The sequence below is a fragment of the Netta rufina genome (assembly GCF_964035555.1).
Source record: "Netta rufina genome assembly, chromosome: 22".
NCBI classification, from domain to species: Eukaryota; Metazoa; Chordata; class Aves; order Anseriformes; family Anatidae; genus Netta; species Netta rufina.
In genome coordinates this window covers 7,812,821-7,882,744 of record NC_140146.1, presented here as the reverse complement: position 1 = coordinate 7,882,744, position 69,924 = coordinate 7,812,821, and the positions used below count along the sequence as shown (strand labels likewise).

Genomic DNA, 69,924 nt, shown 5'->3' with positions numbered 1-69,924 from the left:
GGTACGTTGTGATAGATGCTGCCCGTCAGGAGGGAGCTCGGGCCAAGGTGCAAACAGGGCTCCACTTGCCACCCAGTTGTCTGCTTTTAATGGATATAAATGGTTACCTTTAGTGCTGAAAAAGCTGAATAGATACAAATATTACTAATATCTTAAGGGTGCACCGGGCCTCATTATCCTTGGGTAATCGAGGTTATGCGGCGCTGTTCTCCTTTATCTGTCACTGTCTCTCTTGGCAACGTGCTGAAGCAGAAAAACCTCAAGGATGAATTCTCCGGAAAGCTGGAGAAGGCTGGAACCCAAAACTGTGCCAGGGGAGGGCAGAGGCATCCCCACGTACCCTCCTGCTATGGGTCCAGCCAGGGGTGCAACTGCACCCCGAGTTTGATCCTCAAATTCCCCCTGCTCAGATCAAAAAGGTTTTTTGGGGGACCTGCCATGGGGGAGTGCAGAGCAGGAGCTGGGGGCAATCAGCACTGGTTTCAGTTAATCTCCTGCACGTGGTTCAGCGTGTTACATGTTTGGTGCATTTTATTTCCCTCCTTCTTGAATCTCTGGTGAAAAGCCAGTGTCAGTCACCCATGGATCCACGGTCATTTCTGAACTTCTTTGGAAACGCTGCAATCACACCGTGCTCGCTGATTAAGTACCAGACAGGAATGTTTCTTTCCCTTTACTGGGTAAACATCTACCTAAGTGCTGCCCATGGCTGTGTGCAAGAGCTGTTCTGGTAACCTGCAGAAATACCCTTCTGGTAAGCAAAACCAGCGCTGCTGGGGCTGGCAGCGACTTGCAGGGATCCTGGTTTGGAGCCGTGTGTGCCAGGGAGTCCCGTGAGCCACGCGCTGCTCCTTCCCCTTCTGGGTGGGAGTGATCTAACAGCACACGTCGGGTGTTTTACAACCCGATGTATAATGCAACATTTGCAAACACGGAGTACACAAGCGTTCAAGCTTAGAATTTGCTTTCTGCGAGTATTCTTACTAATGAAACTGAGGCTGTAAAATATTCCTGGAAAGTGCTTACAAAAGGCTTTCAGATATGTGAAATGATGTTTTTATGTTATCTCAAATTTGCTTTCCATTTCTAAGGAACACGCAGACTCCCAGCTCCTCCTCTCTCCCCCGTGCTTGCGGCGTACGAGCTGGGTTTGTAGCAAGGACTGGAGCAGTGTGCTGCGTGCATAATTACACACCGCTGCAGCCACAGATGTTCTTACAGAAATTTTCTAAAACTCTATCTCTGTTTACTTCGCATTAAAAAGGAATCAAAAAGCCCAGTTTCAAATAATCAGCCTTACACTGTCTCCTTGCCAGAGGAGACAAATGGTCCACAGAGGTCAAGTCCCAGGGACAGGACTCGTCCCTGTCTCTCTGCAGAAGCCACGTGCACCCAGCTCCAAGGCTGCCTCCTAAGCAACTGCTTTAAGTTTGTTGCAATTTTCGTCAAAATCCACTTCCCTTCAGAAAAGTGATGTCATTGAGGAGTCCGTCCAAGTCTAGGTCCTCAGCTCGGCTTTTCTCCTGTAAGCAGGAAAACCATTAATATGGTGAAAACGACCTCAAATTGCCACCGCTGGATTATTTAATCTGGCCAGGCTCCTTTCAACTCTCACCTACCATAAAAGAAGACAAATTGCCTGTCTCGTGTTTAAAGGTTCTGGGATATAGGACGGCATTGATTTTGTGTATCTGAAAAGGTGACGTTCATTTGGCTTGCCAGCGAGCGGGGCCGTGCGATGACAAAGCACCTCGCCATGCGACCCTCGCTCCTGCCTGAGGCCGGCATCCCGCAGGTGCAGTGGTTGACAAAGCAAAGGCTTTGTGAGGGAGTTTTTGTTTTCCCAGTCCTTTGAAGAGCCGTCTCCTCTTGGAGAGAAAAACAGCATCGCAAGCTGGGCAGGAGCTCGTTTGCTTCAGATATTTTTCTCGCTTGACATTTTTTTTCCCCGGTGCCAAATGCGGTGGCTGAGTGTGGTGGGGCCAAGGAAAAGGGACAGAGAGGTGGGATGTGGTGATGGGCAAGGATGGAGAAGGAGAGCTTTGTCTCCCCGGGCTCCCTGCTTCGTCCTGCCCTTGCTGTCCTCCACCTGGGGCTTGCTCAGACCCTGCTGGGTCCCTGACACCACTGCTGGGGGCTGCAGAGCTGTGCCGTGCCTGGCTTCCCTCGGGGCAGGCAGTGCAGCCACCTCTCCAGCTCACCCCCACGAGCCGATAGACTGAGCAGTTTGCCTCTCCCCAGGAAGCATTATTTCCAGCCCTTGAGTCAAATGTGATAAGCACGCAGCATTTCAGGCGTTTATCAGGACAGGAAGGCAGCCTGGTGGCCCCAGCGCCTCGTTCGGGGTCATGGCAACATTTTCTCCTGTGCCTCCCGTGCTCGCCCCAGCCCTGCAGCCACACAAATAATGCAGGATTCTCCATCCCTGAGACCCCAGCCTGGGTTTGAGGGCTGCAGGCCTGCTTCTGCCACCTGGGATGGGCTCTGGGGGCCTGCAGGGGACACACACGTCCCCACCAGCACCGCTACAGCCTGCCCAGGCTGTGTGAAAATAAAACAAATCCGTTGTTCTGATTTCATTTACAGATTCCCAGGAATAGCTCACGAAAGGGAAGCTATGAAGGAAAAAGTAGTTAATTCTCTGTGGCACATTTAAACATCATTTTTATTACTATTCATCCTTTCCATGCACTTTGCCCTTTTCTGATTTATTCCTGCTCTTTTCAGGTGGAACAACGTTACTGTTTTGCAGCTCCTGTTTCTTGGGAGGGATTGTTAACTCCTGATGTGCATGGCCATGTGTTGGCGGTACCAGGAAGGGTAAGAGTTCCCGACTGCACGAGCAGAGGTGGCAGCACCCTGGAGCTGCTCTCCCTGCCCAGCTCCAGCCCCAGCACTTCCCACTGGGCAGGATCTGGCCCGGGTGCATTGGGAGGTGTTGGGGTCCCTCTGCACACAGCGCCTGCGTGGCTGTCTTTTACAGAGCAGCACAAGCCTGAAATGTACTGGAAATGATTCTTGTATTGAGCGCATTCATCTCTGTTTGTTTGTATTTAAATTAACATCAGGTATGAAATAATTCACTGAACTACAAAGAGATCCCCTGACTTGACAAGAATCATGGGGAGGATTTCTTCCACTTCCAGTTATCACAGGGAAAAAAAACATTTCAACATCTTGTCTGCTCAGCGCAAGAAAAATAGTTTTGTACTCTATGCCTGAGAACAAGGAGCTTATCAAAAAAAAAAATCAGGTATCAGAAGAACTAGATGGCAGAGGAGAAGACGAGGCTCCGTCTCGTTGTGCCGTGCGTTGCTGCGGGGGGAGGACAGGTCCCGGAGCGAGCTGCCATGGGACAGGCGCTGCTGGGGATGCTGAAGGAACCTTGGCTTGTGGGTTTGCTTTCCTTGGAGAAGGCGACCTGTGCAGCGATGGGAAAGGGCTGTGGCAGGGCTGGTGGCTCCTGCTGTGCTGGGGATGGCACACGGGCCCCCAGCAGCAGGTCCCAGGCTGCCTGCGAGCTGCTTCTGGGGGGGGTCATCCCACCAGGCTGCGGCACCGATGGCTCACAGCAACACGTCTAAACCCTACAGGAGAAAGGGGAGAGGCAGGGGGAGGCAGGGAGCTGTGCAGCAGCAGGCGCTGGTCTCGTTACCTGCTGGCACCCGTGATTAATGGGACCGGTCCCATGAGGGCAGGAGGAGCGGTGGCAGTAACAAAGTGCTCGGGGCCAGCTGGGCTCTGGCAGCCCGGAAACAAAGGATAAGGGAAAAAGGGGATGTTTCTTGGTGGTTTTCCTGCGGAGAAAAGCAGTGGCACAGGTGGGACAAGCAGGCAGTGGGGTCCCTGCCTGTGCCCCATCACCCTGTGCCCCATCACCCCCTGCCCCACATGCGGTGCCCACCACAGATCTGCCTCCTGTGCTGCAGGCAGCCCCTGGCTGCTCAGCACCCATCCTGCCCGTGCCACAAGGAAGGTGTCTCCCCCTCCCTGGTGCCTGCCTTGATTAAATTCCTGCTGGCAGCCTAGAGCACGCGTGCTTCGGGTGGCTCTAATTTGCTTTATCCGTCCTCCATGTACGCACGTAGGGATGATAGGGGTGATTAGGAGCTGCGGCTAAGAAAGCAGTGGGGGGCTAAGCTGGGCTAGGCAAAGAATACGTAAAGCACAGGGTAATAATGCGAGATGGGGAGAGGAGACGTGACCTTGCAAAGCATTAGGGAAGAGAACTCCTAATTAGGTGGCAAAAGGGTTGGGCATTGCTTAACCTGTCTCTAAAAGTCATTAAACAGGTCCCGATGTCTTTATCACCAAGACAATTTGGAGGAAGAGCTGAGGAGCTTCAGCAAAAGTGTCCTAGCAAGAGGAGACAGCGGGATGAGGGGGGGCAGGCGCTGCCCGTGGCTGGCACAGCTCCGAGCTCCAGGTGGAGACCCCAGGGCAGGGGGCTGCTGGGCACCCACAGGCTCCTTTTGTCAGTGTCTGTAAGTCTGGCTAGTATGTGGTAATTTATTTTTTTTTTTTGAGGGGGTGAGGGCTGGAAAGAGAAGTTTAGCTCAGGGAAGTGATGGTGAGGTTTTGCTTCTGGGAAAACAGACGGAAAGCTGGATGGCTAGGAAAGGTTTCCAGAGAATATTAGGCTGAAGTCATACATTTCCAAATTATTTTACTGCATAAAACCCCTTAATTTGTGTGCCTTGGGACCACACAGAACAAACCTCAAAGAGTTAAAGTAAACAGAGGAAGGAAACCTTTCTCCCAGGTCCTTGTCCTTTAGGCAGCTCACCGCAGCTGCTCCCTTCCCCGCTGCAGGAGCCCTGCGTCCGTAGGCGAGGAGCAGCTTTTGGGGGAGGCATTTACATGGCAGGGAGATGGCCTCTGGGGATGGCTTAGAGTGGAACTGGGGACTCGTGAGCACGGACGAGAAGCTGAGGGACTTGGAAGTTTAGGTTTTGGGCCTGTTTTTGTTTTTTTGAGCTGTTTTGCTAACTCCCGTTTGAAAGCTTCTGACTTTTCTAGACAACAAGGTTACTCGATGATCAAGCTCTCTTCTTCCATTAGGTCTCTTCCACCCACTTAATGAAAACAAATACCATCAGGGACAAGGGCCATCGTTCTTATTTGTCTTCCCCAGGTCCCTTGAATGGGCTTGCTTTAGACTCTTTTTTTATACATGTTATTTTAACAAATGAACCAAATTATATCCTGGCTGCTCCCAGATACGTCTCATTCCCAAAACGTAATGGAGCTGTTTCTGTGCTCCAGTCATTAATCCTATTAGTGTCAGACTTTGTGCTCAATCTTGGACATGTGATAAACAAGTTGCTTTAACAGGGCACAAGGGAAAGGCTCCTGGAGGCCGCTTCCTGCACCGGAGCAGGGCTGAGCAGCTGATTCCCTCCTGTTCCTTCCCCAAATACCTGGTCCCTGAACGAGACCTCTTGGGCTATGGAGAAAGCCCACAGACAGCAGGGTGCTTGGTGGGGACAGGAGGAGAGGGTTCCGCCTCTCCTGTGAGCCTCGTGATGCAGCTTCGTAATAAAATCCAGTGTTTCTGCTGGTGAAATGCAATCTCCTCCTAAAGGCAGAGAATTAGAGCTTCCTAGATGGTTTATGGCAGAACCTTAACAGGAGACAAGCGGGGAGAAGTCAGACGGCAGGAGGGGATACCTGTGCAATAAGCCAGCCTTAAGACCGTGTAGGCAAGCAAATAAGAGTTGATGAGAATCAATTTGTTTGCAGTGGGGTCTCAGCTGCAGCAGCTCATATTTCCAGCAGCATCAAACTTCCTTCACCTGTAAGGACCTCAGAACTTCAAGATCACATTTTCCCTGGGTATTCAAGTGATCACTTGGTCTCCAGCTTGCCAGCCCCACGGTACCAGAGGGCTGAATGAGTGTGGCGTGAAACAAAGTGGAAATAACAAGTTACTTTTATTGTGAGATTAAAAAAAAAAAAAAAAAAAAGACAAGGTGAGAGCAGAGAAATGTTCTAAATAAAACTCTGCAGCTCCATCTGGAAGTAACACGAAGAGACAGACACCTGAGGCACAGGCACCTCTTGCCTGGGAAACAACCTCAGGTGCTGCAGAAAAAGGAGCTGTGGAAAGGGCAGGGGCCAAACTTTTGTGGGATTCTCCCAAACTTGCTACGTTCGGTATTATTCTGAGAGCGTTTTCTGCCTCTGTGTGCTGAAAATTGAGATATTTATCAAACTGCACAGAGCAGAGAGAGGACAAAGATGTATTAAAGGACTAATAGGAGATAAAGAAGAGGTTTTTTTCTGCCTGTTTTGGAGACAGCAAGGCAGAGTTTGTGTCTCTGAGGGCTGGGTGCTGCTGGTCCCCTCCCGATCTGTGCCAGAAAGATGAAAAAAATAAAAAATAAGAATAAGCCATGGGTATGGCTACGGGCAGGGGGCTGTGCGGGTGCCAGCACCCTGCAGACAATGCCCAGCACCGCTGTCCTGGCAGCTGCTGGGTTATCCTTGAGCTCTTGTTTTGCCTTTGTTCTCTGGAGCAAGACACCTGCTTTTCACACAAACAAAGCTATAAATTGTGGTGCAAGCAGGTTTCAAGGGAAAGAAAAAGTGGAGCTGTGATGACAGCGACAGGGAGTTCTGCAAGGAGGTGAATTACTTGAAATATGGCTGAAAACTTCCACGCCATAAATACACTTCTGATCACAGCTAATAAATCATGGTAATTATTCTATAAATAAGGGAAAGGATTGCTGTATGGTACCTGACTTTTTTCCACAGGCCTCTGGAGCAAATTTGTTAGCACCTTAAAATAAACTATTTGCTCCAGATAGTTTGTTTGTACTCCCCAGGCTGAATTGTCTTCTCGTTCATTTTTCATCACCTTTGGTTTGGTCTCTTTGAATCTTTTTTTTTTTTTTTTTTTTTTTTTTTTCTTGTCTGGCTCTGACAAAGAGATATTGGGGGGAGCACACTAAGAAGAAAAGGAAAGAAAAAAAATAGAAGGCAGTTTCTTCTCTGTGTCATCAGGGGCCTTGACAGCAGATAAAAGTTTCCTTCCACATCCCCGGGTGGCCGACCTCTGTGGCTGGGGAAGAGAGGAGCAGGGGGAGAGGTGCTTGAAGGATCCTGTCCCAAGGTGCAGGGCCAGGAGCAGACTGGGGGCTCCACCAATTCCTTCATGGTAAGGATGGAAACGCAGACACAGAAGGGGTGAAACATGAAAGGTAATTTTGTTTACGTCCCAGCAGTTGCAGGGAATTATGTCTTGCTGCTGGGTAAGAGGAGACTCAGCTGGACGGCGAAGCCCGTGCTGAGGTTTTCCCTCGACATGTAAATTGCAGATTTCACGACCAGTTTGCTTCAATATCTTCTCTCCATCAAGTTGTTGCTTCTGCTGCAAGAAGTCTCCCGGTGATGTACGGAGTGACAAACACCCTGTAACGCTGATGTCAAGTGATGAACAGATCCTGAACCTTGTGTCAAACACGCAGAAAAATGAAGACGTGGAGCCCCGTGCAGAAGGAGTGAGATTCCTGTCCCCGCCTCGCCGAGTCTATTACCAGCAGGAGTGGAGCTGACACCTGGCAGCAGCTGCACCGGTGCCGCGCTGCGACCCAGAGCAGCGGGGGAGCGGCGCTTCCGCAGGTGTCAAATGCTATTTATTTCATTTCGGTTTTCTTTGGTGGGAAAATTATCAATCAGCTCCACTTATACTTAAAGTGGCTGCTAGAGGCAAAGCCTGCACACAGGCGTGCCTCCGTTCCAGCTCCAGGAAGGAGCCATGGGCTTTCGGAGTGTAATTCCAGGTGGGGAATGCGGTCACCTCTTGCTGTCCCTGTGTGTGTCCCTGCAGCAGCCTCCTGTGTCCGTCCTGTGAACCTATTTCTGTAAAAGAGGTTTGTAAGTGATGGGGGAAATGGCAGCCTGCGATGAGACAAACTCTCTTCCATCACATTTTATCCCGGGCAGAGGTAAAGGATGCTGAAAGCCCTTGTGGCCAGCAGGTAAGCCCAGTTCCCTGCAGATACTACATATTCACACCGAAATAACAGCTGGCCCGGTGAACTAGAGAATAACAACAGCCCTCTTGCAGGGGAGAAAAGCACTTGAGGAGCTGGCGGTGATGTGCCACCAGTGGGCTGCTTGCCCCAGGGTGGCCGGGGAAAGGAGTGGCTGCAGCCTGGGCATCCAGCATCCCCGAGCACACTGTGCTAAGGAGGCCTCTGTTTCATGGCTTTTCCTCGTGGCTATAAACTTGCAACAAACCATTTTTTTCCCTTTTATAGATCAGCATTACTAATTTATTGGAAGTTTACTATTTGGAAATGTTCCCATATAAATTAATGGGAAGGTAATATTAAGCTCGGTCCCTGGGGGAGGAGAAAGCCAAACAAAAAACACATTCAGTGTGCTTGAGGAAAGGCAGGGAGCTAAATCACCCCATTCTCTGTGCTCGACAGTCCTGGAGGGTTAGGGATGAGCATGGTGGGTTTCCTCATCCCCTGACCACAGTGCCCCGTGCTGCCGGCTGCCCCCATGCCCACCTTTCACCTCTGTCTCTCCTTCCTGAGATCCAATCCCAGCTCCTGGGATGAAGGCACAGCTCGTGCTTTCCTGCTGGGCAGGGACACCAGCCCGCAGCCTGCAGGATTTGCTCCCCTTTGGTGCCCAGCTCCGTGTGGTTTTCTTCCTTCGTGACCTCTATGGGAAATGCCCTCGGACTGTTCGCCTCCTGTAGTGCTTTGCAGACAGGCAGACAGCTCAGAGCACTTCACCGGGCATTTAATTATAAGCCAGAGGAGGAAGCACCCTGCTCAGACTGTGAACCAGCAGCATCGGGCCCCAGCGTACAGCACAAATCCGTGCGTTTGTGTCATTACATGGCACAAGAGGTCTGCTCATCCCTCCGCTGCACAGACAAACCTGCATTGAGAAGAGGGGAGAAGGAGCTGCTATGTGCTTGTGAGGAGGAGTGGGGCTTTTTTCGGAGGCTGGGGCTGTTCCTAAAGACTGCTCATTCACTGCATGTGCTTCAGGGGCTGGCTGGGGGGCTCGGGCACATGCTCAAGGCAGGAGGACCTGGGGAAGGGGGGGCTCGGGTGCCGCTGGGCACGGGGCTCCCTGGCATCGTCTGCAGGTGTCTGGAGTTTGGAGTGACGGAGCTGAATGGCAATGCTGTGTTAATTTACGTGCGCCTCCTTTCATTTTATAAAACTATTGCCGTTTATGAGGAAAGCTTATTGAGTTAAATCACTTATCCTGCAGTAATATAAAAATCCCGCAGCTCAGGAATACTGACATGCATGAGAGTCGGGCTCACTTTTCTTCCTGAGCAGAGGAGGAACAGGAATGATTATTTCGTATCACTTTACGAAAGAGACCGTAGTGTAATATACCTGCTGCGCATTGATAAATAGCACCAGCAGATAATAAGGGCCCTAGGCAAGGAGCAGCAAAGAAAAAAGGCTTTCCAGCATGTGAACATAAATGGTTTAAATGTGAACTAAATTGGCCCGATCATTTCTCAGATTTGCAAAATTAAACCATGCCCAATTGTCAACATCACTGAGATTTATGAGACAAATATAGCCAGAGCAAGAGAAATCTATAACAGCCTTGCTAAAGATGCTTGTAGGCTTTAAGAAGCACACAATGTTTATGAATCTAAGTGTTTATAATTTTATTGCCATGCATACCATGCTCAGCAATGCAGGGCCTGAAAAGTTCATCAGCCGGGGACACTGGGCACCAGAGCTGCAGGTGAGCCTGGCTCAGCTCCACGTCTCTGTCCTTAGGACAAAGTCTTTGCACAAGGAGCTGTGGGACGTCTGTGCAGTTTGCCACCACAAAGGTAAGCACCAGGTACAAATGAGGGTCCTGGGAAGGAACCAGCTGCAGATGTGACTGTAAGTGATGGAGAAACCCGCAAAGGGAAGTCACAGACCTGGTAGCCCACGCTCTCAGGTTGTGCCAAGCATGTTTGCTGATGTCCCTCTCTTTCTCTGTGCCCTGCAGAGCCCCTCCTGCCGCACACCACCAGTGGTGCCATGGGGGAGAGGCGCCTTGCTGTGCCTCGCTGCTCCCCACTGCACATCACTGCGCCTCACTGCACATCACTGCACCTCGCCGAGCTCCCTCTCAAGCCCGGGGAACCCATGGCGAATCCACAGTCGGTGTAACCTTCTAACCAAGCCAAGGAGATGGGATTTCTCAGAAGAGAAATTGCCCATCCCATCCCACCCCACCCCAGGTAGAGGCTTGCTGAGAACCATGCTACCCCACCCCTAAATCCCACCAGGGCCCATAGGTTTTTAAGCAAGCACCTGGAATTAGAACTATAAAGCACCTCAGTGTTGTTGCTAAACATCAAAAAAATAGAAAAGCTTATAGCTACTTAAAAGCAAAAATAGTTTATTTCCTTGTTAGCTCTAAGAACACCCATGTTACAGGGGCTTCTGATGGCTTTGTTCAGCTCGGAGGATGGGCAGCAGGCAGAAGTGCCCCCCTAAATTCTCCCCAGCTCTTTCACAGCTTCCCAGCCCTGGAGAGCAGCCCCGGGGCTGTGCCTCCCGCAGTGCCATCAGCACCCCAGAGGAGCCTGAGACCTCAGGAGGCTTTCTTAGTGAATCCACGTCTCAGAGTGCCTTAAGAGCTGCTCAGGCTGTAAAATCTGCTAGGTGCTTTCTTTCCAGAACACTATTCCCTGTTAACACAGGTCTGAAAAATCAAAGTACAATCATAGGAGGAGGCAAAAATCCCATTATAGTCCTCTCTTCTTCACAATCTCTAAGTAACACTTAGTTTTTTTCCATATGAAAGGGAAATGGGTAACAACAACCTATTCCTATGAAGAGACAATTTTCACTCCTTCTTGGCAACTGTAGCCAGGCCAGCATCCTTTTTTTCACCCTCCCAGGCAGATTAACCGATTTCTCCTTAAGAACAGGACCAGGACAGCGCGGTGCACCCGGCGGCTTCGCCCAGGGACGTTACCAGGACCCAGAGGTGCCCCCAGCTGTGAGAGCTCACGGTGGGTGGGGGTACCCTGGGTGCTGCCAGGGGAAGCCTGGGGCTTGCAGTTGCTGCAGGGGAACCCCTTTTCCCCCGCAGCCCCCGGGGTTGGGAGCACATCTGTGAGCTGCAGCCAGTGCCTGGCAGCGCTCGGAGCTTGGCTCCAGCCATTAGGAACTTGCCTCTCTTGGTGAGATGACTCGAAGAAGAACAAGTTAGACAAATGAATTCGCTAATGACTTCCTTCCCTCCTACTTTAATTGTGGGATAATTCACACTTCCTGCTCCCGAAGTGGGCTGCTCCCTCGCGCAGCCTCTCTCCGGCTCCCGATCCATTCACTGCTAGGCAACCCCAGCAGTGCTGCTGAATAAATGAGCCAGACAAATAGGGCCAAGATTGTCAATTGGCATCAATCTGCCTTTTAAAGCTCCGCTAAAAATTGTGTGCTTGTTATTTTAAGAAGGCGCAGAACCGAGTGCCTCACGTGTTGCCTGGCCCGAGGTGCGGGCAGCTGCAGCTCCCTGGGGAGCAGCGCTGGCAGGGCCCAGCCGCCCGGCTCTGCCCAGGTACCTCTCCCCACGAGGTTTGCATTTCGAACACCTCAACCCAGCCCTGAGCCCAAAAAACGTCCTATATAGAAATGCTTTGTGTGCATGCTTGCCTTGGTGCTGTTGAAAGCCGCAACTCTCCTTTAATCTCTCTTCTTTTCTGGCTTAAAACCATTGGGAACTTGGGGCTGGTGCCATTTGGATGAAGGGTAGAGGGAAGAAGCTCTAGAAGAGACTGGGGGCCAGAGAAAGCTGTTGGGTAGGGCATGGCTCCCTTCCCTACCAAGGTTTGCTTGCCTCATTAATGTTTACAAGTCTAATGTATATATTAACGTTTATAAATACCATATAGCCATATAAATACAGGCTGATGGCTTCTTGCCCCTTTTCCCAAGCCTGCCCTATGCTGCTGGGCCCTGAGCCCCCTGCCCGTGGCTCTGCCCCAGGAGGGGCCCACGAGCGTGCAATTGGCACGCCAGCTCCGTGCGCCTGGCACAAATGGGGAAACAATACTTTTTTAAGTGGGGATGAGTTAAGAGGATTTGTTTCAGATACAAGATAGCTCTCATTAATGTTTGCTCACTTGGGTTTATTTAAGTCTTAATTGATTGTCTTCTACTTAACTGCACTCCAGTATCTCTCAGGCTCCAGAACAGACTCTTATGAGACTGAAAATTGCCCCTTCTTCCCTTCTTCTCTATAAAGATCTTTCATGTTAGTTGGCCAGGTTTAATGGATGATAAAGTCACTGGGCTTGCACTAGAGCTGAGGTTTCTCTTTCAAGTCGCTACACACAGCCTCCAGAAAGACTGTGCCCTGGTGGATGCTGTGCTTTGATAGCTGTTTTTGCTGTGCTAATTTGCAGTGATGAAGTTCATCATGTACCAAATCCTGGGTTTGCATGTAACGAGGACCGCTGTGTCTCGTGGCTCCCCCCCTGCAGGCTGCGGGGGGATGAGAAGTTTGGGCAGGGCTGAGCTCCAGTTTGTGGGATTTGTACCCTGCCCTATAGCTGCCATCGACCCCATAGCTCCACCGGGTGAGTCAGCACCTTCGTGTGCCTCTGCCCAAGCAGCTCCAAAGTGTGCTTGGAGGAAAACAAAGCAAACCCCAGCTTTAGGGCAGCTCTGCACACCTGGCTCCACTGTGTTTGCTGGGGGAACAGACCTCTCTGTGAGCTGAAATCTGACGGGGTAAGCTATTCCTCAGGCCAGCTCCTGAGAGTTCATCCTCCCCAGAATAGGTTCCCTCTGACCAGGAATCCAACCCAAAATAATGTGGGGATTTGGATGCTGAGCTACAGCACTTGCAGAGGCAGCTGCGGCTGATCCACTGGGAGCACACGTAATGAGCAGGGACTTGTTAGGTGTCATAAGGACAACAGTGACCTTTAATCTGGCTTGCTTGCTTAAAGGAAGCTATTTGTGTTTCTAGAACAGGATTATACGGAGCCAGAAAAATCTCGAGACTCAGAAAGGCTTTGGAGAGACGTTCATTTCTCTTTAACCTTGCTTTTGGCGTGAGTGCTTTGTACAAAGTGAGTTGTGGCTGTTTAAATGCCTTTTCCTCGCTGGCACCATGCACTGCCACTGAGGAGCATTGAAGGTTTGTTCCTGCAAGGGAATTGACTCTGACTCGGCAAAACGCAATCCTGTTTCTCACCTGTAGCCGGGGCAGCTTTGTGGAATCCATTGCCAAATTCATGCAAAAATTTATTACAGCGATTGAACAGCAAACATCCAAGGCAGCTTATTTTTTTCTGCCTCCCACAAAGAGATGCTTTCCTTTCGGTATCCTAGCTATAGGAATAATTCCGTTCCTTACTGTCAGCACCCCCTGGAAGCAGAAAACATACCGGGCTATGATGAAACACCTTCTAAAATAACCAGAGCCTTTCCTGACACATCCGCGCGTGTCCTATTGTCGTGAAATGAGCACGAAAAAAAAAAAAAAAGGAAAAAAAAAAAAAGCCTGAACTCGCGGCTGGCGGAGCTCCGGCGGCTGCTGCAAGTCCCGGCTCGGGAGCCCCAGGGGAGCTCGGCGGGACGCCGCTGGCCGCCGGGGCTGCCGCTGGCGGGGCGTTCTCCGGCGGCTCGGGAGGAGCAGCCCAAACTTTGGGCGCAGGACCGAGCTGCGGCGGCCGCCAGGAGCCGCCCGGGGCCGCGCCGAGCCCGCTCCGCCCGCAGCTCCCCGGGGGCTCCGGGAGCGCCGAGCGCCCCGCGCCCCCTGCGCGCTCCGGGAAGGTCCCGGGAAGGTCCCCGCACCCCGGGGTGCCCCCGAGCCGCCCCCAGCCGCCCCCGCGGGGGCCGGGCAGGCGGCGCGGGGTCCCGGCGCATCCACCCGCCCCGCTCGGGGGCCGCGGAGGCTCGGCGAGGCCGGGGCGTTTCGCCACCTCTGTGCGCAGGCAACGGGGCCGGGGGCGGGATGGAGAGGAGGGGGCGGCCGGGACCCGTCCGCGGGCGGCGGCGGCGGCTCCGTCCCCGTCCCCGGGCACAGCCCGCACCGGCGGCTCCGCGGCGCGCAGGGGCCGCGCTCCGCCCCCGCCTCCTCCCCGCGCAACTTCCCAAAGCCGCGGCCCCCCCCTCGCCCCCGCCCCGCGGGCGCGCGCGCACACACGCGGGCGCGCGGAGCCGTGCCGAGCCGTGCTGAACCGTGCTGTGCTGTTCCGAGCCGTGCCGAGCATCTCCGAGCCGTGCCAAGCCGAGCCGCACCGCACCGCGCCCGCCGGAGCCCCGCGCCTCCCCCGCCGCCCATGGGGCGCGCAGCCTCCGCGGGCGCGCTGCTGCCCCGCCGGTGCTGAGCGCCCCGGGGGCTTGGGGGCACGGGCACCGAGCGCCGCCCTCCCTCCCCTCCGCCGGGGGCTGCGCGGCCTTGGGGCGGCCCCCGGGCATGCCCCAGCCGCTGGGCGCCGCCTGCCCCGCCGCTGAGCGCCGCCGCGGGCGCGGGGCGGCGCGCACGGATGGAGAGCTGAGGCGGTGAGCCCCGCCGGGCCGGGCCGGGCCGGGAGACGTGACCATGTGGATACGCCGGCTCCCGGGAAGCAGGTAGGGGGCCGGGGGGCCGCGGTTGGGGGCCGGGGGGAGCCGCCCGCGGGGCTGCACCGAGCGGGTGCGGAGCGGAGCGGAACGGGAGCGGTGCGGGGCTGGAGGAGTTGGAGGCTGAAGTTGCTCCGGAGGGTGGCGGAGCGGGCACGGAGCGATGCAGCCCGGCGACTTGCAGCCGGGAGCGCCGCGAGCCGAGCGCCTTCATCCCGGGAGAGGTGGAGAAGCGCCCGCCGCCTTCCCGAGCCCCGCGCGGCCGCCCCGGCGGCTGGGATGCGCGATCGGGTTTTCTTCGCCTGTTGTTCGCTGCACGCTCCAGAGGAAAGGCAGCTCCCGGGCCGGGCCCCCCGGCCGGCCGGGCAGGTGCGTTTTGGGGGAAGGGGCCGGGAGGGGCGGGCAGGGCGCCCCGGGCATGTAGAGTGCGCACGCAGACAGACAGCTGGATGTGTTTTGTAGATTAATCGAGAATTGCAAAGCAGAGGAGACAGAGGCAAAGTGTTATGTAACACATTTTCATTACCGCTGCGAAGTCATCTGAGCTGAAATCTTGTTATTTTCGGGGTATTGTGTTTGGAGAACACTAGTTACCCGGCCCCTGCCCGCTCTCTGCGTGTCTGCCCTTAAAGCTGCAGGAATGCCTATTTTTGTTTATTTTGACCAGTTTCAGTAGGATATGTTTAAGGCGTCGGTGTGCCAAACGAGTAAGATGATACGGAAAACTATGCTGCTGTGCGATGTGCACCACGTTCCTCTCTCCCCAACCCAATTCTGTATTTTTAAAGTCCTATTTTGAACAATTAGGCGCTTGATGTGGGGCACGGGTCAGACAGTGCCGTCTGCCATGACCCTCTCCTGCGTCTGTGGAGCTCGAGAGCGGCTCACACACGGCGTTGTGCTTTCTGGATGTGCAGAGGGTCATGCTGCAGAGGGGGGTCCCATGGCGAGCGGCCCCACCACAAGGAAAACGAGAATCGGGCCGCACGGCCGCTCCCCGGGGAGCGGGACGCAGAGGGCTGCACGGCTGCGGGATGAGCGGACGGATGGATGCGAGCACCGGCAGCAGCCCTACCCCGAGCAGCAACTAGGGGAGCCCATCAGCCCTCTCCGCCTCTCGCTGCTCTGCTCCCCGCTCCGAGGTGCTCGTGGCAGACACTGGCACGAGTCCTGCTCCCGGCGGGGCAGGGTGCCCTGAGTGCTGCGGAGCGGCCATCGGGACATGGGCGATGTGAAGGGCACTTCACGGCCCGCCGGAGTCGCTGGAGGCTTTGTGGCTTGGCTCGAGCGTCGGATTAAGGAAGGTGAAACTTGAGCTGAGATTTTCTTCCATGCTGAAGAACTGCAGGAGGCCCTCGGGTTTTGTCTTCGGTAGCTTTCGGGTTTGTCTCTGATGTGTCAGGGCAGTCGCATGCAGACCCGGGGACTGACAACCATGCGGCATGTTCCAGGTGGGCACAGCAAGCTGAGCGAGCTGCCCGTGGCCCTGGCCTTGTCCCTCTGGCTGTGCTCTGATGGCCCGGGCGAGCCAGCAGCTCTGCACTGCCACCGGAGACGTCCGCCTGGCAAGGCTGTGCTGTGCCGGGGGAAGGACGGAGCCTCCGCGGAGCCTGCAGTGGTGCCGTGACCTTAGGAATTACTCCTGGGCGAAGCACCTGAAACATTTTTCAGGGTGCCTCCCAGTTTGGATGTATTTGGTGGAAGATGAAAAGACCGGCGGAGCTGGAGGGCTGCTTCCCGAGGCTGGAGCCAGCAGAAGGCTGTAATCTTAGAAACAGAGGACGCCCTCTGCTTTTTTATTTTGTGAGGAGTTTAGCAAGGAAAATGGGAGCCTTCCGGTCGCTTCTCTCCTCGAATTGCCTCACGAATTTCTTCACTGCATACCCTGGATCCTCGCTGCCAGCCTGTCCTCTGTACCACCTCATCAGCTTGCAGTCCCTCTGCGTTTCATTTTTAATAAGAGATAACTTTCCTGCTAACCTTGCCTGCTGCTCTCGCTTCTCTCTAACTCTAATTGCTTCTGGCTTTATTTCTGACATTTCCCATGTCATTTCCCCTCATTTTCTTGAAGACTACCAGAAAAATAGCTCCGAGAGAAGCAGCAGACCTTTCCGGTGCCCGTTTCACCCCGTGCAGTCTCTGCCTCCAGTTGCTGGATGCGCGGGGAGGTGGTGCCTGTGCTCCTGCCCCAGGGCTCCTTCCAAGCCTGCTTCCTTTTGCCCCGGGGCCGTGGTGATTTCATGACCCTACAAACGAGCTGAGCTACCCTAAGCTGAGGAAAGCAGCACCTACAAACCTCGTAGGGGAACTTTCAGCTCCACCGGTTGGGTGGGAGAGCAGTGAGGAGCTGGGTGGTTTTGCAGCGCTGCCCCTCGAAGCTGCTGCGAGTTCCCCGTGGGGCTGCGGGGTCGGGGCTGTGTCTGGGGCTGCTGGCACCGAGCGTGCACCTGCAGCCGTGTGTGTGCGTGTGCCTGTGTCAGCGCATACGTCTGCGCGTGTGCCGGAGTGACAGCTCCCTGTGCTGTGCTGTCTGCTAGCTCTGCCTGGTGACTCCCCTCCCGTAGCCACCAATATCCTGTTTTAAACAATATGCCCCGATTCTTACGGCATTTAGCTCCGCAGTGATTTGCAGTGAGGGTAAAAATCCTGCTTGCAGTTTGTTTGATTGTACAAAGCGGCTCATTAAAAGCATACGTTCCCGCGCGTGTGCGCCGAGGAAACTTTATGGGCCCGATAGCTCCTGCCAAGGCAAATATTTCCCATGAATTTCGCTCATCAAGTTCATGCTGTCAAATGTAGATTCAGCCGCTCGTCAAAGATGCAAGGCTTGCAGTCTGGGGAGTAATGAGAGCAGTAAGCAGTGGGAGTTAATGGCCTCCGCTGAGGAGCCCTTACTCATCCCGCATCCACGCAGGGGCTGAGCTGGCTGTTCCCGGGCGAATTGATTGCCACAGGAATTCATCTAGTGTCGCCGGCTATGACACTTAACGGCCACCATAATGCTCGAATAAACTGCGCTTTTACGCCGCGGTTCGTACCTCCGAGCCGGCAGCAATTTCACCGAGGAGGAAAAGGAGCCGTGCCCACGCCGAGCAGCCTCGGCGCACGAGCGGCTGTCGGGGCACTGCTGCCCTCCGAGGGCACGGCGACGGCCCCGGGGGGGTTGGCGGGGGCATCGCTGCTGCCCCCGGTCCCCGGCAGCCTCCTGGGAGGCAGCGCCCGCGTCAGCGCCGATCATGCCTTCGTTTGTCATACGGGTCCATGGGATGTGTGAACTGGCTGCCCATCTGCTCGCGGCATCTGAGCGCCGCGGCTCGGGGCGCGCTTTATGTAACCGTCATCTGCTGGCAGCGAGGAGCGGAGCCCTTCTCCTCTTCAAGGCGTAAACAGAAAGTGGAGCGAGGTGCGGGCCGGCTCGCCAGGTGGCCCGATAACCTTGTGCTTACCTTGCCTCCCCTCGTGCTGATCCGAGAGGCCTCCCAGCACGGGTTATTTGTATTGATGCCGGCGTGCAGGGCGGCAGCAAGCAGCGGGAGCCGCTGTGCCACAGCTCTGCAGGGTGTGAATAAACTGTGTGACCTCAGACAGGTCTGTGATGCGCTATGAAAATGTGTGCATGCTTGAGCCTCTAAACAGAGCTGATAGGGGCAGCACTGGGAGGGCAGAGGAAGGCATCGATACGCTGAGTTGGGGGTGCGGGAGCTGTGCCACATGGCCGGCTGTTGCTCCGCGATGGGGGAGCCTCGGGCCCGATGTGGTTCGAGTTTGGGACCAGAAACTTCTGTCGGGGGAGCTCCGAGCTGCCAAGAGCATTGGGCAGCATCAGGGGAGGATGGGGAGTGACCCAGGGCAGACCCCATCTCCTTGGTGCTTTCACATCCCTTCTTCCCCAAGCTGGGCGGTGATGCTGGGAGGGGGCTTTGTGGCCCGGCACCCACCCGGGGGTCTCCTCTGGGTGCTGCTGCTCGGCCCCCACCCCGATGCCTGCTCTCCATGGGGATGAATCCTTCCCTGGAATACCACACAGCTCCAGACCCGAACTGCCTCTCGCACAGTGGAATTAGGGCGGATGGGAACGTTTCCTGTGGCTCTTCTTACCGGGACCTGCGCCTCCAGACTCGGCTAGCTCACCTAATTTCCTGTGGTGGAGACGTACTTCATCTAATTTCTCTTCGAAACGCATTGATTAAATCAGAACTGCTGGGAGATTTAAACTGAGCCTCTGTGGCCTGAACTTAACTGCGGGAGGTTTACCTACCTTTATCCTTCGGCATTAATTTGGTTTTGGGAGGATTCCTCGTGAAATGAGGTTTTTCCTGGCACTGAACCGCTGCTACTTCACCGATTTCCTTCCCCAGCCTCTGCCTCCCGTCGAGGCCGTACCGAAGCCTCCTCTCAGCGTGGAGCTGGGACATCTCTGCCTGGAGTCTGCTGGGGGGAGGCAAACGCTGGGGCTTGGGTGGGGGCACAGGAGCCTCCCGGGTAGGTTCATGGCGAGCGGGGCTTTGGCACCCTGCTCTGGTGCTGGGGCAGTGACCGTCACCACGTCCTGCCCGTGTGTCCCAGCCCTGTGGCCGTGTTTTACCAGCAACTCCCCTCCAGCCACCACTGCTGGAGACCCTCGCCCCCTGCACGTCTTCATTTTTGGAGCTTCATCCCGTGGACGGGGCTGCTTGGAGCGGCCGTCGGAGCGCAGGGGGAGGTGGAGGCCTCCGGCACTAACCCCGAGCGCAGGAGGATGCGGCACTTCTCCGGCGCTTCCTCAGCGCTGCTGAGTGATTCAGCCTTTCTGGTACCAAGCAACAGCAATAAAAGGAGAAGAAATCTGGCTTGGCTGGAGATGGATGCGCAGTTGCATGGAAATAAGCACCCTCCAGGCACCGCCTGGCCCCGAGGAGCACGGCCCTGTGCCCTCCGCCTTCGCTAGCTGCGGGGGAGAAGGTACATGGACTGCAGTGAGGAAACATGAAATGAAGCTCGTCGCTCACAGGAGTCGCTGCTTCCAGCTCTGATGTGGGAAATGTCTCAACGTGACTGGGAAATAACGTATGGGGGGAGGCACAGCATGCAGCGCCTCGTGCTTGAGTTCCCTCCAAAGGTCTTGCTCGTATCTCTGGTTTCTCACAAGCAGTGCCACAGCCCCAGAGCCGTATTTGTGCTGCCGTAGCTGCTGGGGCATCCTGGCAAGCGGCACTGCCAGCGTGGGTCCTCACGGTGACTCCAGCAGCACTCGGCCGTTCGCTGAGCCCTGGGGAGTCGGGGTCATTCCTTGGAGCTGTGTCAGGGGGACCCTGGCTGGAGTGGGTAATGAGAACAATTTGCCCTTTCCTAACGAAGCAAAGGGCTGGCAGCGAAGAGAGCAGAGCCCCTGCCGTGGACCTGCCCCTAGCTCCAGGCTGGGGTGGCAGGGGACAAGGCGCTGCTGCCGCGGGTGGCAGCACGTGGGGCGCGGGGAGCCTTCCTTCTGCTGAACGGGGGCGGCAGCGTTGCAAATCCCACGGAGCTCCGAGTTTATCGCTCCAAATAAAGGCTGAGTAAAAGCTGCTTCGAGAACAACATGTAGTCAGGGAGCGGTAACACGGTTCTGCAAAGGGAGTGTGACCTGCAGGAGAAACACAGGCGGGGACCTTTGAGAGGGAACAACCAGAGCAGGCAGAGTGCGTGTGCCCTGACGTGGGAGCACTGGGAAGGAGCCTGTTGGCACAGGTCCCCGGGTGGTGGAGGTGAGAGGCTGCCTCGGGACGTGGCCCAGAGCAGCAGAGCCCCTGCTGGTGCCTGCACTTGGTTCAGGCAGGAGTGTGGGTTTGCAGTTTGGGTACAGTCTTTCAGCAATCAGGCTGACTGTGCGTCCCTTTCTGCAACACCCCAGGATGTTCGGGCGGAGATCTCCATGATAAATGCTCAGCAGTGCTTTACAGCTCCATAAATAGGGAATGTGAATAGCATAATGGTGGCTTCCGAGCTGTACATAAAGCTATTGTTGGGCGGTGGGGGAGAGCTGATGGATTGTCGCTCGCAAGACGACACTCAGGGCTCTTGAGAGCAAGCAGTGCAGATTTATGTTGGCGCTGGAGCGAGTTTTGCTTGGATCATGGAAGCAGCCAGGCTGGGGGGGAAGTGTGGGGTCCCCCGGGGCTGGGCTGGCCCCACAGCCGAGCCCACAGCTCGCATTGTGTCCCCCTGGGGTGTGTTTCCCTAATTGCCGTGGTCCTGTGCGTGACCCCAGCCGCGCTCCTGGGGCTGCGGTAGCATCTCTTTGCTCCGTCTGCAGTAATGAAGCGTTAGTTAATTGCCGTGGATTAGGACATCTACTTAAGTACCCAATGAAACGTCGGTGATTGATGCTGGGGACCAGCAGCACGTGGCCGTGTTCCCACTTGTGCCTTGACCCTCGCCAGGCTCTGCTCCTTCCCCTGCAGAGGGGCCTCGGAGGAGCAGCTCGGCGCGTCTCGAGCTCCAGCCGAGCCTGGAGTGGCTTTGCATTAAACAAAGAGAGCATTACAATCCCAGACGTTGGCGTGCGTGATTTTCAAAAGAGCTTCCAAGAAGAATAAACTCGTTCCCCACAAGTAGTTGCCTTCCGTGCGCTTCCTTATTAAGTTTTCTCTGGGAAGAGCAGGGACGTTATTCATCATCTTGTTTCCCGGTTCTGTAAGAGGCTCTCTACTCCTTTCGCATCCTCTCAAGCGAAATATGCAGAACTCGCTGTGTCAAAGTGACATGTTCGCTGGCAAAGTAAGTGCTGCTCATTTTGGTGGCAGAGGATGGAGCCGCTTCTTGCAGGCGGTTCCTTGCGGGCGCTGTGCCCAGGATGCCCTGTGTAGGATGGGACCGTGCAGCCCCCCGGGGGGGACGTGGTCCCTTGGCGGTCCCAGCCCAGCACGCAGGACTGTTGGCACACAGATGTGCTGGCACCAGCTCAGGCTGTTGCTGCACGCTGCTAATTAATCCTCTCTGTCTTCAGGTGTGAATAACTTTTGGCCGAGGTTGCTCTTCTGAGTGTTGATGCTGAGGGATGAGTTTCATCTTTTTTCTCTTTTTTTTTTTTTTTTTTTTTTTTTGTAATGAAGAGAAGTGTTTCTGCTGGAGTTTCTGTCCTGCTCCCACAAGGACATCAGCAGCACCGTATGCAGCAAACAGGGGGTTTCTGGGTGACCTGGGGTGGGCACGGGCAGGGGCCACCTTTCTGCTCTTCTGCAGAAAGCCGAGATGCCACAGGAGATGGAGTGCATCGCAGAGGGTTACAGACAGCAGCAAGGGGTGAGAAAAATCTCCTTGTCATTGCTGATCTGCCTGGCTGGGACCTTCATCTCCTCTGGAGATAATGCTTTGGAAAGTTTAATCTCTCTTGCAAAGGGGATTTTTTATTTTTTTTTTTTAATGAGATGCAAAGCACAGTGATATCTGACTCACTGGCAATTAGCCTCCGGAGGGTGTGTGCCCACAAACAGCGCAGTGTTTCCTCGGCGCTCGCTGGAGAAGTGCCGCTGGTGACTCATGTTCACCTTTATCCTGCAGGATCGCGCTGCTGCTCCTGCTGCTGCTCCTGCTGCTGCTCCTGCTGCTGCTCCGCCAGGTGCTGTGCGCGCACCGAGGTGGCCGTGGCAGGGAGCACTGCTCTCCTCCGTGGAAAAAAGCAATTGTTTGGTGCTAAAAGGGGATTTAAACCTCTGTATGAAAGGATCAAGAGTCTTTGCCCTGGATTTCATTCTCGCTTTCTATTTCTATTTCCTTGCTTTCTATTTTGGTTTTGCTTTTTCTCCGTCTTTTCAGCCCGTTCTCTTTTCTCCACTGAGCAGGTCCAGCCACGAGCCTGCTCCCACAGTGCCGGCCCCCGTGCCCGGAGCAGGACAGCCCCGGTGGATCCTGCTCTTGCTTTCTCCCAGCCTGTGTATTGACGTTTGATACTTTCAAAGCGTGCTTTGCTTCTTCCATTTTTTATTGTATTTCTTGCTCCATAAAAGCTATCTGTCTGTCTGCTTTTAGCGGTTTGATTTCTCTCATCTTCTCCATTGCTGTAGCAGTTATTGGATCTTTCAGAATTCTTTACACTTTCCCTTTGTTCATTTGCTCATACAACCGCTGGGCTTTCGTGATAGACTGAGCATCCGTGGGCTCGCGGGGCCACCTGGGAGTTCCCATGAAGAAAGCCAGGGTTGGCTCTTGGATATAGCGGTGTAAATCGGGAGTAACCCCATTAAATAGAGCACTGCATTGGCCGTGCAGCCCAGTTCAGGCTTCCTGGGGGAAGTGGGACACCCAGGGAGATCTTCCCGACAAATCCCGCTGGCAGATATCCGTTCCTTGGGTATTTTTCACAGTGATAATGTTTGCCTTTATTTGGGATATCTCGGCGGGCAGAGCTGTGAACTCGGATGCGCCATTCCTGTGAAGTCGTATTGTGTTACAACAGTATAATGAACCCATTTTAATTATTTTGTTTTAAAACTCGTTAAGCCGCTACTTAATGCATACTGAGCTAACTTATCTTATTTTTTTTTGAGATCAAAGTGTTTCCTGCGTACGCTGTAATGACACGCCTGAGCACATTAATTTAGAAAACAAGATAAGTGCTCGGTTATTTAGCGGGGGAGCCGGGGTTCCCTGCAGCCTGGTGCTGGCCCCTGCCCGGCCCCAAAAGCAGCCGCTCGCTGCCCTGGGGGCTGCACGGAGATGTCCTGAGCTGTGGGGTCAGGGAGAGCACATCGGGACCAGGGGCTGTGGCTGTTGATGGGGCAGAAAGTGCTAGTAAAAAGTGCCATAAGAAGTAGTTCATAGCAGGATCTGGGGTCATGGAGGGCATGGGGTAGGTTGAAGGCATCGCCGTCTCCTGAAATCCCTGCACCTCTATGGGAGTGGGCTGGAGGAGAGGGAATCCTCCCAGCATTGCTGCCCCAGCCCTGGGGGTCGGGGATTGCTGCAGAGTTTGTGGGGTCAGCTCAGAGCCACCTCCTGCCACCGGGGAAACCCCAGCTCCTGCCTCCCCTGCAGGGCTCAGGGTTTACGTCCGGATTTTCCACGCCGATGCCTTTATTTTGTTGGACTAAAAGGCCTGATCGCTCCCTGGATAAACTGCTTTGTTCGTGGATCGATTCTGCAGGGGAGAAACGTGTGGAAAAGGAAGAAAACTCGTGAATGAAGCAGGGAATGACCTCGTTCTTCGTTTATGGCTGGGGGGGAAATGCACGTTCCCATGTGAAGCTGATGGACCCGTCCTGGCAGCTCCGGGGGCTGGAGGAGCATGGCACTGGGGCATGGGGGGCTCTGGGCTCTCACCCTCCTTCCCGTGCCGGGGTCTGGTCGGTGGGACCGGACCCGCAGCTGAACTCTGCTGTCCTTATTTATTCTTCACAGCATTAGGGATAATCTCTAAGCCGCCGGGTTTACTGCTCTCGTACACGTGTCGCTGTCCCTTCCTTTTGGCAGCACCATTTTGTAACCGAGGAGCGGTGACGTGGGGCCACGTGGGCCAGCCAGTGCTGGGCACCCCAGCACCAAGCTGGGGCTAAAAGGAGAAGTCCTGTCCTTGGGTTACCCAGGGCTGGATCTGGACATGGGAGTACAAGCCGTGTTAGATGGGAAGGCACAATAAAGAAGAGCTAATTTCCTTGGTTTTATGGATTTGTATTTTTCCTGAAGAATCAGGCTTGAGCCTGTGACTCTTCTACAGGATTTTGGGTGGATTTGGAGGTGGCATTGGGAGAAACTTTCCAGCAGGTTGTGTCTGAGCTGGAGCTCTTGCTTCTGCCTGATAGCCAGCGCTGGTGCAAAATCCTGGGGGGAGAGTGAAATAAATGGGGAGACAGGTGCAGGTTTTAGCTTGGAAAGGCAGCTCTCACAGCACCCCTTTGTCCAGGCGGGACAGACGGCGAGTGTTACTGCAGACAGTTTGATGAAATGCCCTACTGTCCGGCCCCGCCGCGCTAAATGCGCGCAGTGTTCGAGGCTGCGTTGGCAGAGGCGCTGGCAGAGTTTGCGGGTTGCAGATCCCGGGCGCTGCCTGTGCCAGTTTGTTCCCTCGTTGCTGTACGTGCACCTTCCAAGGGCCGGCAGCAGCCAGGGACCTTTCCCTGTGCTTTATCTGCCGGGCTGGACGCTCCCTGGTACCTGAGCTGCTGCTGCATCCACACCTGCGGAGCGGGCACCGAGGGATGCTGAAGCAGGCGAGGTCGTGCGCAGCTCGCCTCCAGGCTCTGCTTCTCCTGGCTTCACGCAAGCCTGCTCCTCGCTGCTGTAGCAGCACACACGGGGCAGTGCCAGGTCCTGCTGGGGTTAGGTCTCAGTGCCCGTGACCTCAGCACTGATGCTCCGAGCTGCTCGGAGCAGAGCAGCTCCCTGGGGGGCTCCGTGGGAGCCCCTCTCCTGGCCTCGTGGTGTTTGCCAGCTGAAGCCGTGGCCTCTGCCTCTCGCCAGGGCTGCAGCCTGCGTGTCGGTTGTTTTTCTGTCAGCTGCAGGATGCTTGTCAGAGCAGCAGCAGGTGAATAGCGGAGCTCAGGTTTTACACGGAAACTTGCTGAAGACGTTTCTCTGCCTGAAGGCACATGCTGGCTTCCCGGGCTTCTCCCCCGCCCGCCCCCAGTGCTTTTCAAATCCTATCTGAAATAATCCCACACTGCCGGGTAGAACAGCCTATAACAGCTGCTGTGTCCTTGTCAGAGCCAGTCAGGCTCTGCCGGGGATCTTTGGTGGTGTTTGCTACCCCCGTGCCAGCCCTGCTGGGGGCTCCCCGTGCCGGCTGCGCTCCTGCCCCCCGGTGCTGGGTGCGGGGCACCCTGCATCTTGTCAGCATGCATCAAAATGTTTGAAAATGGGGGTTGAAACCCACACAGGCCTGGGTTTGGGGCATGCTGCTGTTCCCCTGCATGGTTGGGTGCCTGGGGCTCCCCTGGGTGTCCTGGCACCGCCAGGGGCATGCAGCCTTTGCCCTGCACACACATCACTCCTTGGGGGCACGTGCACCCAAGCACCAGGGCTGCTCCTTCTCCAGTCCTGCCCCGTTTCCAGCAGGCACGTGCTGTCTGCCTGGCTGCGAGAGCCTGGCGGTGGGAATTCGGTGTGCTTCACCCCCTGCTAATTTTCTTCTGTAATAAATCCCCTCTCTTCCACCGCACGAAGTGTTGTCAGTTTAATTACTTGTGGGGAGAGGGGAGAGGGAAGGAACTTAGGAATTGTTTTAAATGCCACTTTTATTAGTATGTAATCCTGAAGCTCAGTTCTGTAATATGAATAGGTAGTGATGTGGCACGTTTAATTTACCTAGGTGCTACTGTATGTCAGCTCCCGTGCCTTAATTCCCAGGCCCAGCTTTAAAGACCTTGGCAGCTATGTTTTCCTAAATTTGTAATTAACTTGGAGGGATTTGGGGCTCCAGACAACGCGTTCCCAGCTCGGCCAGGCTGGGCAGAGCTGGGTTCACAGCGATGTCCAGGCTTTGCCCAGGAGCACAGCAGGGCAGGGAGCTGCTCCTGTCGGTGCTGGGTGCAGGCGCTCAGTGGAGCCCTGATGGTGCTGAGCCCACACGTGTCTTGCCATCTGCCCACGCATGGGAATTTGCTGCTTTCCTCCCCCCAGCCCATCCGAGGGGCTGTTCAGCCCTGGAGTGCAATGGCACTCCTCTATTTCCATGGCAATGGCTTGGAGCCGTAGCTCCCCGACAAAGGACAGTCGGCGCGCTGCAGGGAGCATCGCGCACAGAACCAGGGATGTCCCCCTCCGAGATAAAGCAGCATTGTTTCCACGTAAAACCAGGGACTTCTAAACATTCCTGTAACGTGTGGGGACCTGAACACCCATGTGGGATGCAGAGCTGTGCTGGCAAAGACTCCTTCTGGAGCCAGGCGCCCGGGTCCGTGCCACGAGGGTGCTGCACCTTGCCTGGGACGAGCCAGTATCGCCCCGTCACATCTCCTGCTCGTCCTCCCGGCGGTCGTGGGAATATTTTTGTCTCTGTAGTGCTTGCTGTTTGGAGATGTAAAATGCTCAGTTCGTAAATCATCAAAACAAGGACATAACCTTGATTCCCTGTGCAACACCAATACATTACCTAACATGAGGCATGAAATGGAAGAATGGTTCCATTTGTATAATTCTGCATTAAAATCAGCCTATTCTGCATTTACGGCTGCCTGTGAAGTGTCTCCACAGTCATGGGAGAAAGGGGCCGTTTTTGGAGAGAAAACAAGTACCTTATGAAAGGGATGCAAATCAGCACCTCTGCCTTGCTGCCCTATAGATTCACACTCGAGTGAGTCTTTTGAGGCTTCAGTGAAATGGGTTATTTGCAAATGGCTTGCAAGCTGCTGACAGTTTGTATTTTGCAATTTGTCAAAGCCACTCTGTGGCCCTGATCCTAGTTAATTGCTTTGACAGATGACCAAATTCAGGGATTTCCAGGCGTGCAGCACGTAGCCTGGGTTTGCAGCTGCTGGATTAACCCACCTCCCACCCGCGGGACCAGCGGTGCAGGGGTCCCGGTCCCCGGAGGGTCAGTGGGACCAGGATGTCCCCAGCATGCCCGGGAGCTGCAGACCCGCAGGGGGGTTTTGTCCCCGTGTGGCTGTGCCCTTGCTGCAGGACCCAAGGATGTCAGGTGGCACCTGAAGAGAAAGGGCAAGGGAATGGAGGCAGCCTAAAAACATTTCGCCTTGGAGCAGTACGAGATGTTTTCCCTTCCCATCGTGTTCCTCCTCCTGTTCACCAGCCGCGCCGGCTCTCCCTGCCTTCCCCTCCCACACCGTGATTGGCACCAGGAGCTGGCAGCGGCTGATTTCTGAAGCAGCCTCCCCGCAGCGCTGGGCTTCAGGGGCTTTGGGACAGCACAACCACAGCCCCCGCCCCGTGCCCCAGTGGCAGCTTCTTGGGAAAGACCCGGCTGTCACCAGGGGCAGTGCTGACACCCCACAGCCAGCAGGCAGGAGAAATGGCAAGGTCAAGGTGGCACCGAGCCATAGGGGTGCCCGGGCACCCCGTCCCCCAGGCCCGAGGCAGTGCACCCCATCACATCGCTGGGCCTCGTGCTGCTGCAGCCCTCTCTGCCCTTGGGGCGCTCGTGCCAGGCTGTCTCTGCAGATAGAAATGCAAAATAACGTGCACGGAGGGCACAGAAAGGAGGGGTTACTCTGGTTATCCTGCCTGCTCTCATCGTCCTTTATGTGCCTTGTTTTTCACACACATTTCTGTCCAAACTCCATAACGTGTTTGGAGACTGCTGTGCTGCTGCGTACAGCTTCGTCATCCAGAAAGCAGCACCTCACCCCTCCCTGCTCTGTACTGGTTTGGAAACATCAAAGTAATTAATGCTTGGCACCCATATGGGCTGGGCACATGTAAAGGTGTTCTGAGAGCCTCGGCCTCTGCACGCCGGCAGTCCCTGGGGAGAGGTGTCCCTGCGGGTCTCTGAGCAGCAGCAGTTTGGCTTTCACAGCTGGGAAGGGGCTCGAGGGGAGTTTGGGACCGGATCTGCCAGCCCCCTATTTCAGGTATTTGTGAGGGAGGCCTGGGAACAGAGGTGGCAATGGCAGGACAGAGAGGTGCTGGGCTTGAGGTTCGTCCACACTCTGGGAATACGAATGAGCAAAGCACTTCTCTTGCGTGTGCTCAGTTCACAAAATGCTCAGCACTTCTGGCTGTAAATGAAGCTTCAGAAGGGGCTGGGGACAGCCTTGGTGTGCCCCACGGGCAGGAGCTGATGGGAAGAGCCCCAGGAGGAGGCTCCCCAGTGTCCCCGGCACAACGTTCCCAGCACGAGGGCGCAGCGAGATCAGAGCCCTGTGCCCCCTCGAATTAATCTGCCTCTGAAGTGCCTGCTCCCCTGCCCTTCAAAGCAAATGGCTGCATCTGAGAGGATTTACAAAGGGATTTTCGTGCTGGGGAGAAAGCATCACGCAGGGCAGGCAGTGGGGCTGTAAGGAATGCTCTCAGCACCTTCCACGCCGGTAGCGCCGTCACCTTGAAAACGGAGCCAATCTCTGCTCCCAAGGTGCTCAGCAAAGTCGTTGGAGGTGAAAGAGAGAAAATCCCCACAAGCACGGGATTTGGGCTCTTCTGCCAGGCTGGGCTTGGAGACAGCCAGCCGGGAAGGAACAAACTTCCCTGGTGGGGGCAGGAGCCCAGGTGCCCCAAAACAGCGCCAAACCTGGCACCAGCCCCAGGTCCAAAAGCAGAGGGGTGAGGCTCGTCTGGATGCTCTGGGTGATGCCTGGGCTGCAGTGCTTGGGGCTGGGGTCTGCAATGTGGGAGTGAGGCTGTCCTGAGCTCAGCTCAAAGTGCAGAACCTGCTGGTTTCTCCCCCTCCTTGCTGTGCCCCCAGCTGAGGGATTTCATCTCGGTGTTAGTTGTTGGCGTCTGAGTTGTCCCTTTCTAAAAGAGCAGGGGAAAAGGGAAGGAAAACAAATGACTAAATATTTGTGTGTTTTTCTTTCTGCCAGGAAATTAAGCTCTGGCTAACGGTCCCATTTCACTTGCTCTGGAGAACCTGTCCTCTGGGCTGCTGGGGCGGTGCGGGGCTGATTTGGGGGCTGTGGGGGAGAATCGCCCTTCTGGAAATGGGGATGCTGCATGGAGAGGAGCGTGCCGGGATGAAATCCTGCGTGTCCCAGAGGGGCTCGCACCCCCTTGCCCCTCCAAGCTTGTGGGTGGTCGTCTGCTGGGCACGATGCTCAGGAGAAACCGGCACTTCACCTCCTTCTGCTCGTCCCAGTGCCATCAATGCCCTGGGGATGAGGGCTCAGAAAGCCCCCGTGCTTTCCCATGTGCCCATGGAGCCCACCTCCCCCAGGACCCCCCCACCACACCTCCTGCGCTGCCGAGCTGCAAGGAAACCTAATTAAAATCCGCATAACAGGCATGTAATCGTTGGAGTGTTTAACCCAAGTTTTGCCTCCGACGTACCGACACCAGTAATTTCACAACTAATTACAAAGCACGGGAACGCCTGCCTCCTTCTCCCCTTCTCCTCCTGAAGCTGCGGGGCCCCCAGCGGGTCTGCGGGGGCAGAGCTCGGCTGGGTGCTGCGGTGGTGGTCAATGGTCCCCGCAGGCCCCGCGTGCAATCACTGTAATTATCGGAGCGGTTTCATTGAATTCAGTCAGCCGCTCCTGTACTCGCCGTTAAGCGCGTGTAAATATTTGTAGGAGTTTCTCTTACTGCGTGAAAATACGGCCTGCTCACCATCCATTAAGCCACGGGAGCGGATTTGTGGTGCAGGGGAACAAAGGCTCCTGGGCGAGGAGGCAAAGAAGGGATTCTGTGGTTTCAAATCTCTCCGCTGCTCTTTTCTTTGCCGAACTGCCTTGCCAAGTTTTGTTGAACTTTCCCTGGAGTTTGAAGGACGTTTCAGGATAACGCTCTCATTCACCTCCAAGAAGGGAAAGGAGAAAATCACCCACGCTTTTCCCTAGTTTCTTTGCAATGAGGAAAATCATAGAGGGTGAGGGAGGGGGTTGTGGATAGTCAAAGCCCCGGGCTCCCGAGGATGCGGTGAGCGGTGTAAGGGACCCCGCCGGTCCCTGTGCAGGTCGCGGTGCCGCAGCCGTCAGCACACATAGCAGTCAGTTCCTGCGGGTGCTGCGAGCAGTTATTGTTCCTCTGCCCTCTGCTTTCCGCCTGGCGAGATGCAGGGCGTGCAGTCGGAGGAGGATTTGTGCCATTTGATGCATCAGCAAAGATCGTAAGTCCTCCGAGGGCCGTGCCTCGGAATAGCTGCGCCAGCAGCGAGTTGCTCTCAGCCGCCTGCGACCAGCAGCGACTTTCTGCTCGCGGCTCCTGAGAGCCGAGCAGGGGCTTACACCCGGCTTGGGGTGGGTGAGCACAGGGGGTCCCTGGGGGCAGCATCCTGGGAGCATCGGGCTCCTGCAGGATAGCCCTGGCTTTGGACACCCTGTTACCGGGGCCAGGCAGGACTCTGAGATGGATACGTCCCCAGGCTGCCCTGTGGGACACTTCTGTCACCTTCAGCGCTGGCAGGAGGCTGGGTTGGGGCTGGGGGATATGGGAGGAGCGAGCTGCAGCCCCCAGCCTGGTCGGGGGACGGGGGCTGCTCCCACTGGAGCCATGGGACCGCTCGCTGCCGCATCCCCAGCGCCGCTCTGCGCGCACCGCGCTGCGTTGCCTGGACGACGCCGACTCCCACTCGCTGCTGTTTGTGCTGAAGGACACTTTCTCTCCTCCGTCGTTGCAAAGCCCTCAGAAGATCGCGTGCCACACACGATTGCTGTGAGCTGACCAGACTGGCAGCCCCCCTCAGGAGCCGTGCCTGGGGCCGTGCCAGCCAGCGGGCAGCCGAGGCCATGGCTGGCATCGCCCCAAGGGCTGCGGCAGGCAGGTGACCCCACCACCCTTGGGGTGCTGCCGGGGACAGCCTCACGCTGCCCCAGAGGAGCCCTGGATGTCCCTGCCCATCACCAGAGGCTTGGGGGCCAGACCAAGCCTGGGGAGCGATGCCAGGAGCGAGGGACACCCCCGCCTTTGGGCATCACCTGGTGGCATCGTGCTTGGGTGCGGGGTTTCTGCGTGACCCTCTCAGAGGCAGAGGCCGTGTGCTGCATCTTCCCCGCGTCCTCCCCACGCTGCAGGGAGCAGCCCCGGGGTGCTCGGGCACAGCCCGCGCTGGAGCCAAGCCCCACGAGCTGAGGGCTGGCCAGAGCCAGCCGTGGTGCCGCGGAGTGCTGGGGCTGTGCCACCGCTGCTGCGACTTGAGAATGTCATGAGCAAGCAGGAGGAAATGGGATGAGGGGAAAAATCTGCTTTCCTCTGGGAGCTGCCAATCCCAAGTACTGAGGACCGGTATTTTGTCTTTGAGAAGCTAAAAGACAACAGCTGGGATTCAGCGACAACCGAGTTTGGGCTGGTTTCATTTTCCTTCTCCTCATTCAGTGGCTATTAATAAAAGTGCATCATTTGCACTGCTTTCTCCTGGAGGAGCAGCCCGGCAGCGGAGAGGTTTTGGTGTGCGCATGTGCGCGCATGGGTGCTGTGGGCACGCTGCTCGGGGTGCGCCTGGTGCTGGGGAGGTGCCTGGCACCCCTCCTTCCTCACAAGGAGAAATTTTGCTTCAGGAGCTAGGCGGAGGCTGAAATTGAGCCTGGCTGGGGTGGCAGCAGGGCTGTGAATATTGCTAAGGTGATCCCACGTGTGATGCTCTCACAGGAAGCCCGACCTCCTGGCTGCACACCGGCTTTGCCCGCGGAGCTGCCGGCACGCAGCACGTGGGGACGTTCTTTGTGCCCAAATCCGATTACTTCTGCCCTGTGGGTTAGCGTGTGGCTCGGCTCCCAAAATCTCACCGGGGACAGGGCCACGGAGCTAGCTCAGGGTGAGAACCCCCACGCAGAACCCAAGGCAGAGGCAGTTTCAGCAGGAGCAAAGAGATCTCGGTGCCCCCAGCACAGCCGTGCCTGGGGGGATGGTGCTGCCTGGGTGGGGCGCTGCACCCGGCCCAGCTGGCCTCTAAAAAAACGCACCAACAATGTATTTTGTGTGCCTTTTTTTTTTTTAACATCTTGAAATTTTTCCTCCCCCAGCCTGAACTATTTTGGTTTATGTTGTTTGTTGCTGGCTCTTCCCTTTCTCCTTCTGCGCTCTCTCCGTGCATCGCCTTTTTCCTCCCCAAAATAAATGCTGTTATGCTCTGAAAAAATAGCCAATTAGGAAGAAAAAAGAAAAATGCTTTGAGCAGAAAAAGACTGCGCCTCAGAGTATCCAGGTCATCTCCATTGGCTTCATTTGCTCACGCACGGAGGGAGTATACAATTCTTCTGTCAACCAGATGCACATTTTGTAGTGCTACCAATGACTTTACGGGGTACAGTGCTGTGGAGGATTAGTCTATTTAGCCATATAAAGCTCTCATTAACTCCTGCTGAGTTCGACAAAAGTCTTTCTCGTGTAAAAGCCGAATAAACAGAGTAAAGATTTTTGGGCTTTGGCCTATTAGTTTATTTTATTTTCTGAAAAAGCAAAAAGCCCTGCATATCTCAGGCGTTTTCCTTCCATGAAACACTGCGCTTCACGTGAAATAGCATCACAGGGGAAGGCACGAGCTAGAGCAGCGCTTCTCACGGTAAGATATAACCGAGAAGGAAAGAGAGGTTTGACATGAAATAATGGTGGCACTTTACATCAAAGCAAAATTTAAAATAATTAACCTGCTGACAGTTCAGTGCGATTTCCAGCGATTCCGTTTATCCACGAGGAGCGCAGCGAAGCGGGCTGCCTGTCGTTCCCTGCCGCGCCGGGGGCTTCGCCAGGGGAAGGAGCAGCGCGGGCGCATCCCGCGCGGCAGGCGCACACCCAGCCCTCCCCGCGCCCGGGGAATCGCTGCTCCTTTTGAGTCACAGCGACCTGATTAATAAGAAGTGGGTTACACACGCAGAAGCGAGCGTTCGTGCGCTCTCCCTCACTAACTCATTGACTGGTTAGCGCCGCCGCCGCCTGCCGTGGGCTCGCACGAGGCGAGATCGCATCCGGCGCTCGGTGCCGGCGCGGCGCGGCTGCTGCTCGTGCCAGTGGGTTCCTGAGCTCTGTGCAATCAAATGCAGGCTGCGGTGCACACACATGTCCTCCACCTCCTCCCACCTCACCTGAGCTTCTTGTGCACCTCAAAGCCCTGAAATGAGGGGCGGAAATGTCCCCTAGGCCAGCTCGATGGCTGCTCAGTGTCGGGGATGGAAGGACGTCCATCCATGGCTGCTCTCCCTGCTGCAGCCGTGCCTTTCGCGTAGCTCTCGGGATCTGAGCCGTCCCGCTTTGGCAGTGAGAAGGGGAGCGGGTGACTGGGGCATCCCGCATTGCTGTTGGGAGAGCGCTGCCTGGAGCACGAGGGGGTGGCAGCGTCCCCTCGCAGCGCTGATGGGGCTGGGGGGTGTCACCAGGTTGGACGTGGCTGGGCTGCAGGGTTTCGCTCCCCACCTTGGGAAGGGGGTTGCAGAAAGCCATCTGTTGTGCCTGCCGTGCTCTTCCTCTCTCTAACACTCTCCACTGTCTGTCCGCAGGTCAGGTTGCCCGCTAGGAAGCCATGCTTGGATGTTGATAGCCATGTTCCACCTCGCCATGGACCTCGCCAGCTGTGAGCCCGTCGGGGTCCGGCTCTCGCCGCGGCCAGCGCACCGGCACAGACTGCCCCGCGGCGCGCTGTGGGGCATGGGCGGCACCGAGGAGCCGCGGCGCCCCGTCCCCCCCTGGCCCTGCGCCCCCCGCTCCCGCCGGCCACCCCCCGTCCCCCTTCCCCGCGCCAGGAGGCAGCTGCGGGGCCGCGGCTTCGCCCCCCGGGACGGGCGGCCCACGGCGCTGCCCGAGGTCATCGTTTGGGGCCCCACGGGCGAGGAGGACTCCCTGGAGAGCAGCACGCTGCCCGGCGCCTTCACCACCACCACCGCCGCCACCACCACCGCCGCCACTACCACCACCACCGCTGCCACCACCGCTGCTGCCACCACCGCTGCCGCCGCGCCGCCCCCCAGCAGCCCGGCTCCCACGCCCGGTGGCGAGGTGCCCCGAGGCAGCCCCGGCCGCCCCAGCACCGCCGAGCCAGCCGCCGGCCACAGCAGCGGAGGCAAGGACGCCCGCCCGCCCCGTGGCCTGGGAGACACCTCAGGTACTGTCCGGGGACCGAGCAGAGTGCCCGTTGTTCCATGGGGAGGGGTGTGCTGTGCTGTGCCACTGTGCCAGGGGATGCCTGACCCCGGAGAGGGATCAACAGTGTTCTCTGGCCGATTGGGGTGGTTTTTCTGGCCATTTGGGGTGGTTTGTCTGGCCAGTTGGGGTGGTTTGTCCATCTGTCCTGGCTCCTCTGCATGTGCCAGAGGCTTGGCGTGCATCACGGCTTGGGTGCTGCGCTCTGCTCTGGATCCATCCTGAAACAGCCCTGGGTAGCGGAGGCAATACTGGGGTCTGGATGCAGTGCTGAGCGGCACGACCGAGCCCTGGTGCATGGCAAAGTCTCACAGGGGATGGCAGATCCAGAGCCAGGGGATCCTGACACGGGGGTGTCGTGGCACAGGCTGCCACTGCGGAAACGCTGCCCGACTCCGAGATGAGCGATTTCAAATGAGCGCTCGGGAAACAAATGGAAGCTCTGATTCATCACTTTTATCTGAGACATTTTCTAGCAGCTTGCTGTATTCTTCCTATTATCAGTACACATCCACAAACCATCTTCCGTAATCAAATTTAGTGCAGCACTCAGTTACTGTAATGCGTTCCACCAGCACTATTTGCTGCATGGACATGGATGAGGAAGCAGGTTCCCATTTATTTCAAATTATATTTGTTATTACCAGTATTAAACTGTGGGATACTGTTGTACAGTTTACAGAATATATTCACTGTGCATTGACCGCTTTTAGCCCACGGTGATTTTCTAGTCAAAACGAAAAGGAATTTTACGATCCGATTGTAATCCTGATGAATTTATCTAGCACGCCCTGCTTGGGAGAAAGGGGAAAACCAACCAGAATGTTGTTCCTAACCTGAAGTTATTTGTGGTGGCGAAAAATCGCCCAACCCACACGCATCTTTTTGCTAATAAATGAATAAATAAGTAGAGTTAGAATCAGCTGGATGAATTAGCCGTGGAGCATCGATAATTCCCAGCACAAACCGCCAGCAGCCTGAGGTCCCTGGCGGGATGCTGAGCCTCACGGCCCCATGCTGCGGCATCGCCCGGCCCCGATCGCAGCCTCCAGCACAGCCCCAGTGAGTGGAGAGCTCCCTGGGGGCTCCCACTGCTGCTCTGAGCTCCCATTGGGGCTTTTCCAGGATCAGAGCTTTTGTTAATGATCTTTCCCCTGGGTGGTGGATACAATAAACTCCTTTCCCGGGCTAAGGGACCTTCTTATCTCAGCCTATCTGCCCTAAATTGAAAAGTGCCTGAGCTCCGAATTTGCTTTTGTTGCCATTATCCGTGCTAAGCACCCAGTGAGGTCTTGGAGGTGAGCGCAGAGCCCTTTCTTGCTGTACATCAAATCCCAGCGAGGAGGCTGCTTCGTCAGAGGAGGTGCATCACCAGGCACCAAGGCTCAGGATGAGGAGGAAACTCCTGTGCTGCGGCTGCATGTGAGAAGACGACCAAAAGCTCCACCAGGACTGCTGCTGGGGCAGGCAGGACACCAAGGAAAAAGGCATTTAACCTCTTAAAGCCTGTACTGCTGCCAGCTACCACCCCGTGGCCAGCCTGGCTGCAGGGTGATGGCTCCTGCCAGGATCCCGCTGCTCCATGCTTCCCTTTGAGCACGAAATGACAGGAGGGAGCTGCAGGAGGTTGGGAGCAGCATGTCGGCAGAACCAGGGTCCCACCTGGCCCTTCACCGTGGCAGGGAAGTGGCCAGCAGCACCCCAAAGCACTGGCCACGGTGCTGGCGGCGCGCACGTGGAAGCCCATGCGTCGTGCGAGCCCTGCTCCTCTCCGTTACATAAGCTCTAGCGGCTGGAAGTGTTTGTTCTCTGCCTGGAAAAACATATGGCTACAAATTAGGATTAGGTAACTTGTTTGTACTCTTGATGTGCCTCAGTGAACATCACAAATCGCCGTCCTGCAGCCCCGAGCAGTGGCACCACCGGCGGTACGGGAAGGCAAGGTGCGGAGGCACCGCGCTCGGAGGCTGTGGGGCTTCAGCCTCCCCGGGGCCAGCACCTTCAGAGGGGCTCCCACCAGCTCCCAGCCCACCAGCAGCACCCTCGCTGCTGTCCTGTGTGGTTTCGTATGCAGTCGGAGCGGATCAGCTGCCGTGGCACTGGTGGAAGCACTGCTTTTCCCCCTGCTGCCCTCCCTGCGCGCACCCACAGGGAGCCGCCGCGCTTTGGGGGACAAAAGCTTTCTCCTTCCCTTGGTGTGGGATGATGGCTGAGGATGGGGACGTGAGTCAACAAAGTGACTGGGAAGGGAATGTTAATTCTCTCCAGAAATGATTTTAGATGGTAGGAGAAGCCATCACTCACATGGGCACAGCCATCGCTGTGCCTTCCATCCACCCTGTGCGTGGCCAGGAGGCCCTGAGCCCTGCTGGCAGGGCCGGCGAGGGCAGGGGACCTGGTGGGGACCTGGTGGGGACCTGGGGGAGGCCTTGTGGGGGCCTGGTGGGGACCTGCACGCTCGGCTTCCATCACAGCACCGCTTCCCACACTTCAGCAAACGTAGTGGCATTTGGTTAGGCAAGCAATTACAGCAATCCTGCTCAGGTTTTCCTCTCGCCCCACTCCTTCTTGGTTAAGAAGAGAGAAAAAAATAATAAGAAACAATCTTTATGTGACTCACCGGCAGAAAAACAAGCCTAAAAATTTCAGTGGAATAGCGAAAATCCTGCTTAGGAGGAGAAAAGATAGACAAGTGATTGCTGCTGGTGTCCAAAAAAGAAAAAAGGGAGGTAAAGCGCGGCTCTGTTTGTGGTGGGTGTTATCGTGCAAGATTTTTTTGCTTTTTTTTTTGTAGCAAGTAAACTGAAAATCAGGTGTGTTTATCCCTGTGCCACCTATGTCTGCTCAGCGCCTGGCAAGAGTGCTGATGGCAGTCAGATGGGGACTCAATATGTTCACCCATGCGTAGTTTATGCTTATGGTTTTCAAAAATGTGCTTCCTTTTTCGGGGGCTGTCATATTCATTTTACGATGGAGCATGTAAGGAGCGAAATAATTAAAATTCCATCGTGCTGCGGGAGGCAAAGGTTGTAACAGAGCTTTTGTCGCCGCGGCAGCGCGGTGCTGTCTGCGGGCTGCTGGCCTCCGCAGGAGCGAGGATCTGCTCTTCCTACTGGCTCAGCCAAAAAAAGAAAAGGAAAAGCGTGAATCAGGGGCTGTCAAAGTTTAAGCATGAATTGCGCTCGCGGAGTTGTCTGAGGCCTTCCTTTCGGTATTATTAGAATAAAGCCATCTTTAATTAAACCTTTAAGTGCTTTATAAGGCAGGAGGCTTTATGTGCCGTCTGCTGCTCTTAATGGCTGTTTGATGGCCGGTGCGCCGTGAATTTGGCACCGTGCGCTGCACGCGGCGTGCTCCTAACCGAGCTGGTGTTGGTGCCAGTGGGCACCCCCTGGGGCATGGCCGGGGTCGTGGGGTGGCGTGGGGCTGCGTGGGCATCCAGAGCACCGGCAGCGGTGCTGAGCTGGCGGCTGCCCCCAGCACCCCCTCCCTGCACACTGCTGGGAGCGCAGCGTGGATAAATGATGGCGCGGAGACGGGCGCCTCCCTGCCGGGAAGTGACCCTGCCTTCAAACAGAGGGGACGGGAGAGGGGGCGCTGGATGCGACGAGATAGCGCGTGCGAAAGGCTTCAAAGGAATTAATTAAAGATAAAATGTGTTTAAAAGAAAACCCTGGGCGGCCGGGGGGGAGCTGCTGCTTTGATCCGCCCGCAAAGGCGTCGGGAGCCGCCGCGGGCTCAGCCCTGCAGGGGCAGCGATGGAGGGGCTGGGGTGGGGGGCGTTCGCTGGGTGAGCACCTGCAGGTGGTGTGCCAGTGTCCCCTGGTCCTGGCCCTGCCCCACCGTGTCACTGGCACCCCAGGTGGTGGACTCCTGCCTGGAGAGGTGCCCGCAGGCAGAGGGGGCTGTCTGTGTGACCCCCACATCTCACCGTGCAGAAGAGGAGCCCGAGGCAGCACAGAACGGCTGAATATTTATCAGTTTGGGCTTGGTCTCTTTGGAGTCATCGCTCCCAAAGCTGTCTCACGGCCATGGTAGGGGGCTCTGGCCAGGCTGCACGGGTTGGGCAAGGCAGGGACCTCAGCGCAGCCCCCACCCGTGTCGCCTGGCACTCCCACAAGCTCCATCTGTTTGTCTGTGTGCAGTTAATGAGGTACGGCTGAGCAGGCAAGGGCTGACAGGCCTCAGGACAGAGCTGCAGAGCCAGCACGGGCTGGGATGTGCTGGGGGGGGGCTGCATGCCTTCCCCTCTCCTGGCCTTGCATTTGGGGCCGGGGACTGGCAAGGATGGGCTTCTCCTCCCTTCCCGTCCTGAGGACTGGATGGGAAACCCGTCAATTCCGCAGGATTATCAAGCTTTCAACTGAAATCTCTTCTCTAAACCTAAAATAGCTTCTATTGAGCTGGAAGCAAGGTGCGTTTTGTCGGGCAGCCCGACCACCACGCCTGCAGGAGGACTCGTTGGGGCCGGTGCCCAGCGGCGGGGCCGGGCAGTGCCATGGAAAGAGAAAGATCAGGAAAATCCATCTCTTCCCCTGTTACCGCAGAGGCACGGTCGATGTGTGTCCCACCCAGCAGCGAGTGCAGGGCCACCGTGTCCCCACCAGCCTGGGGTCTGTGTCCCCTTGCTGGCACAGCCGGGGGCCCACGGTGCCACACCGAGGGGCACCGGCGAGGCACAAGAGCCAGGGCTGGTGCTTGTCCTGCGAGGTTTCCTAAGGAGGCTTCTTAAGGCCGGGCATCAGCTGCACAACAGCACGGTTTTCCTTAAGGGTGGAGGACCTGAAAAAAAAAAAAGCTGAGCCTTCTCTGACGAGGGAGCAGGGGCTGCTGTTTTCCCCGGGATTAGCAGATGTTGGGCGTGCTTGTGTGCCTTCCCCCACGTGTGGCTAAATGAGCCAGAAATGCTCCTCTCCTGCTCCCAGAAATATTTATTGCTTAGTGATACTGGCTGTAACACCTGAGCAGATAAGTCCCCGTGCCTTTAGCGTAAGCCTCCAGGATCTTCTTTCTTGGCACGGGCATTTCCGAGCAGCAGCAGGATGTTCTGCTCCTTTCCACGGTCCCACTCAAAATGCCAGGAGGTCTCCAGGAGCTGTAGCTTTTGGTTGCTGAAGAGCCACGCTTTAACTCGGGGATTATTGGTGCTCCCTCGGCGAGGTTTTGGAGCTGATGGGGGTGGCTTCGCAGCCCTGGCCCTGGAGGCTCCCCGGCAGGGCTGGGGGCACAGCGCAGCATCCCCAGGCTCTGCTCTGCTCTGCGAGGGGCTGAGGTGTCAGCAGGAGCCGAGCCAAGGACGTTTCCCAGCACACCGGGTCAGCCCTCTCGTTTATCGGAGATTATTTTTCTTAAAAGCTATTAAGCAGCACCGTGGGTAGAATTATGGCAAAATCGCGCTGATCCCCCTTGGGAAAAGGCTATTTGTGGCTACCATTGCTACGGAACGGTCACGCCACTCTCCCCATTGAATTTTTCTATCCAAAGGCATTTTTACAGGCTGGATGAGACTTCTGGGGATCAGGAGCAGCATGCGTCTTGGGAGCATTAATGCTGCAGCCCTATTACTTCTGTCACTGAGGTGAGAAGGACAAAGCCAGCAGCTCGGCGGGGCTGATCTGGGGCACATCCCCGCGTGGCACGCTGTGGTGTGTGCTTTCAGGGGGCTGGGGGAGCCGTCATGCCTCTAAAACCAAGCCAGTTCTCCCCAGACTCTCCGTGACGGTCACGAGGGCTGGATAGCGGAGCCATAAAGTTTCTCAGAAGTGGAATAAGGGACCAGGCGTTAACCTGGGCTGTTGTGGAGCCCTGGGGACTTGGAGGCAGGACCGCACAGCGGGCAGGGATGCTGCGGGGGGTGCGTGGAGGTGTCCCTGGGCACGTGCTGGGTGGTTTTGCCTGGCCCACTGCTATCCCCAGGGGTCTGGTGCCCAAACCTTGGCCACCCTGGAGCGGGGACCACGTGCCTGCTGCCTCCCTTCTGCCGTGGCGTGGCTGCAGGCTCCGGCTTCTGGCTGGACTCAGCCTGCTAGGACTCAGGCGAGGAACCAGGCCAAGCACCATCGATAGTTTCCAGGCCAACGGCGAGAAATCCTCTGCTCTCTCGGTTATTTAAGGCAGCGGGTTCCAGGCTGCCGGTCAGGCTGGAGGATGCAGCGTGACCGGCTGCCTGATGTGCTTCTGCTCCAAGCTGAATGCGGGCAGAGCAGCAGCAGGGCAATGACACGGGCTTTCTGGCTTCTGCACGGGTTTTGATGCTTTCACGGTAACTCGCTGTGGAAATGACTTAGGAGGTTATTTTGGCTGGGGAATAATTCCCGCAGGCACCGGCTCCGACTGCATTTTCATCGTTTCCCTCTTTTTAAGTTCTTCATCTGCTCTCCTGAGCCGGTTCCTTTTTGCTGCCTGTTTCTGATGGCCTCTCCCTGACCGGAGGTGATGCTCTGATTGATGAATGAGAGGCAGCAGGGCCTGACCTCGTGTGTCTAATTGCGGGCTGCAATCAAGCTCTTCCCTCCCTAGCTCACCTCGTGCCATTCATGCCGTGCCCTGCGCCCACCTCCGGCAGCCCCTCGGTGCCCCCCGCTCCTCCCTTGCTCCCCCCATGCCAGCAGAGCCTGGGGGCTCCTCAGGGCTCCTGCCCCCAGCCAGCATCTCACCAAGAGTCACACACGAGTTGCTGGGGGAGAGCAGGGGCTCAGGGTCGTAATTAGGGTTAGGGTGGGGGAGAAGGAGCAAGCGGCGGAGTTCGGGGAGGCAATCAGCGGGCGTGTGTGCAGGAAGGCACTTAGGTGCTTAATTGCAGCTCTCCTGGCTGAGATGGAGCAGGTAGTCGGAGCAGCTGTTGTTTTTCTGCCGCCAACGGTAACTCAAGATTATACGCTGCAAAACAAAATGAAGCTGTTTCCTCTTTTTTTAATTTCATGCAGCTTAGAGGCCTTGATGAGGGTCTTCAAAGAGCTGCGGCTCGTAGCTGTTTTTATTGGGAAAATGAAAAATATGGTCTCCCTAACCAGTGTTGTTGAAATAAAGGCCTTGGGGGATAGAGGTTCTCTTTGTTTTTAATTAAGAGCTTATATCTCCTGTTCGCTGCCATTGCACACTCCTGCAGTAGCGACACATTAGTCTCAAATGGATTTTCTCATGGATTTAATTCTGTTGATGCAGAGCTGTCCAGGAGCTGTTTCAAAAGGTGGACAGAAAGGCCAAAATTCAGCACTTTCATCTTGGTAGCAAATATATGGTCTTTAACATACAAAAAAAAAAAAAGTGTCCTAGCAACACTTTAGCAGCAAAAAGTGTCCAAGCATTTGCCTGCTTTGAGAAGGTTGGATTTTTTTTTTCCCTTGATTTTGGGAACTCAAAATCCCATTTTCCAGTTTGATGCATGCCTCCTGTCCGTGCGTCTGAACAGGCGAGTCCCTCGGCTGCTGCCTGTGTGGGTGCCGGAGGTGGGTTTCCACAAGTTTGTGTGTCTGGTTCTCCAAAACAAGGAACCTAACACTGAGATGTCTCCTGAAGAGATTTCTCTGGTGCCAGATCTGAGCAGCTGGGGCTGGGGCAGCTCCGTGGGGGGGCAGCCCTAGCTGTGAGTCGGGCAGGGGGCTGCATGGGCAGCGGGCTGGGCTGGGACCTGGAAACACCAGCCTGGTGCTTCGGGGGGGGAGCAGTCCCAGGTGAGAGCAGTGCTCAGCAGGACGGTGTGCGAATGGAAAATCCCAGCCATATTTCAGCATTTCCAAGGGTTCAAAGAGCGCCTTTGAAGAGCTTTCCCTCCTGGCATGCGACACATTAAATTCTGCTGCACTAGCAGAAGCACGGGGGTTTGGACACACTTTCAATTCCATTAAATACTTCTCCTGTAATTACCCTCGAGTTAAATGGTCACTGCGTCAAATTTACTAGTAAAAGCCTTGTAACAGTGAAGTGCTTGCAGTCCCCGTGCCGGGAGGAGGTCTCTGCTCCGTGCAGCTGCAGCTGGCTGCACCCGAGCGGCGGCGCCGTGCCGGGACCCAGCAATAACCTGGCTGCTGCTCCGGGTATCAGCGTGGCATTAAATGACCACCTGCTTCTGTAATGAGGTGGTGGCAGCCCTGTGTGGTTTAAAATGTTTTCAGCCTTACTTTTGCCAGGAAAAGGGGACTTCAGCAGGGCTGAGCTGGGTGCTGGCAGCACCCGCCCAAAGCTCACCTCCGTGCGCTGGGACCCCGCGGTCACCAGATGCTCCGTGAATGTGCCAAAAGTTTACGCTCCCCTAGGAAAAACCTCCTTGTGGGGGGAGCAGCAGTGGGGGAGCAGCAGGTTTGCCTGGCTTTCCTCAGGAAAATTTGTTTTTTTCTCTCATTTTTTATTGGTTGTAAAGGAGGAAGTAACGGAAAAACCCTAAAAAAATGGGAGGATTTTTAGTAAAAAATTAAAAAAATAAATAAAAAATCTGAGCAAATCAGCATGCAAATGTATTTTGTGTTGAAACAAAGTGTGGAAGTGTGATGGTGAAGGGGGAGACAGTTTTCCATTGAGAAGAAGCAGCCTCAGCAGGCTCTGGACGTGGGACACATGTCTTTGCACACACAGGTGCTGGCCCTGGGACATGCCCAGCCCTGGGCAAAGCTCTCCAAGCCCAAAGCCCCTTTTGGGGATGTCCCTGGGCATTTCTAGACGCTCAGAGGAAGGAAGCAGAGCAGTGCATGAGGAGCAAAGGGTGGCACATGCAGCAGCGTCCTCCTTCCCCCGCTGCTGCTGGGGTTTTGCCCGCAGAGATGCGAAGTGACGGGTTTGGCTGAAGGACCCAGGGAGTGAAGGTGCCTGTGTAAAGAAGTCGGGATGATTTTCCTCCAGAAGACAAAGCAGAGCAAGGGGAGAGCGAGGCAGCTCGTGGCTCCTGGCTGTGCAAATCCTCGCTGACGTGGGGAAGGATTCTGCCTTGCTGCTGCTTCCCGTGGGATCAGCAGCAGCAGCCAGAGCCACGCCGCAGGGGGAGCAAATAAATCTGCCCCCGCCCGGCGTTGCTGCTTCCAGCTCGGTCCCACCGCTGCCCCGGCAGCTCGGGGCTTTAGGGGCCCAGTCCTTGAGCTGAGTTATGCACTCAGGGCTGTGCACATCACAGGCTGCCTGCGCCGAAGGCGGAAGGGTAATTTTGCTTTATGAGCTATCGATTTTATTCTCCAGGTCCCTTTCCTCCAGACGGGTCGGGTTCCTACGGCTGTATTTAAAATAATGCTCTGCTCTTCGTAGCCTTCTCTCTCTGTCATCTTGCCGCACTCCCTCAGGTGCTGTCCCTTACGGGATGTTCCCGCATCCCAGAACACCCCATCCGTTAACACCTTATCTTGCAGATTGGATAGTCCTGATCGATTTTGCTTTGTGCAGTTCTATATATTTCCTTGAAGGCCCGGAGGAAAGGATTTGATATATTTGCTAAGTAAGAACAGAGACAAATTAGTCCTTATTCTAGTGGGTATCACTGTAGGGCTTCCCAAGAAATCATCTCAGTTACCTGTCAGGTCCCGTCCCCAGCCTCTAGCTCTGCTGTGGTTAACGCTCTTGGGAAAAACATTTCCCATCCCCTTGAAATCCTCCTAGACTTGGGTGCAGAATTAATATGCAATGCAAAGGAACCATACTAGTACATATGGCAACTTATGTATGTGCCGGAGTCTAAAATTATCCAGCTCTTCTTAAAATCCATGTGTCCTGCTCAGAAGAGATGCCATCCTTCCCAGAGCTCTGCCACCTGCAATCTGTTCTGCCTGCGTGTTTCGGGTTATGTAAGCGGAGCTTTAATTGCATCGTGGGCTCTCCCGCGCCCCTGCCGCCTCTTCCTCGGCTCCCGTCTCTGCGAAGGTCTGCTTTCCGAAGCTGCTTGTTTTCAAAGGAATCGGGCACTGGGCTGGCTTGACTTTATTTTTAGAGCCTTTCCTTTTATCTTTCCCGGCGGTGTCCCACTGGGAGCTGCTCCAAGACCGCTGCGAGCGGTGCGGCTGGCGGTTGTGCCGCCGCTGCCGGGCTCGCCGCTGCTCCTGACCTCGGCACGCGCGGGGCACTGGCACGGCACAGCACAGGGCAGGCTGGCTGCAGGAGGCACGGCTGCTCTGTGCCCCTCAAGACACCTCTCCCGTCTGGGGAGCAGTGGGATGCTCAGCCGGGATGCTCTGGCCGCATGGTGGGTGCGCGCCCTCCGCTCCGCGCGCCCCTCGCTTTTGTTTCGGCAGCTGCTGCTGCCAAGTGTTCTCCAGAGGAACCTTGTCACAGTTTGTTTGAACCAATTGAAGTGTAATTGGGAGTAAATGAAGGAAATGGGTCATTTGCAAAATAGGTGCTTGAGTTGAGGGAGAAAAATAACCCTGACTCATCCCTCCTGCTCCGGCTCCGCCGGGACGCTGGCAGGCAGCCACCCGCTGCGTCCCCGGGGAGGGAGCGCGGTGCAGCTCGCGGGGCAGGGGGCAGAGGAAGACCCCAAAGGATGTGTTTTTCCCAATATTCTGCCTCTCCCTGCGTTTTGATGAGCCACTGCTGGGGGTTCTGCCTGCTCGGGGGAGTGAATCAGCTAGGATTTCTGCTTGTTGCTCAGGCTCCTCTCCCAAACTCCCCCACGTCGCATCCTCTGGCAAAGCAGAGTGAGCACCAGAAGATGCTGCATGCGTCTCCTTCCAGAAACACTTCTGTTTTATTTGGAGGGATTTTGATTGTTTTGTTCTTGCTTTTACTGTTCTTTACACCGGCAGCTCTTAGCTCGTGACTAAAATCCTGGCATCTGGTGTTTCTGCCACTGACAAGACAGAGGCAAGGAGGAGAGCCAACCCCTGAGGAGTGCCAAAGGTGCCCCCAAACCCTGGTGCCACAGCTGTGAGGGAAATGACATGGGCACAAGAAGCCCAGGGCATCGCTGTGCTGGTGAACCCCTCTGTCTGAAGGATGCCCTTCTGTCCCCCTTCAGGCCTGTCTCCCAGTCAGGGGCATGGGTGATTTTGTCCATCGCTTTGATGATTTTGTCCACTTTGTATTGAGCATCATCAGACGACGGCAGCCAGAACAGGTTAAGGTGCAGGAGCCACCACGTTACGTCTGTCTGCAGGACCTGACCTCATTGCCAACTGCAACAACACAACTATCGCAAGGAAAAAGCCATGGATTGATTTATAATGTGCCGATCCACCCTCCTCTGGACTTTTTTCCACTTATAATTTCATTGCTGTGTCAGGGGAGCACGAAGGAGTGCCCAGTGCATTGGAATAACTGCACCTGACCACGGGACCAGTGCATCCCTGGCATCCTGAACCCCTGGGGACAAAGCCCCTCTGTGCTTGCCAAAGGGGAATGACTACGGGGCAGCAGGAGCAGGGTGCCCAGGTGCCTTGCATGAATGTAGCGAGGGGCAGGCTGGGCCTGTGTGGGTTCAGGCCAGCTGGAAGGCAGCTGGGGTGAATCGGGGGCCTTATTTGAAGCCCCGGAGGCTCCTGTGCTGGGTTTGGCCTTTGGCAGCTGGCTTGCAGGCTGGAGGGAGGACTCAGGGCTGCAGCTTGCAGTCCATGTTAGATGCACTAACACGAGTCCTAGGGCAGGAAGACAACGCTTCCCTCCCATCTGGACCCAGAAGCCTCTTCCATGATGGGCTGCAGCAGTGGATAGGTTTCCTGTCAAAGATGAGCCTTGCTCACGAGCAGCATTCAGAGGAAATCTGGGGTTGCCTTGAAGCACTTTGCTTTCAGAGCAAGGAGCTCTGGCTGGGCCATCCCCAGGGCTCCCCGGGGAGGTGAGTGCTCTGCCTGTGCCGTGGGCTGCGGCTTCAGCCGTGCTCCTGGCACTGTGGGAAGCAGGAACCTCGCCGCGAGCCATTGCTGGCACCGGCTGCTTGGTGAATCAGGCTGGCCAAAGGTGACCTTGGCTTTATTGTATTAAACTGTCAAGGCTCATGTCTCTGCGTGTTTGATTTGCTGCAGCTCCCTGAAAAGGTGTCGCTCCTGGCTGGTGTGTCTGTGCTGTGGGCTGGAGGGGGTCCCCTGGCTCCAGGCTTTGGGGAATTGGCAGTTCTGCAGTGCTGTGTGGGCTGAGAAGGCTTTGGGCATCTGCGTGCCCCTGGGGGGTGGCAGCTCTGCCCTGGGAGCCGGGCTGGACTTGAGCGGCTTCTCTGCATTGACAGGTCTTATCAGTAGGGATGTGAAACCACTGGTGTGCGGGTGAGCAGGGGGAAGGCAAGATAACAAATCCGAAGGGAGCCCAAACTGTTCTCTGTGAAAAGGCAGCAGAGCAGCACCCAGATGTGGTGCATACGGCTGCTGGTGCTGGAGATGCAGCACTGAGCTGGCTCCGGAGAGCTGCTGGCCACTGTGCCACCACCTCCCCGCACCCTCCTGGCACGATGTTGGTGGGGCTGGGCACATCAAGGTGGCTCTGTGGGCTCTCCCTGGCTCCACCAGCTTTGCCTGCAGGCAGCTAGCTGGGGTTTGTCATGCTCTTGCATGGGAAGAAGCAATTTCCTTGCCACGCACACCCACACGAGCCAGGAACACTACGTATGTATTGTACGGATACATATCTGTATCTATATATAGACATAAATATATAAAACTGCTCATTTTCCTGTCATGCTAACATTTATTTATTTATTAAAAACATCATCCATCAGGAGCTGCAACATCTGTTTGTGAAAAATAGCACATCCTTGGGCTGCAGCCAGGAAAATCATTTCATTACGAAATTGTGACTGTAAAGCAGCACAAAATCACAAACATACTGTACATTGAGATGCTTTTGTTTCCAAACTGCTCATTAGGAATGATACACGAGCCAAAATTATACCCTGTGTAAGGTGAATTAAGAGAAAATGAGCCCATCCGACCTTCTTAAGTGAGCCGCAGTTAGTACTGTAATTATTATCTCTGGTTAATCCTGCACCCACTGCAAGGCTGCGCGCAAGTTTCCCGTTCCATCCCAGAGGGTATGCGTCTTTACATTTCTTCCGTTCTTCGTGCCTAATTCATGCTGACAAGGAACATACTTGAGAGGATAGAAAAGGAGAAGCCCGGTTTAAAGATTATTTTATGTAATGCAGGAGGGAGAATTGCAGGAGCTGCGCTGCCTGCGGGCTGCTCACCAGCTCCGTGCTGGGGAAGGGCTTTGGGAGGATGAGGGCAGGGGATGTGATGGGGCACCCTGGGGCTCGTGGGAGCATCTCGGAGGTGTGCACACAGTGGGAGCTTTTGTTTTCCTCCTGCTGGAGCTGGGGGGGGGGGGCTGGGCTGGACACATCTCACGAGGCTGTGGGTTCTGCTCGGTGTTACCCTGCAGCCCCTTGAGTTCCCATCTTCACTCTTTCTGATGCTTCTTTTTTTTTTTTTTTTTTTCTTTGCAGGTCTGGCGGTCCATCAGATAATCACTATTACAGTGTCCCTCATCATGGTCATAGCTGCTCTGATAACAACTCTTGTCTTAAAAAACTGGTAAGGCCTCTCGGTGGTGAGCTCGGATGGGGTGGTGCTGCTGGATGGGGTGGTCAGGGGCGAGGGCTGCAACACCAGGAACCTTCCCTGCTGGGAGCACACAGCAGCCAAGATGGGCTGTGAAAGGCGTCTCAGGATAAAGTGGTTTTTACATGGAAACTGCCCCAAGGGTCCCCGGCACCCCCTGCCTGCCCCCTGCGCCCGGGTGGCTTTGGGTGAACACCCCACCTCTTTCTCCAAGTCTGTGGTCTGATATGAGTGGGTGGTGAGGATCAAGGGGCCTGAATTCACACAGGGACATGTGTGTGTCACTGCTCGGTGACTGACTAGTGCCAGATCCCTGCAGTGATGTCATCTGGTGACATCAAAACCCTGCCTTCTATGGCAGCAGGTGGCGAGAGTTGCCCTGCTCCTCAGTGCGCCCGCATGGCTCCGCAGGCTGCGCTTCTGTTCTCCAGCCTCTCCTGTGGCTCCAGGGCTGAAATGCTTCATCCCAGCACCTTGGATGGTGCCAGATCTAAGTGTGTCCATCCCCTGGAGTGTTCGTGTGCTCCTCTAGCTTAATTTGCTCTCATTTATTCCCTTAACATGGCTGTGCGTCTGGTAAAATAGGTTAGCTTTTCGCTTCAGGCACTCGTGACTTTACCTATTTTCCCAGAGAAACTGGCCTACTTTGAGGTCAGTCTTGCTGGGTGTAATAGTGCTGCTGCACCTCTGGGGCCACGAGGAGAGCTGCAGCGTGGTGCTGCTGGCCCAGGCAGCCCTGGGGTCTCTGCCCCTGGGTTTCTCCCACTGCCACCCCCAGCCCCGCTGTGGTGTGCCCCCCCACTGCCCACAGGAGCCCAGTGCTCCCTGTGGGCACCACGGGAAATCAGCCCCTGAGCCTGGAAGTAAGTTAGAAAAACGGGTTGATTAAAAGCCTGTTTTTGCTTACTGGGAGGCAAAACTATTTGAAGTGCTGTGGAGGAAAAAGGGCTGGCACAGGTGCTGCCAGGCAGACCCAAGGAGGTCGTTGTGTGCCCAGGTACCGTGGCTTGGCCGGCCACGGCTCAGCAGGACAGCTCGAGCAGCCGAATGCTGAAGCCAAAAAGGAGAGGGGGAAAATTTTGATTGGTGTGGGTGACGAGCAGAATTTGTTTGCAGTGAGTGAATTGGGCACCTGCTGGGGAATGCATGCAGGCAAGCTCAGCCCGCAGTCAGCTGTGGCACCGGCAGAAAACCAGCACCCCATGAGCTCAGCTCTGGCATTTCCCGGCATGAGCCTGGCTCCCTCTTGCAGGTTGGGCTCCCCGTGTGTGAGAGGCAGAGCAGCGAGGGCTGGGGAGCAGCACGCTGTGAGCTGGCAGGGCTGACCCAGATCAGTCACCGGCACCAAGTGGGACGCCGGCTGCGCCTCCCGCAGGGTGCTGCGTGCCCCCCTTGGGCAGGGCGGGTGGGTGCCGGCTGCGTGCAGGGCGTGCGCTTTGGGTGCTGCTGCTCCTGCTGCAAATGTGCCAGGAACCCCTCGTGTGTGAGCGGTTCCACCCGCTCTCCCCCGGGCTTTTGGCCCCCACTAGCCATTTGGCCACCAGCCGTACCCAGGGTGCTCACCCGGCCCTGCTGGGGAAGAATAGCTCTGGGTGTCAGACACATTTCTGGAGTTATTTATCCCAATAATTAAAGCCTTTTGATGCCTCCCAGATAGAAGGGGTTTAACTTAATTGTTCTCATCTGCTTTTTTTTTTTTTTTTTTTTTTTTCATTTTAAAATAAGGCTTTCATTTCCCGCAGATACAAACGTGTGACTCGCTAAGTAATTCTTCTGGTAGTTAAAAGCTTATATTTAAAATTTAAATTTGCTCGTTAAAAAAAAAAATAAATAAATAAAGCGAAATGACTGCTTGATTGCGGCTGATCTTTCCAAAGCGCCTGCATTGTAATCTAATATCGAATGATGTATAATTAATGGCCGATAACGCGAGTTCTTCTTCCAAGCGTCAGCGCCGTGTTTTGTGTCGTGTTTTCTCTTCCTCTCCTCGCTGCCCCAGCTGCGCGCAGAGCGGGACCACGCGGCGCAACAGCCACCAACGCAAAATCAATCAGCAGGAGGAGAGCTGCCAGAACCTGACCGACTTCACCCCCGCCCGCGTGCCCAGCAGCCTGGACATATTCACAGCCTACAACGAAACGCTGCAGTGCTCCCACGAGTGTGTCAGGACGCCGGTGCCCGTGTACACGGAGGAGGCATTGCACTCACCCGGAGATTACAAAGCGACGTACAATGGAAACAGGTGAGGGGATGCCCGTCGCGTTCCCGTGCACCTCTGGCACTGGGGTCCCCGTGCTCGGGTGGGGAAGGCTGCCCCGCTCCTGCTCAGCTCTCCTGCTGTGCCCCATCCTTGTGGTGTCAGCTGCCCTTACCCTGAGCACCTCTCATCCAGCCCCGACGGCATTTACACCGCACGCTTCTCAGCTCCCTGCCTCCGGCAAGTAAATGTTCCTCAGATCCATCTCGCGGAATTTGTGCTGTCCTCTAAGTGGCACCTAAAGAGCTGCTCGGCTGTGAATGAGCAGTGTGATTAATGAAGGAGCAGGCTGCGAGAACCGAATGAACCATTTGTCTGGCACGAAATAATGATACGTTAACAAGGGGGCATAATGGGAGCCGACAGCGAGGTGCGAGGCCGGCGAGCCGTGGCTCTGCGTGCCCCTCGCTGCAGGAGGGGAGACCGGGGGGACCCTTCCCCGGGGCTGGGCTCGCTCTGCTGCAGCGGTGCCTTTGGCTGCTCCGTGCAGTGCCCCCATCTCTGCTGGCAAAGCTGGAGGGAGCCGTGGGAGGCTTGTGAGGAGGAGATGAGCAACTTGATGAAGTGCTCGGGTCCTGCGTGCGCTGCGGCTGGGCTGCTGCCCACAGCCGGGGTCCAGCTGCATGAGGGACACAAGCCTGGAAGGCAGCAACTTACCAGGCACCCTTCTAACCACCGTCTGCATGCGTATTGTCTCCTCTGATGCTGGAAGGCAGAGAACGTGCCTGATTTTCAAACCATTTCGTTGAACCTGCGTGTGTGTGAATGGATGGTGGGGGGCACGGTGCTCTGCTTCCCCACCCGTCTGCGTGCTGCTGGGGAGGGTTTGTTGCTTGTCTGCCTCAAGGCAATGCTTTCTGTGTGGTTTTATTGGCCTGGGCACGCTCCCTGCAGCCCCATGGAGGTGATGCACAGCCCTGCAAGTGGCACAGGCATCACGGCCACCTGGGGAAATGGGGCTGCCCCCATAGGGACAGCCCTGCCTTGGCCTGGCTGCGCTACAAGGTGCTTGTTCTCAGGGAGAAACATGACTTTGCAGGCCATCCTTTTCTGCTTCTTTCTCTGCTTTGCACCACCCCGGTTTCCAAGGCCAATAAGCCCCCCCGAAAGCATTGCTCCAGAGGTTTGTTCTTGCTCTGAAAAGCTGATTTGTGCAGCAGGCCTCTGCGGCTTGCTCGTGTTATGCACCAGCACGCGCAAGCCCATTTTTCTGCTTGCTGCAGACCCTCGTCTTCTGATCGGCATCTTATTCCTGTGGCCTTTGTGTCTGAGAAATGGTTTGAAATCTCCTGCTGACTGGCCGAAGCCTGTTTTACTTCCCGGGGCAGGGCAGACGCCGTGTGGCTGTTTCCTGGTAGGTACCACTCCAAGCAGCGCCCGCGCGGTGCCTTCGGTAGAAGTCACTCTCAAAAACCACTCCAGCAGATTTTTTTTCTTTTTTTGTTGTTTGCTTTTTGTGTTGTTTTAGTTAGCTTCACCAGAACAACCTCCTTGTTGTTCTGGTGAAGGTGGCACTGCTAACAGCAGTGGCAGGAAAAGCAATTAGGCTTCACCGTGTGCCATGGGATGAGGTTGGGGGCAGCCGTGCCAGCTCGAGCCACGCGCTCGGGTCCATTAAGCGGTCTGTCCCAAGTCCCCGCTGTAATGAACCACAGATTCCGTGGAAATGAAATTTCCAGTCTTCCCTGGCTGGAGCTTATTCGGAATAGCCTGTTTAATGTTACACTCGGCTACTGAACACAGAGAGATAATTAGATTAGAATGAAAGGGAATAAAAAGTTAATGGTCTCTGCTGTGCTCATGGCTGTGTCTGGGCAGGGCACCTGGCTGGGCAGGAGGCAGGGGCAGGGCACGGAGGGAGCCTTCTGGGGGGAGCCCAGAGAGCTTTTCCTCTTCAGTTAGGACAGGCTCTTACTCCCCATCGATCAGTGTTCTATCATTATTTCTCTGGTTTTGTGTGGCCACTGTCTGGAGGAGACAAAGTGCGAAGGTACCTGGCCAGAGAGCTTGTGCTGGTGAGCAAGGATCAGCTGCAGGACACTTTGGGGACAGATTCTGCACTGTCTTCAACAGCACGTGCAGGCACACGCTTAAAAAGCAAACAGCAGTAGCCTACTATGCCTTTACACCCTAAGCTTTGTAGATTGTGAAGTCTGTCCCTTGCTTTACAAAAAAGCAAAACAAAACCCAACCCAATCACACTTAAATGTCAGCAGCAGCTCAGGTGCCTGAAGGAGAGCGACTCGCTCTGAGACGTTGCCCATTGTAGGAAACGGGCAATCCCCACCACTGGTTTTCAAGGTCCTGTGTAATTCTGTGCCAAAGAACGAGTCCTCAATCATTTCAATAGATTTCTTTAAATAGTCTAAAGCCGGCCCATTATTAAATCCTTGAAATTCTCATTGACCTGTTTTCATGGAATCCATGAAACATGTATCGACGTGCTCTGGAAAAATCTATCCAAATTTTACCTGGATCATTAGCTCTGTAATAGTGCTCCAATTACTTATAAAGTTCTGTTTGGTTTCAGTAATAATTAACAAAATGAGATTAGTCCAAAAACCCTTCTCTGTGTGCGCACACCCCTGTGCAGGTGTGCATGCACCAGGACAGCTCCATGTCCCAGCGTGTGCCTGCACCTCCTGCCTGGGACGTGTCGTAGACCAAAATTTCTTTTTTCCCAAGTCCCTGTGCAAGGTAAAACCTGAGAGCAGATGGCGTAGCTGATGGTGGTGAGGAAGCTCGGCGTGTAGGTTGTCCCCTGTCGTGGTCTCGCTGTGCTGACACCAGGCAGGCACTGCCACGGGCAGGGAGAGCTGGGGACACCTTAACAGCTCTCGTTCCTGGAGCAGAGGGTGCTGGAAAAGGTGCTTGGCAGCTCTCAGCTGCTTCAGGCTGCATCTCCTCTGGAGGTGGGAACGTTTTCCTGGCTGGCTTACAAAGCAAGCCAGCAAAGCTGCCTGCAGGTGACTGACAGACGCACCTCAGCAGAGGTGGAAGGCTGCAGGTTGGTCCCAGCTTAGTTTCCCACCCATTCCTTGCCGTGTTTGCAGGGGAAGGAGGGCCACGAGGCAGCCCCTGAGCAGGGCACCGAGCAGTCCATGGGGTTTAGAAGCCACACCAGCCTTGGTGCTGGAAACGTCTTCCCTTGGAAAGGCTCGGAGTACTTTACAAGTATTAATTGATGGCACTTCACAGCTCTTAGCTCTCTAATAAGCAAATTAGTACTACCGAACGTGTAGACTCAGAGCTCGAGGCATGAGACAGATTACGTGGCCAGGGAAAAGGATGGCAGGAGCTGAGAGAACATGTGGAAATTTTAAACATATGAGCACTGGGAGGCTGGTTTGAGTTTAACAGAGACTTTACAGGTGCACACCTCTTGGTCTCTGCAGGGTCAGGCTGCGCAGGGTGGCACCGTGCAACGGGCTCTAGCTTGGAGAGCTGCAGGTAGCACGGGGATTTTGTAAGGAAACCCGGTGACACTCATCTGGTTACATCGCAAGCAGATGTTGATTTTATTTCCTTAGGTCAAGTTCATCCCCTGCCAATATGAGATGTTCTCAGGGCTTACGTGACACCGGAGTGGTCCCTGCCACGGCAGTGGCCCTCTGAAGAGCAGAGTTCCCAGCACAGTGAACAGCTGCTGGAGTTTTCCAGCAGATTTCATCTGCCTGCCATCAACCCCCTCCGGAGCACTCGCTCATAGATGAGTGTCACACCTATGCAGAAGGCAGCACGCCAACTGTTCCTGCAGTTAAAGCAGGGGGCTTTGCCCGTTCCCGGCAGCCTGGCAAACAGATGCAGTGGCGTGGCCCAAGGCTGTTTTCTGAGAACAGTGAAGTGGTCAATTAAAGCATTTGTGCCAGGCAGCTGAGTGAAGAGTTAAGAACGTAGAGGCAGAAGAAGCAGAAACGCCTGTGCCCTCACCAGGCCAGGTGCCCATGGAGATGTGGAGGCAGGAGCAGCCCCCTCTGCACAGCCCGATGCTGTCCCTGCAGCCCTCGGGGCAGCCTGGGGTGGCTCCTGGCACTTGGGATCCAGGGCAAAGGTTTTGCAGACCCAAAGGAAAAAGGTGGCAGAGGCTGCTGAGGAGCTCAGCACCGGCCTTTGCCAGGGGCACAGCTCAAGCCCCCTCCAGCCGTGGGGTCTGGGGACACATATGGGCTTGGGGCTTCGGCCAGGAACCGCAGCAGCGGAGCTGCTTTGGTTGGATTTTGCTCTGGCCTGGGCTTTCTGAAATCAAGTTTGGTATTTCGCATTATTCTTGTCCTTAATCCCACTCTCTTTGACTGAAAAACCCCATGGAATGAGATTATACAAAAATCTGTGAGGTTGATCAAGCGCTGACCTACTTTGCACAAAGAGGCTATTTGGAATACAATATAAATTTTACATCCTGCAATGCATGCATTAAATAGTATTCATCCAGCACTACGTACATGTTCAGCATCAGTATTAGAGAAGTGGTCCTGTGAGATTTTGAAATGTTACCGTTATTATAACATTGATCTGACCCTAGCTTTTTCAGAAAACAGTCCAAATTTACAGTATTGTATGGTAATTCTGAGCTTTGAACATGGCAAGCAGCTGCTGCGATGTCCCCATTCTGCCTAACAACAGCAAATGGTTTGTATTAACATTAACAGATAATGAGTCATCATAAAAAATCCAGGCTTGTCTTCTGAGAAATAACACCATTCCCAGCACAGCCCTGGTACAAGAGATTAAGGATTCTGTAAAATCTGCCTAGCTAATTAGTTCAGTGTTTGCATTGAGAGGGTGTGCGCTGGGCATTTCGCTTAAAAATAGCGTTGAAGAAAAACCCTTGAACAGAAAATATATTGCATTTCTGGATGCCTATCGCCAGCTAGTCAGAGGTCGGAGTGCTGGTGAGGGCCTGTATGTCGGGAGCACGCTATGGGCAGCGCTTCCAGCGTGCACAGGGCTGCACGCAGAGCTCGCACGTAGCCATCGCATCGTGCTCAGCTGTAACGCAGCGCAGCGATATACGTGGAGTCACATACACATAAAGCAAATGGCCACACTAATGATGGGGAGTAATTGTCTTCACATAAAGGTTTAAAGATTACGTAGGGAGAGATCTGTCAGAAGATGGCAAATAAATAGCTTAAGAGGAACTTCAATAGGCTTTCTGGTTTTGATGCTTAACCAATTCTCTATTGATTTCTTTAGGGCATTTAACTTTAGAAAATCTTGTTAGTGCTCATCATCGCCTTCTCATCTGCCAGAGCACTCGATGCTCTTAGCCCGAGTATGAAAAGCTCCAGAATTTGAGAATTATCAGCAATAAATTACGCTTTGGAAAACACACTGGGGAGATAAAAGTGTGCAGTAAGGCACACCTAAGCCTCTTAGTCACTCCCACTGTTCACCAGAAGCTTCCTCTGTACCCCCTGCGTGTAGGAAGCTGCATCCTAATTTGCAGGCTGCCCTTGGAAATGATGAGAGGAGGGCAGTGCCGAGCTGGGGCAGCCCTGGGATGGCAGGAGGAGCAGGCTGGTCCCAAAGGATTGTCAGGAACCGGGGGGAGTTTGGGGGGCCAGGGACTGTCACCTGCCAGGGGACACCTGGGCTCTCGCGTGAGGGTGGATGCTGCCGGGTGGGGGTCTTGTGCTTAATAGAAGTGGTTTGGGTACGGGTAAAAATGGGTAAAAAAGTGTAAAAGAATTGATGCTAGTTGGGATGCGTTTCCCTGTTCTGACTCACTCTTTATTTTTCTTTTCATCCTTAACAGGATTCCATTGGTGAACCTGTAAAAAAAAAAATTAAAAAATAATGGGTTACCTGTACCTACCATTTCTGTTTACCAGTAGAAGACTCAAAGAGCAGCGTTCTATGGGCCAAATATATTTTTATAAAAATGAACATGCCTATAGGTAACTGCATTTTTCAAAGAGCGCATTTTTTTGGAGAAGAGTAAAAAATGTGCGAGCGAAGAATCCCGTGAAGGAAGAGGAAACCGAGAAAAACTGAAAGGAGCAGGACTGAGCATCTGGAGCTTGGGATATGGACTACGATTCTGAACCTGTGCCAATAATACCATTATGTGCCATGTACTGATGCAAAAGACTTCGCGAGAAGCAGAAGCTAAGTCAGTAACACAGAAATGCTACAGAGGACAGGGGTGGGGCGTCTCTTCTGATGGGGTCGTTAATTCTGGTCCATATACATACATACATATGATATATACACAGAGAAAATATATATACACACACAAACACTTTTTGTACTGTAGCAATTTTTGAAGATCTTAAATACTCATTTTTAAAGAAAATGTCATGGGCTAAAAGTCTGATTTCTTTAACACGCATACTATGACCTAGTTAAACCGATGTTTTCTACTTTGGCAGCTTGCCTTTCAAACCTATACGTGTATATATAGATAGACATATACATATATATATGTGTGTGTGTATGTATAAACATATATATGTATGTATACATATATATAGAGTTTTTCCTTTTTGTTTCGGGAACGCATTTCCAGCAGCGGGCGGGTGACGGGCCGTGGTGGCGGTGGGTGCGCGGTGGGGGCCGGGGCTGGCTGCGAGCACTGGGGGCAGCTCGTGCTGCGTGTCCCCCCCGGGACCACCCGAGGGGCTCGGCTGTCCCGTGCCATCGTGCTGTGCTCCATCTAGTCTGCCACCTCTGCTGGCACACGTCCCCAGGAGACGGATTTCAGGGGTCAGAGGGGTCATTTGTCTCCTGGAGAATGACTTCTGAATTGAAGGTGACATAAAGCTGTGCCCCGTTGATGGGAGGGAGGCCGGTGAGGCTGGGGAGCCCGGCCCCTGCTCGTGGGGTCTGCAGGGGCAGGAGGTCACTGAGAGCATCCGAAGGGAATTGCACGTTTTGTGCAGGGGGCAAGAGCGAGCATCCCCAGTGAGGTTCCCAGGGGAAGACGATGCAAAGGCGACGTTCTGCCGGGGAAGTTGGGTTTTGTGGCTCAGATTCAGGCTGCTGTGCTAGAAACCCGTTCCTGCTGGGGTGCTCACGCCGTGCACCAGCCCTGCTGCTTGGGTCCGTGCGGGTGCAGCCCTCTGCTTGGCGGGCTGCTTGTGGCCGGCCCTGAGATGGTTTCCCCTTGTGCTGCTTCGGAGTTACATGAGTGGAAAGGACAGAAGAGTTCAGACCAAAGTCCTCCGGTTCTTTTTGTAAACCGCCCTTCCTAAATATTAACGGTTTTTTAGAATTATCCAGATACGCATCCCTACTCATCCGCTAATTACCCAGCTCCATTTCCTTATTGTAAGTGTGCAGTTCAAAAAAAAAAAAAAAAGGAAGTAGGAACTTCTGGTATTGCGCATAGCCACACGTGCAGTCTCTTGTTTCTGTATCGTTTTCTGTCCTTTTCTGATGGGGTTATGTAGTCCGGATTGTTTTCCCCTCGTTTTTGGAAGCTGTCCCGGGAAGAAGTCTTCCTTGCCAGACATGTGGGTTTGAACCAAACATCTCTGAAGGTGCTGGCAGTATTCCCTGTGGCTTTGATGAACCTGGAGGAGCATCCTGAGCCCGCCCTGCCGCGGTGCAGAGCCTCCTGCCTCGACTTCTGGTGGCTGTGTGGGGCAGGAGCAGCCAGACACCAGGCGTGGGGTTTCCATCCTGCCTGTATGGACCTGGTGCTGTGCCCAAGCCCGTCCCTTCTGTGGCAGTGGTGCCTCCTGAGCGCTGGGCGAGGTGGGCACGGGTGGCCACGGAGACCCCAGCCCCACTGGGGGACCCCAGCACCACAGAGTGGGGCAGCCCCTCGGGGGCAGCGAGGTTTCAGCATCACTCCTTCCCCACAGCCTGCATTGGGGCTTTCGTGTTTTACTGCTGTAAACGGTGCAGCCTGTGCAAATTCTCCCTGCTATCACAGTGCTTGAATTTTCCTTCTTTGTCTCACTTCTCCGGCATCAGCCCACTCCAGCTCTGCAGTTGCGTGTTGTGCTTTCCCCATTGATCTTTCTCTTTCTTTGTATCCGCTGGCTGCACCGCGTAGTTCTTGTGGGTATTCCAGTGTAATCTTGGTAGCGATTTGACACCATAAAATCTATCTCGGCTCCCTCGTTCCCGGCCGTTCTGAAGCAGCGTGATGTGTTTCTGCATTTGGAGAAGCCGCCGTCTGAAGCAGCTCGGCCAGGCGGAGCCGCGGGGTGGCAGGGACGGGGAGCGGGGTCCCTCCTGAGCTGGTCCCCATGGGGGAGCCCCGGGGCGGGGGGAGACGCGTGTGTCTGTGTGTCTGTGCGCGTGTCTGTGTGTCAGGGAGAGAGAGAAGGCAAATAACTCCAACCTCAGATGGCTCGGGCAGGTTTCCGACAGCAGGACTTGCGTGAGCTTTCCGCACAGTTGCAGAAGGACACGTTCTGGCCACCCAGAGACTGCTCGGCGGTGAACCAGGAGACAAAAGTAGATGCACAATCTTCCCTTATTTATAAGGACCAACAGCACTTGCACTTTATCAGAGAAATCCTCACATCCCTATGCATGCCAAGCACACCAATAAAAGGAACAACTGCCAGTAAGAAAGGAAGGAAGGAAGAAAGGAAAGAAGGAAGGACCAGAGCTGCAGATGTGGAGATTTACAAGGCAGGACTCTAGCATCCCGATGTTTTTTTTGTAGTAAATAGAAATGAACCGTGTTTATTTCATCCCCTGCTATTGATGAAAGCCAAAAAAAAAAAATCCAATCCCGAAATGAAAACACCGAGCTGTATTTCCGTGGAATGGACCTGTTGAGCAGATCTTTTAGACGAGGGAAAAAGCAGGCAGGCGTGGTACCTGCAGGCACGTTCACCCATTAGCTTTGCCACCTTACGGCCACCTCGTCTTGCCCCGAGGTCTTTTGGCTGTTGCAGCAACAGGTTGTTGCGCCGAGCGGACTCCTTCAGCCGCTGCCCTTTCAGCACAAAACGCTTCGTCCTGAGCTGGTGGTAACTGCTCCAGGTTTCATTGACTTGCGCCGGCCCAAAGCTTACTCAGCAATAACGGGGGAGGTTTTGCAGATGCTCGTGCCGCCGGGTACGTGGGGTTTGCTGGAACTGCTCGCCTGAGCAGCAGGGGCTGGCTCCTGTGCTAGGACGAGAAGGATTCGTGCACATTTGGAGAATGAAGCCTTGAGAAAGGATTTTTCTGTTGTCATTCAGCAGCTGAGCCAGTTTTCCAGCCAAGCTGCATTGCATCGGCAGCAGGAGATGTTCCACCCTCCAATGCGGTGCCGTGCTCTGCATCCTCTGATCGTGCTCACTTGCTGGCCCAAGGTCTGGCAGCTTGGAAAAAGAGTTTGGGTACTTGCTCTGCCATAAGCTTCCAGCTAGCTTCTTTTCTTTTCAGTTCATTTTATGGGTTTCTTAGTCCCTTAGCAGTTATCGAGAAACGTATCACAGCTGCCGAAAGGCTGCAAAACCCCCCAGCCGTGCAGTGGCGTACTTGTGGTTTGCTGTGGCTCTGCCCCGTCAGGGGGAATGGGAACAAACCCCCTCCCTGCGTGCCCTCCAAAGGGGCCAGGAACGCCTGCTGGCCTCTGCATGGGGCAGGGAGCCCCTGGCTGAGCCCCCCCCATGCCCTGGCAGCAGGCAGGCTGGGGGGACACCACTGGTCCCACCAATTTGGAAGTGGGGACACCCCCGGCAGGCATTGGGGGGTGTCAGGCTGGGGGCACCGCAGACGGGGAGCGAGGGTCGCAGCGAGCAGGAGAGGGGAGAACAAGCCCTGGTTGGTGCACGGCCCCGGGTAGCTGCCCATCTCTCCGGACCTGATCGTTTACCTTCATTCTGTCTTCCCAGCTAGAGAAATGGGCAACCTATCACGGATTTAATCGGAAAGCCGTTCGGAAGAAGCGCTCCTGCAGGGTTCTCGCGACTCGAATTTGTTTCCAGCGTAGGCAGAAATGTAGAACAGTGACAGCAGAAACAGGCTTAACAATGAAAAAGAGCGTTGCAAAGGCGGATTTCAGGTTACCTCTTCTCCATTGGCAGCTTGGTACAAAGGACGGTAATTCAGCTAAAATGGTAGTTAAATAGTAGATATTCTACACATATTATATATTTTGTAAAAAAAATAAAATAGAAGAAAAATATATATATAATAACTCAGCCCACCCATTTCAGGATGAATGTGGTTGGAATTTTCGTTCAACCAGCTATAAAATCTGTAAGTGATTTTTCAAAACCAGCAAGAAATCCCTCACCATTTCAGACGTCCGTGGGTCCGGTTCGGTCTCCAGATCTCATAATGCTTGTCACGCATTTTTAAGGATTATTCTCAGCATTTGTAGGTACATTTTTAACAGTGTCATGAGTGGAGATAATATTTACTTTGAGAAAAAGTATACGTTGCACAAAAAATGTACACTAAGGGCACAGATTCCTGACCCAGATTCTTCTATTTTAGGTTCGGAGGGGTTTATTTTTTTGTTTGATAGGACATGTACAGCGAAGTTTACAGTTTATTTTTATTTTGCCAAAAAAAAAAACAAAAAAAAAAAACATTTTCTAACATGAGACAGCTTTTACTTTGTAACCGGTTTTACATCACCGAGTACTTCTTTCTTTTTTTTTTCTGGGAAAATTCTGCGAGGCGAGACACCGGCACGCACCCGTGTGCGGCGGCACGTCCCCGGGGACCCGTCCTGGCGCACACGGACGCTGCCCGGACAGATGCTGAGCCTGGGAAGCCTCCCGTGGTCCGGGCAGCCCGAGCCGACCCTCGTGGCACTGCTCCTCCGTTCGTGAGCCCGGGCAGGGCGCGGGGTTGGGGCGCCGGCTGGCTGCGGTTCCACACGGGTGAACTATTTTACTCCGGAGTGTTTTTTTAATTTGTCTCTGTACTTCGAAGCTGTGTATTTGGAAGCACTGTAAATGCGACCCTATACCGATTTCCCTGTGTATATTTAGTACTCTGATGTTGCTATTAAAGCTGATATGAGAACAGCGCGGCGGGCTCGTGACTCGGTTCCTCCACGCTCCCTGCGCCCCGGGGGGAACGGGGGCCTTTGGGGTCCGGGGTTCCCCCCATGGACAGCACAGACGGGGCCGGCAGCGGGGCTGCATCCTGCACAGGCACCGCTTTGTGCTGGTGTGCCCCTGCCTCATACCTGCTGTTCCCCACCCTGCTGCACAAGTGGCCTTTTTGGGGAGGCTGACAGCAGATTGCCCACCCCAGACCCATCCCCATGCTGTCGATACGGCCGTGCCCAATGTTCTGGCGAGGCACCAGGAGCACCTCAGGGTCCCCAGCAGCTCAGCACCGGCCTGAGACCCCCTAGCAGAGGCGGCGCCACGCAGGGTCCTTGGGTTCATGGGGACACACGTGTCCTGCAGAAGTGACCCTGCCAGGGGGAGCCGCTGGCACCCGTTGGACACTGGAGGTCCACAGAGCTGCTCCAGAAAGGGATAAAGTGCTGGAAAGAGGGAAGCCATTTAACTTTAATAGGACAGTTAGCGAGTTAATTAAACATCACTAATGATGTTTTAAATAAACAGCTATGCAATAAGGTAAGCAGGCATTATGGAGTAGCTTAACCTAGATACATGTTTTACATAAAGATGGATTTTTGCCGCCAGCAGATGCGTATTAAAACGATATTTATTGTATGCAAATCCCGGCTGATAGGGACGGCGATAATTCACACTCGGGCTGTCGAGCTTGCAGGCTGGGCCAGCCCCGCGGCCGCGCAGCTGCGCTCTGATGGCACGACAGACAGAAAGACAGACAGACAGACAGGAGCCTGGCGGGACAGACAGACGGCAGCAGGACGCGGTGTGCCTGCGGACGGGGAGCTGCACGGAGGGGCTCTTCGGGGCTCGCAGGCACCAGGACAGCTTTGGTGGCCCTGCTGCGCTCCTGCTGGCATCGCCCCGGCTCCCCAGGCACCGAGGGACAGGAGGACGGCACCTTCCAGCGCCATCTGACCTAGAAAGGGGCAGAAGCCTCGGATCAGCCTGGGTCTTTGGAGCAGGGATAAACCGAGGAGGCAGAGGGACGGCTCGGCAGAGCTGACTGCTGGCTGCAGTTCCAGGCGGTGGCAAAGCCCTTCCCGCAGTGCTGCGGAGCTTCCTGGCTTTTGCGTCAAACGAGCAGCCTAATGGCATGCGGCAGCGAGGGCCAGGGATGCTTCTGTCCCCAGCCTGTCGAAATTCTTCCCAAAAGCTCTCTTCTATGGGAAAATATATAGGAAAATAGGGAGGGACAAAGCGAGATGCTCTTCATTTGAGGGCCAAATTGGCATCTTAAATCACGGTGACGATGTGTACAAGCTAACAGAATGCGAATGGCCCTGATGCTGCATAGATCAGGCAGAGCGCTCGGTTCGTTTCCAGATACAAGTGGGATTTCAGGGAATGAAATACAGTGTCGGGATCTTGCTCCTTTCCCTGCTATTCATCACAGCCGGAAAAGTACTCACCAGCTTGAATTGTTGCAAGCCTCGCTGCTGTGAGAGAGAACAAAGGAGAAATATTGTGCTGAGCTGTGCAGCCTGAGAGCTGGGAGCTGCTGGAGCCCAAGGAGGAGCTGAAAGGCTGGAGCAGCCACTGCCACACGTTCATGCGTCACTCGCACAGGCTGCAGCCTCCGATGGCCACGGGCAGCCCATACGGCCGCAGGAGCGAGCGGCTGGCACGGCGCTGGGCTGTTATTGGGGACTTTTTATGCTTCGTGCCCACTCCCCATGAAGGAGCAGTGCTGCGGGGCTCAGCTTTCTGCGTGGCAGCCGAAGGGCACCCGTCCTGCTGCCGTGCTGAGCTCCGGGGCTGGGGCCCGCTGGGTGCTGCCCCCTCCGGAGCGGCGCCCACCGCCGCGGGCTGACTCAGCCCGGCAGCAGGGTGAGGCTGCAGAATGAGACCGAAAACAAAACACAAGCGCGCTGATGTCGCAGCACACAGTTCTGTTAAAAAAGTAGGACTAAGCATTATCCAAGTTTAATTATTATAATTATACCGGGGCGAAGTAATTACTGGAGATATTTTAAGCATCAATCAACATGCTATTTTGAAAAATGGATCCCTGATTTATCCAGGGCTAGGTAGTAACTATCAACATGCAACAATGCTGCCTTCAGAACGAGGAGCCGACCAAGCAACTTTTCAAAATCTGGTTGCAGTTTCCTAGTAGCAAACAGAGGTTTATTTATTTATTTATTTGTTTATTTATTTTGGCAGCAGGGAGGATAGGGAGAAGGGGGGAATGTGGAGAGGGGTCCTCTGTCCTCGTGCCCTGCAAGACGTGCGGCAGAGCCGGGCTGCTGGCTCCAGGCTGGGCTGCAAGAGGAGCATCAGCCTGGGGAAGAGGAGCTGTGAGCGGCGGCGGTGACCCCACTGCGGTGCGCTCGCGGTGGCTCTGAGGGAGATTGGCTGGGGCTGGGTGATTTAGCAAGGCTGAAATCATTTAAGCTTGTTATTGTGGTTTCTATGGCTCTCTGGCTGGATGTAACAAATTGTCTGCATCATTTTCCAGATGGATCATTCTTAAATCATCCAGGACAGGCTTCAGGGCTCAGCACTGAAGCAGTAGAAGGCACTTCAGTTCAATAAATGCTGGAAATGTGCTATATTGAGTGCTATTTCTTATTAAAAGTTTAAGTACATCATGCGAGCTGATGGGTCTCACAGCCAAGATCTCCATGTTTCACACCGCTTTTAAGTGCCATTAGCTCCCTGTGGGCACGGCATCGCTGGGGATCAGGGACACTGCCTCGAGCAGAGGGGATGGGGAGAGGGGTGGGATGTGCGTGGGTGTCCCTGGGTGTCCCTGGGTGTCCATGGGTGTCCATGGGCAAGCAACAGGGTGCTGCAGGGGTGTCCTGCCCAGGTGGGGTGGCTCCAAGTGGCCCCACTCCTCCCAGCACCATGCAATGCCCTGAGCTGTCAGCAGCTATGGCATGGGCTGGCGAGCCCACACGAGGCTTAGCCAAAATCCATCCCCAGCCCTTTTAAGGGACAAGGGGCTCGTGTGCATGGTGCCCAGGTCTCTGTGGCTCTGGGTCTCGCATTCGGAGACATCCGGGCATGCCCAAAACATAACGAGCGTGGGGAGAGTGTTTTATTACTGTGAGGCAATTTGTGGTAATAAGCGATTTGGAGCAGCAAAGCCTCTCAGCAGAGAGCTGAATTACGGCAGAAATGCATGGAAAAGGAAGAGCCCGAAGGCATAGCAGTGGTGAAGGGCACAGAAGGCGCCAGCAGCCACGGACTTTGGGATGGGAAGGTCGATGAGGGGTCCCTCCAAAAACCCAGCTGCTCACCCAGAGGGAAAATGGGGAGGGGAGAAATGGAGGTGGGAAGGGGGAGGAGGAGCAGGCTGCAGCTCTTGTGTGAAGGCAGGGCTCGTGCCCAGCCGGGGTTATTAAAATGAAGGCTTGGGAAGCCCGAGCTGATATGATTAGCAGGACTCAAATGCCAGGCTGGTGTTAGATCTAATCTTGGGGTTTATTGACGCTGATGTGATTTGATCCCTGGGACTCTCGGACCTGCTCACTTCTGCCAGGAGTGACACGTCTATATATTTTTAATAAACTTACCCGAATGAAATCCTCACTGTTCCTGTAGCTCTGTTCACACTGCAAGCAAGATATTAACTGAGAACTCACATTTATCTTAGTTCCTTGTCAGACCCAAACGCCGCCCGAGTTCCTTTGGGGTTATCATCATCCTTCCCGTGCAGAGTTTGAAGAGGAGGGGATGTGGGCTGACACGGGGCGGGATGGAGGACTGGCAGGGAGCTGGGATGGGGGAGGTTTGGGGGGGATGGCAGGGCTGGCCCCGTGCCGAGTGGTGCAGGGAAGCGCGCCCAGGGGTGCAGGTGAGAGGTGCCCCCTCGGGGCAGCATTTATTGACCCGAAACAGGGCTGAGGCAGGGCTGAGCACTCTCCTCCTGCACCAGCTGAGTCCTGTTGGATGGGATCAGAGAACAGCTTGTTCCTCTGCCAGAGACCTGCTCTGTCCTTCGGCTGGGGGTGGTAGGAACGCCTCACTCGGTGCCACTGCCTGGGGAGCACCGAGGGGTACAGCCCACCCATGGCCTCGGGGCTGTAGCTCCCTGGGACAAGCAATAGTGAAAGGACGTTAGTTCAGCCATGGAATATTTCTGTATTAGCCCCAAGGACTGCTCTGTCCATGATAGTAATGGGGGCCGACTCTCATCCCACTTTTTACCTTAAAAATGGGAACCACTCGCTGACAGAGCCTCCTCTCCCAAACCCCCCATCGCCTCCAAGCTCAGGGGTCCCCCCAGCACATCTCCCCCTGCTTCTCAGAGTTTAAATGGCTACCCAGCGTTTTGCCCTCAGCCTATAAAAAGCACAGCTTGACATTTATTTATTTTTTTCCTTATCTATACCTCAGTCGTATTTTCCTTCCTCTTGCTTCGGACTCCGTGCTGACATCCAGACCAACAGCTATAAACACACCAGTGGATCGCGGCCAGACCCATTTATTAAATGGTTTTGTGAAGCCATGAGAAGAGCAATATTCGTGTAACAGCCCATAAACCTGTACATTGAAGCAATTAGCCACGATCACAGTCCCTGATAAAGAAAAGCCCCACGTTGACCAATTTGCTTTCAATCAACCCACGAGCCGGTCAGGTGGGAACCATCCTGCAGTCCGCAGCAAGCCTCTCCTCCCTTCATGCCTACTCTGTGATTTCTGCGCTGGTTTCTCCTGGGGCTTGGAAAAGCAGGAGGCAAATCTGGCCAGGAATGGATGAGGCTGGTGAGCCACCGTTGGCTTTCCTCCGGCTTGGCTCCGTCGGTGAGTACCGATGCTCATGCTGCTGCCTGCTGGAGGACCCACGCAGCACCCGGCCCTGCTCACACGGGGTAGAAATCCCCCAGTGCTTGCCCCCGATCACCAAGAGCCCTGTCTGTCCCACCAGCTGCACAGCGAGTGCACTTGCATGAGAAACCTGTTTCATTTTCTGGTTTATCAGCAAACCAGGACGTGGCTTTCTTATACTCCTTAAAATATATATTAAAAAAAAAAAATCCATACATGGCAGTGCACCTTACTTCTTTTCTTTGTATATAAATAATCAGTTTCTCAAGATCTGGGCAGAGAAATGGAGACACTGGGGCTCTTCTGCAGCCATGCACCGCAGGGGCAGGAGCTGGCTCCTTGGGCTCGTGCGTGCTCAGCTGTGCTCCCATTTCCCTCCAACTCCTTGTGGATGTCAGGTGAAGCGTGTGGCTGGAAAACAAGAGGCACAGCGAACATTTAAAATGCAAATAACACCTTTACTCTCAAGGCTGGCAGGTTTTAACACTGTCTGTTGTCAAATAATTGATTCCCCGAAGTCTCAATACCACTTCTTGAACAGAGGGGAGGGCAGGGCTGTAACCACCCAAAATCTCTGCCTAGGTGTGAATCAGCAGGGTATCGGGGATGAGGCAGGAGAGGCCCGGGAAATCTTCTCCTGAGCCTGTTGCAGAGCTCTTCATCCCCTCGCAGGCTGGTGAGAAGGAGCTGGCTGTGCTCGGGGGGATGAGATTTGGGCACCTCCCTGGCAGCACAAGCCCCGTCCTTCCCTGTGCCGTGCCGGACACAGAGAGGTGCCTCCGGGGTGACTGTGCCAGGGAAAACTGGCGAGCTGTGAGAGAGCCCTTTGGGGCCAGCCGAGTCCTGGTGAGACACTGCTGGAAGGAATCAAAGCCCGGTGACAGCTCGATCCCGCAGAGCAACAAGCGCCGGAGCTCGGGAACATCCTTTCTCTGGGGTCCTGGGAAGCAATCAGGCGCCGCAGACTCACCAGTGGCAGCGAACCAAAAGTCTTCAGCACATTTAATGAGGAAACAAAGCAGCAGGACAAAAGGCCAGAAGGATGCGCTGCTTTCTGGAGACCACTGGACCACATTTTAACCCTCTGAATTGATTTTGAACAGTTTTCTGTCCAAGCACAGTACTCAAGGCACTCTGGGGACAGAAAAGTGCATTGTTAACTTGGGCTAGGTTTCAGGACTACAAAATGAAGAAGAGAAAAGAAAAAGCGGATCTCAAGGTCCATGAAATCCATTCCCAGAGTCCAGCTGGGGCTCCCTGCGAGGGGGCCATGCAGGGACACGCAGCAGGGCCAGCGGGGAAATTCCCAGGGAAACAAGGAAAAAGAGACGGTCTGCGAGCAGAAAATGTGAGACCGGGGAAAGGAGGTGGAGAAAGGAAGGAGAGGCAGCAGGAACTGCACCAAATGGGCACTTCTCAACTTAAACAAAGTTTGGAAGAACTATTAAAGCAGGAGATCAGTGAAGGGGGAAATTGAAATGTTAGGGGATGGAATGGAAAATTAGGCACAGATAATGGGTAATAGCACTAGAGTTTAAAGTACCCTCAAACAATTTGTTGTGAAGAGCTGTAAAACGCTCCCCTGTGAGGCTGTGCCTGCATCCAGGCTCCCCGTGAGCAAAGTGCCCGACGCAGCGCTGTGACGGGCACGGCGCCCTGGAGCTGTGGTGCCGTGGATGCGTGGTGTGAAGCCCTGACACCAGGAAGGGATGGGAGAAGCTGGAACGAAGCAGCAGCAAGAGCTGAGGGGGGAGATGTCCACAGCCCGTTTCAAGTGGCAGGAGCTGCTCTGGGTGCCCAAAGCTCTCTCTGCTCAGTGCCCTCTTGCAGTGCAGCTGCAGCTGGGGATAGGGACAGGGACAGGGACAGGGACAGGCCTGTGATCCGCACCCGCCGGCAGCAGCAGGGATTAGTGCTCTGCCGGGAAGCCGAGAGATTGGGCTGGGGATGTGAGAAGGTGCTTTGAAATTAGTCAGAGTCAAACGCCTTTTGATCTAAAGAGGATTTTGCGTGGAGTCAGAGGCAGCTGTCCCCCCTCGTGTGTGCTGCCAGGAAGGGCTGGCAGCCAGCTCTCTCCCACCAGGGCTTAATCCTGGAGGTGCGACCGCCCCGGGCAGGGGGTGTTCCAGTTCCAGCGGTCACCAACACGCAGCCATGCTTAGCGGATGCTCAAACGCACTGCTTGAGGGCTCGGCCAGTGGTTTAAAGTGCATCACCACCGGGAGTGGGGGCACTGCCCCACAGGTACCCCACGGCTGTAGGATCTGTGTCTGGGGGAAGCAAAGCAAAAGCGTGACCATAATGCACGTAATGCAGCCAAAGCCGGGCAAGGCGCACACGAGCTGGGGGGAGCAGCCAGGTGCGGCGGTGCAGAAGCAGAGCTGGGGCTGGGCAGGGAGCGCAGCGGGCACACTCGTTAGCACCAAGGGGCTTTTCCACGGCCAGCAGGGCCCCAAGCACCGCTTGGTCTGCGATGCAGGAAAATCCCCGCACGGAAAACGGCGCCGCTTTAGCAGGCAGATGTAATTCCAGCTGGGCCGTGTCGGCCAGGGCAGCAGCTCTCCGCAGCCTGAAGCATCCCCGCACCGCTCACAGGGCTCAGGACCAGCAGCCCCCAGCTGCCCCCCATCCTCACCCAGCTGGGAGCAGCAGGAGGCTGGGCCGGGCGCACCTGGGTTGAGGCAGGGCTGGGGGGGCTTTGAGGGCTGAAAAAGGGTTGGGGCTGCCCTGCTCAGCCCTGCTGGGTCCTGGGGAGCTGCTTGTCCTTTGGAGTGCTGTCTGCAGCAGGTATGTGCCAGCTGGGGGGGCTCCTGCTGTGGGAGCAGAGCAGGACACAGCACCGCCTGGCTGGGCTTTAATCCTCCAGGCCCTAGCTCTCTGCCCTGGGGGTGCACGGTGCCCCCCAAGACTTCAGCTCTCTGGGGGTCCTGAGCTGCTCCTGGGGGCTCAGTGCAGCCAGGGGCAGGGGGAGGTGAGCGGAGGAGTGTGCATGGTGTGCCCAGTGCTCACGGTGCCCTTCCAGTGCAGGGATCTCCAGCAGCTGTTGGCTGCATGCAGGATGATCCCAGGGTTAATTGCAAGGAGGGCAGAGCCCAGTGTGTGCACCCCTCTGGCCGCAGCTCCTCCTGCCAGCAGGGCCAGGCTGCCAGGCACAGCTCCTCCAACAGCACCTGCTGGGAGAACTGGGGGAACTGGGGCTGCGCCAGGGCTGGAGGGATCTCAGGACAGGGACCTGGGGGTTCTTCTCCTCCCAAATTTGTCCCCTGCTACTGGTGAGGGAGCAGTGACTGTGGGGCAGAGCACTGCTGCCACCTCGCCTGGCGGCCAGAGTGCTTACTGGAAGGGAACTCATCGAAATGGGGTTTGTGGCTGTGGCATTTGCAGTCTGTGCGGTAACTTACGTAACCGATGGAAGGAACCAGCGCAGCAGAAATTTTTAATTATGTATTTGACTGTAATATTCTCGGTTTGAGTTCATGCAACATTGGTTAGTTACCTCAGTTAATTAGAAATTTTACAGATGAATAAAAAGTTTAAAAACCACTGAAAAGAGCAGGGCATTTGAGATGACAATGGTCTTTCTGTCCGTTTGTTTGGGAGAACTGAGATGCTCCCCATGGAGAGGCCGTGCTGCAGCTGAGTCTGGGGAGGAGGCTGTGGTGCTGTGCACGGGCTGCGTGGGTTGGGTTTCCTTGGGGATGTGCAGGCAGGTTTTGGGGCTTCTTGGGTGGCAAGATGCTGGCTGAGCCTCATCACCCCCTGGGGACATTAAATGAAGGCTAATCCAGTGGTGATCAGAGCCAGGTGAGATCTGGCTGGGCTCTGAAGGTGCAGCCAGCCTGGCAGTGCTGGAGCAGCAGTGGGTGTTGCTCTGCTTTCTGTGGCAATAACACATCTGCCTGGAGTGCTTTGGTCCGCTGGGGAAAAGGGATTCAAGGAGGGAACCATTAAAATAATGCCTTTTGTAAAGGAGTGTAACAGCACAGGCTATTATTTACATTTGCAATAGCAGCTCTGTGCTGTGCTAGCTTATGGCAGTGCGAGAGGCGTCTCAGGACTGTGCAGGAGGAATAAAAGTGATGGATGCCCACACTTCTTGTGTGCATGGCTCATCACATAGGGGTGGTACTGAGATGTACAGGAGCACGGCAGGCACTGTGTCTGCTGCCAGCTCTGTCTGGGTCTGCAACAAGCACCCTGCCAGCAGCCAGTCCCTGTCTGTC

The 69,924-nt window shown here is 55.1% G+C and overlaps 1 protein-coding gene across 1 annotated transcript; it reads left to right on the top strand.

Moving 5' to 3' along the window:
• Positions 1–14,556: 14,556 nt before the first annotated feature.
• On the top strand, positions 14,557–51,221 carry AJAP1 (adherens junctions associated protein 1; the record flags this gene model as incomplete). Its single annotated transcript, XM_084300252.1, has 5 exons — positions 14,557–14,585; positions 33,566–34,167; positions 47,554–47,641; positions 49,668–49,910; positions 51,149–51,221. 5 exons carry the CDS (start codon positions 14,557–14,559, stop codon positions 51,219–51,221), a joined length of 1,035 nt encoding a protein of 344 aa, XP_084156378.1.
• Between the last annotated feature and the right edge of the window lie 18,703 nt (positions 51,222–69,924).